The 52,399-nt window shown below is 37.9% G+C and overlaps 1 protein-coding gene across 3 annotated transcripts; it reads left to right on the top strand.

The window, feature by feature from the left end:
* The first annotated feature begins 6,986 nt into the window (after positions 1-6,986).
* On the top strand, positions 6,987-50,085 carry asmt2 (acetylserotonin O-methyltransferase 2). 3 transcript variants are annotated; one of them, XM_039751699.1, is made up of 9 exons: positions 6,987-7,123; positions 11,582-11,672; positions 12,499-12,673; positions 16,563-16,692; positions 21,250-21,318; positions 24,960-25,078; positions 33,747-33,884; positions 48,470-48,592; positions 49,684-50,085. In XM_039751699.1, exons 2-9 carry the CDS (start codon positions 11,592-11,594, stop codon positions 49,893-49,895), a joined length of 1,047 nt encoding a protein of 348 aa, XP_039607633.1. In that variant the 5' UTR covers positions 6,987-7,123; positions 11,582-11,591; the 3' UTR covers positions 49,896-50,085. The 3 variants fall into 3 exon arrangements, with proteins under 3 accessions (XP_039607633.1, XP_039607634.1, XP_039607632.1); XM_039751698.1 differs by lacking the exon at positions 6,987-7,123 and adding an exon at positions 7,777-8,094; XM_039751700.1 differs by lacking the exons at positions 6,987-7,123; positions 21,250-21,318 and adding an exon at positions 7,776-8,094.
* Positions 50,086-52,399: the final 2,314 nt, after the last annotated feature.

Raw genomic sequence — 52,399 nt, 5'->3', positions numbered from 1 at the left:
CAAATTTTGTTGACACGTCAACATTAACGTTAATATTCTTTAGTCACTAAAACAGCGACTACTGTAAACACCCGAGGATTTAAAACATTATACGAGGGTACAGTTAAAGCATACAAATGTTTAAGTTCTAAAAGAATATTATTTATATTGTTGCTACTTTGACTGAAATGTAAGTATATACTGTATATTTACAAACACATAATAACTTAAACAGTTATGTGTTTGTGTTTTGGACAGTGGGCAAATGAACAAACCACCACACTTGTTAAACAGGAACTTAAACCTGTATACGGGAGGCCCATCCACAATGGTGCTTAGTATGTGGTGATTTGTGTCTCTGTGTTATCTTTACACAGATTAACCTGGAATGAATGCTATGAAACGAGACAAAAAGATGAGACATTTATTATGAAAATTGTATAGATCACAAGATTACAAGATTTTTTAATAATTTAGAAGCAGAGTATGAGTTTCATAAAGCTATGATATGAAATCAGAAAGGAAGGTTATGCGACTAAGGAGTTCTATTTGTCCACTGTGGTCACTATCATCACTTGGAATGCCTAAATTAGAAATTTATTAATTATTCAAACAAGACCTAATTTTGCAACCACCTTGTGACACAGGTTGACCATATTAATGTGACACTGGGACAAAGATGGTGACAACTGTTTCAGGAACACCATTACACCTGGCAAGGATGACCCAATCCATGTGTGCCAAGAGGTACAGCAGCACAAGATGAGGTTTGGGCAAAAAGTCATTAACAGAGATGCTGGACCTTCTATCAATTGTCAGATAATGCCTCAAATCAAGGACAAATGACTTGCAGGGTGGGGTTTATTTATATTGTCCACTGCAGAATACTGGGGTCAGGTCATTTCCAGTAATGAATCATGACCATCCTTTAGAGCTGATGACCATGGATTTTACACCCATACACAATATTCATAAAAGACACACTTCCACTGCAGTGGATGTCATGGTATAAGACTCCATCACCTATTATAGACATCCATTTCTGGTTAAGGTAATTATGTTCATGAATCATGCAGAAATATGTCAACAATATCATGCTATCCATTTTACAGTGAGACATCATCATCAGGTACAACATAATAATGCCCAACTACACACTGTTGCCATCTGTGGGTTAAGTTTTTATGTAATCTTTCCAAGTCATCTGTGCTCCCAAATTTTATTCAGCTTCAACTAACTCAAAGGAGGAGCTGATGTGTAGTGTTTGGTGGTGGACAAATATAAAATCTAAGTAAGTAGGAAAATGAGACTTCAAGAAATAAAGTCAGCCCTGCAACATATTCAGACTAGCAAGCCCTTGAGTCATGTCAGTGGTCCTAGGATATTTTTTTTCAGCTTACTGATATAAGCATGCTGTTTTTAAATTTCTTTAATCTTGAACATTAACTGGAATATATTGATGACTCGCAGTTAGGATACAAATCTTGTGATTGTGTTATTCTTGGACAACAGTTTCTACTTTAAGAAACAAAGCCCTGGGTTGCTTGCATATCCTGAGAATATTTAATCAACGTCTCTATCTTTGCTGGGTAAAGACATTTATGTAAATGCTGTAAATTTGCTAGCACACAGACTCTGTGGGTCTTTTTCCCTTATTGTTGTTTTGATGAAAAACTCTAATGACTGGAAAGTGGAGTATGTACTTTAAGTAATAAAAAAATGGAATGGATTTGTACCCCTGACTACGGTTGTTGTTTGGCCATGCGAAGGGTCCATACTTACAAAAAGGTTTTATTCAATAAGTGAATTTTGTTCATTTGGTGAATATAATGGCCAATTGTTGCACTTCATGAGGCTATCTCCATCCATCTATACTGTACATTCATTCATTTTCTACACTAGACAACATATCCATACGTGTGTCATAGTTGAGCTAGAACATACTGTACCTAAGAAGCATCAGCTGCAATGTGGGAATTAAACCTGGATGGCACACCAGGCCATCCCAGGGGACACTTACAGTACATTTACACATACAATCTGTGAATGACAACTGGATAGGAGTAACAGTATGACCAATATTTGCAGGAAATTTAGAAATGACAGTAAGTAATCTGAACTAGAGAGGAATGGTTGCTCACCAGAATACAAGATACAGTTGTGCTCATAAATTTACATATCCTGGCAGAATTTGTAAGATGTGTACCATACTTTAAAGAAAAAAACTACTGATCAGGCAAAAGACATTTCTTTTACTTTTAATGGAATCCAAATTAAACTATAAGGCATCACAGAACAGCACAAACATTAAACAAAACATAGTAATTAGGAAAGTAATGAGATGGTCCCTGTTCAAAAGTTTGCACAACCTTAGTTCTTACCACAGTTTATTGGCCCCTTTATCATCAATGATGGCATGCACTCTTTTATGATAGTTGTGAATGAGAACCTTCATCTTCTCCGGTGGTAGAGCTGCCCATTATCCTTAGTGAAAAGCCTCCAAGTCCTGTAAATTCTTAGGTTGCCTTGCATTAACTGCACCATCTCACCAAAGTGGCTGAATGAAACTGAGATCAGGAGACTGTGATGGCCACTACAGCACATTAACTTTTCTCTGCTGTAGGCACCAAATGGTCAACTTGGCCTTGTGTTTTGGAATACTGTTGTGCTGTCATGTTGGAAGATCCATGTACATCCCATGCGCAGCTTCTGGACTAATGAATGCAAGTTGTCCTCCAATATTTTCTGGTAACATACTGTATTCATCTTGCCATTAATTTTCACTAAGTCACCTGTGCCACTGTAGCTCACACACCCCCAGAACATTGGAGATCCACCTCCATGCTTCACAGTAGGGATGGTGTACTTTTCATCGTAGGCGTTGTTACATCCTCTCCAAACAGGGTTTTTTTGGTTGTGACCATTAAAGTTTGATTTTGGTCTCATCACTCCAAAGATCTTTGTTCCAGAAGTTCTGAAACTTGTCTAGATGCTGTTTGGCATATTATAAGTGGTCTGTTTTGAGGTACTGACACAGTAAAGGCTTTTTTTCTCTTGCAACTCGATTGTTTATCCCATTTGTCTTCAAGTACCTCCTTATTGTGCATCTTGAAACAGCAACAGCACTTGTTTGCAGAGACGGCTGTATCTCAGCTGAAGTGGCTTGTGTTTTTTTTCTTGGTAGCTTGACAAATGATCCTGGAAGTTGTGGCTGAAGTCTTAGTTGGTCTACCTGACTGTGGCTTGCTAACAACAGAAACCCTAACTTTCTACTTTTTTTTTTTTACTGAGTCTGAACACTAACTGACCAGAATTTTCAGATCTTTTGACATCTTTTTTTATACTTTTACTGATTTATACAAAACAACAACTTTTTCTCACAGTTCCTTTGACAGTTCTTTTGCTTTCCCCATGGCTTGCTATCTAGCAAAGTCAGTGCAGCTCTGCATGAATTTAAATTGACTATTTATACACAAACACTGATTACAATCAAAGAGATTACAGGTGTGGACACTCTCTCTTAATAACCCTTAATTTGAACCTGTGTGTGTCAACTTGTGTGTATGTTATCAGATCCAACATTCAAGGGTATGTAAACTTTTGATCAGTCCTATCTGGGTGATTTCAGTTATCATTATGATTTAAAAAGAGCACATGCAATTATTTGATAATATGTTGTTTTGCCTGAGCACACTTCCTAATTAAAAGGAAAGCTTTCTGCACGATTACTTATATTTTCCCAACAATGGCCAATATTTCACAAATTCTACTAGAGTGTGCAAACTAATGAGCACAATTGTATGCAATGCACTGAAGCAAGTTAAGAAATCAGAAGTGCCACTATTCTGGAATTCCCTATGGAAGTACAAGACTTTGGCATACTCTCATTTTTTCAAATACATCTTCAGCAAATATGTTTTAAAATGCTGCTTTTTCCAGTATGTAATGTTGTCAACTGCATAAGTTCCAAAAGCAAAGTTGCCAAAAAAACAAAGGGTGAAGACAAAGCTTTTTTTAACTTACAAGATTGGTTGTGGAAGCATAAAGCTCAGAAGAGCACAAAGGAGATGCCTGAAAAGGCAAGGTGATACACAGTAACCAAAGTCCCAAAACATAATTCAAAATCAAAACAGAGCAGAGGCTCAGAAATATCATATAACCCAGTCCCAATACAAAATCCAAAAATAATAGTCAAGACGGAGCAGAGGTTCAAAAAATCAGAAGGCACAGTTCCAAAACAGAATTCAAGAAGTGAGATTAAAAACAAAGCACAGCTAAGCTAAGATAGCTAAAATAGCTAAGATATAGAAACTCACAAAAACTCTCCTCTCCCTAACACATTTAATGAACCGCAAGGAATCATGGAGAGGCCCTCCCTTATGCAGGGTGGAGGTCCGTTCCTGGCGGTGATGGGCAGGTGGCCCCCCTCCCCTTCTGAGACCACTCACAAAACACAAGAGACATAACTAAATCCCTTCCCCTTCACCAATATGAAATAAACATTAATACAAATACACTGCATAAAATAATGAAAATCCAACAATAAATGACACTTTGAATCCTAGCCAGGGGAGACATGCTGGCTGAAGCATAACATATAACAGTTGAAAATCTAAAATATGCTCTGGACTGATTCCATTCTTTAAACGATACCACCAAGGAATGGCCTCATGGACAAGGTTTGTTCTTTCCCTGAGGTTTACATCCATATTTTTGCTCTTCTGTCAGATGTCACCCATGCCTGTCTTCACTGACAGCTGTGTTCTTGTTAAATGCATTTAATCTGGCAGCCTTTATTTGGATTGGTAACTCTCAATATTACTTAATCGGAAGAATTACTTTTCCACTTTCTATTAAACATTTGCTTAAGGATGTTCTGCATTCCTTATAGGTTAAAAAAAAATCAGTCAAAAACTTTTAAGCTCCAGCCAACCATTTTCTGAACCTATTTATTTTACTCTAGGGTCACTATAATCCAGCATCCATCCAGGAGTATTGGGCATAAGCAAGACCCACACTTGGCTAGGGTGCCAGTTTTTTGCAGGGCTCATTCATACATGTATGCACACCCTCATACTGGGTCAATTTAGAGTGAACAGTTACTGTAAACTGCACATCCTATGAACACAAGTAGAATGTGCAGACCCTAAAGGAACATGCTTTAAACCCAGTATGCTGAAGCTGGAAGTGTGAAGTGTGTATGCCACTTACTTCATTGTATTCATTTGGGTGTACAGTAATAAAATGCATTACTACAAATGTTTGTGATGTGTAAACTGTTGGAACGACAGGACAGACAATTACACAGACATTTGTCTTCTTATTAAGGTTAGATAATTATATATATTTATTATACTTTTTTGATAGAAATGTCTACCTTGTCACCAAGATACCATTTAATTAAATTTTGAAATGCAGTCTGGATATTACTAATGTTGCTATTGGCTATTACTGCTTGAAAATACTGTTTTTAAAATGCATTATAAGCCCATTTTCAGCGGTCATTCCTTCAGTGTCCTCATGATTCTGAAATGTTGGCCTTACAGGCGGAGTTTCAAAGAAAAAGCCATATCTGAAACTGGAAAATAAGAAGAAAATGTTAAAATGGGGAAAATAACAGACATTTTAGACAGAAAAGACTGAAAAAGTGTATTATGATCAGTATCCTGGCATCATCTTTTCTCTGTTGCATATGAAACTGGTGTTTGGCATTTTTTGAGAAAGTCAACTGAGGACCTGTAATGACTGTGTTTCTCAAATGACAGACTAGTGTACTCTTTTGCAGTTATAAATATAAGCCTTCCCCTTCTTTTTCTATCATGGTTAGATCCAATTTCACTTCTCTCGAGACAGTAATAGGTATCTTTGAATGAGATTAGATTAGATTAGATTAGATAGATAGATAGATAGATAGATAGATAGATAGATAGATAGATAGATAGATAGAGATGATTAAATCTTCAGTTTCTTGACATTCTGTCACATAGAACAATATTAATTCTATAAAAAAACAATAGAATGACATGTTTACTGAGGAAAAACCTTAATTTTGGCCATTTTTGAACTCAAAATTGAACTTTACGAAGACTAGTACATTGCATCCCAATGAAATACATTTTACTTGCTTTTTTGAACAGAGTGACATGTTTTAGTTGTAGTAATGCAACTAAAAACATATTTGTAATAACCAAATTAGTTTTTAAACATGACTAAGGATAAGCAAAGGGGGTTTACCATTAGGACACTGAAGAAATGGTTGCTGAAAATGGAGCTTTGTGTCATATGTAAATAATATATTATAAATCAGTCATTTCTATATATATATGTATATATATATGTGTATATGTATAGATATGTATATATATATATATGTTTATGTATGTGTGTGTAAATATATATATATATATATATGACAACAACACTCATCACTCACAACAGTGACAAAACAATTACATTGACAATCATGTTACGTTATTTTCAAAATGTTTCCTTTTCTTTTCATTGCTTCTTTAACACACTACTTCTCCGCTGCGAAGCGCGGGTATTTTGCTAGTATATTATAAATCAGTCATTTCAAGGAGTAATAGCCATTATCAACACTAAATGTATTGGATTTAATGATATCTTGATAAAAAGGTACCAATTTCTATCAAATAGCATGAAAATGTCTGGGTGATTCTGAACTTTAGAATTCTGTGTTTGTGTGTTTACTATATATATATAGAGAGAGAGAGAAAGAGAGAGAGAGAGAGAGAGAGAGAGTGACGTGTCATGACACTGCATGAGCTGTAGGGGGCTCCAAGTAGATATTGCTGCAGACCGGAGTAAAACGGGCGTGACTATCATTTTCGACTTCTCGTAGAGGGTGGAAGCAGTGTTGGGGTGGAGTCTTGGGGAACACACTCTGTAAGAGCTCTGGACACTTCCTTACCAGAGAGAGAGTTGAGTGACAGGGATCAGGATTAATTAACGGTGCATAGAGAAAAGGGGAGGGTGTAGTCGGAAGTAGTAGTTGTTGCTGGAGCGAGAGGAAAGCAGCATTAAGTTGAGCGAACAGTTGAAAAGTTGGCAGATGGTAGATTGGACGAAGGCGATTATTTTTATTACTCTGGAGGTGTCCCCGTGACCAAGACAACGGGCGACGGTAGAGCACCGTTTATATCGCGACATATCAAATAAAAAGCCTGTCGGTATTTGAAAGACTCCCCCGGACAAGCGACTCCTGAGTGTGTTTTATTCGACGGGACTTCACTATATATATACAGATCCAGAACAGCATGGTGTACAGGTTAATTCTGCTCCTTCACGATCTGTTTCATCCAGAGTTTGAATCCTGTGACAACCTTTGTGCTGTCAGCATGTTCTTCAGATGTTCACATTCACTCCAAAATGCTAAAGCAATGCATGTTAAGTTAGTTAGCTCATCTGTTTGTCTTACTAAGAACAGACATCCTACCCAGGGCTGAATCCCAACTTGTGTTTGGTGACAGCAGCCTAGAACCGGTTAGGAGGGTTAGAAAATAGACACATCCCTTCATCCATTTAATTCAGCAAGGCGTGGGCGATAATTAGGTGATCTCCATAACTCAAGGCCAAGTGGGACAATAACGTTTAAGGTCGAAAATCAACCTGAGGGTACCTTGTAGGTGTGTGGATGCAAACATATGCAAAAACTGCCGAGTCACAGCAGTCCCCAAGTGAACGAGCGCGCTCAATGCAAATTGTTTTCAGCGACATTAAGGAAGCAGTTGGAGTTTAGAATTTATTTTTTTCTTTTGGCCATGTTTTTCGTGTCTCATGCATAGTGAGCACGACAAAATGACAGTTTGACACAGCACTTATTGTTGCTGCAGCACCAGGTGGCCTGTCTAGTCATTTTGTCCTGCAGAGCGTGACATTATACAAAGAAGATGCCGGCGGCTAACGACCCAAAACGGAAATCATGTGACGGGAACAAATTTAAGGCATCTTAACCGAGACTGTCCTCCTTAACCGAGTAACGAAGCTCAGTTGCCACGGACATCTGGACATCTTAAGTTTAGCCACAGTCGTTTACGAAAATCGCATAAAGCCAAGTGGAGCAACGAATAATTCGAGCATCCTTTCTCGCATTAGGTGAGAGCAAAGTTACTTATTCCCGGGACTAAGATGAGTAACGTTGATATGCCTTGCGCGGAGAAAATCCCAGGAGTATTCTGTGTTTTCTTCCCACAGCATCAACGTCCTAGAGCTGTCATCAAGGCTAGAATGTCACCCCGCCGTATACAACAGTGTAGATCGATTGTTTATAGCGTGTACAGTTTTCCCAGCTTTTCAGATTATTTTTTCAATTACAGTGCCACAAACTGTAGGAGTGATCGTTTTTAAAGTAACTCTCCGGCAAGCATTATACATATTATTCGCAGCATGCGTCACATAAATAACACAGATGTTAAAGCAGAAACAGGCAACGGCGAAGTACGTGACAACCTCCATCCCGCTTAACCCAGTTTAGGGTCACGTGGGATCGGAACCTATCTGTTTATAGAGTCGACCGCAAGTCAGGAAGGAACTGAATTCAGGGCCAGTTTAGGCCATTAAATTAATTAACGTGCACGTTTTGGGGGCATTTGTGAGAAAAAACCAAGCAGACATGACAAATCCATCCACAAAGTCATCGACAGGCCGCGGGACTCGAACCGTGAATGATGAATCTGTTAGATAGCATCACTAAACACAACACCACCTGCCTGAAATAGCATTATTTTAAAAATACCAACTTCCCAGTGTACCCCTTCAGAATTAGAAAATGGAAGGGTAGATGGAAGTTTAGAGTGAATGCGCCGAATGCCGTTATGCATATGCAAATATTGAATACCGCATCAAACGGAGGCTATGAAATTAAGAGGATCTTTGTGATGTATCAACAGAGGCATGCGCTGAAAAAAACGGCACGTCAGATTAAAATAAAAAAAAAATGTACATCGGTTGCACATAATAAAATTGTTTTTTCTCAAAAATAATTTAATTATGCTTACTGCACTAAATTAATATATCCTGAAACAACGTATTTTTATATACAATGAATGTAACTTTTTCATTCTCTTTTAAATACGATATTATGATAAAAGAACATTTCAACAAAGCATAATATTTTAATAATTGTTTTATAAACTTGATAAAAATGCACCTCACCAAGTTACTTAGCTATATCCTTTTCAGGTTGTCGATTATACTTATTCCAGTTTCATTTTATAGTTCATGTTTGAAGTTATTAATAAGAAATACACAGGTTTACTTATACCAAAGCTAGTTTTATTTGGTAAAAACAATACAAACCAACATAAATACAAAAGATTAGTATTCAAAAGCAGAAATGTACAACAGTTGTACAAGAGCACTGCTTGTTTAGCTGTGCCTGAATGCCATGACGAATATATAACTAAATATGAACACAAAATGCACCTTGGATAGAGTGTTATATTATAAAATGCATTTATTTATATTTGTGTAACTATATATTATTTTCGGAAATAATATATATTTATTTATTTATTTTCAAACGAGCAAATCCGGCAACTGCATTGTATTGTATTTGGGTGTATTATTTATTTGTCTGTATTAATAGTATTTATCTGGTTGAGCAAAGCTATGATAATATTAATGAACAGCAATGCTGAAAGCAGTTGACCCGTAATGACAGTCAGCACTTTTTTTAAGTACGTAAACGTACCCGTACTAACCGAACAAATCAAGACAACTTAATAGTACATTTACTGACTTGTGGCGGTAGTTAGTGAGCATAATTTGATAAAACATTAAAAGAGAATACAAGGCAAAACGGAGTAACGTAAGTCGTGATGAAGTGTTTTAAGTGAATAGCTGAATATTTCTCGTGTGTGTTTTTAACTTTTATTTCACTAACCTTTTGCTCTTAACTGGCGACAATAACTAAAATCCGCAACCTGTTGCTTCTTTGACAGTCACACGACTTTACCCCCAAGTTATCCAGCCTCCGCAGATATAACTATTTTGACTTCTACCTCCATCCATCTATTATCCAACCGGAGCCATTCCCAGCCAACACAAGGCGCAAGGCAGGAAACAAACCCATAGCAGGGCGCCAACCCACCACAGTGACTTATGGCTAAATGAATGAAATGAGTATATTGTATATCCCACAACATTCAATAAATTAAACATGCTAAATTAAACAAAGTGAAACATAAACAATACATGTAATATAAAATAAATACATTGTTGTAAATGTAACAACCTGCCATTTCCCTTTTTTTCAGTGTACACAACAAGGTGCACTGTGTTTCCTTCCAGTTTTACACACGGCCAGGATTTGATTTGGATCTTGGTGGACAGACGCTGACACTTAACATTTAGCTGGCATCCTGATCATTGTGATTTTGTTTACTTAATAATTTTAGACTTTCCGACTTGAGTAAACAATGTTTCAGCACGTGGCAGAGTGGAGGAAATCTTGGCCCAGTGTCGGTCTGTCAGGGGTTTGCTGCTCTCTCTCCATGTATGAATTTTACTCCCAACAGTTTTAAGTTTATTGATTATTCTAAACCAGGGGTCCTCAATCACGGTCCTGGAGAGCCGCAGTGGCTGCAGGTTTTTGCTCCAACCCAGTTGCTTAATAAAAAGCACTTATTGCTAAAGTAACACTTCTGCTTCACTTTAGTGATTTTGAGCCCTTATTGCTTAATTTTGTGTTAAACAGCTATTTTAATTGCTCCTTATTATCAATAACATGCAAATGACAAGAGAGCGCAGCATTTCTCCATTTAGCTTATTTACATTTACACCTGTGTGTATTTATCTGCACTATTGGGTTTAATTAAATACTTGGAAGAAAAATGAAGAGAAAAAAGTGAAGGACTGAGAATTACTCGTCCATTTTAGCCTTCAAATCATTTGCATGATAGAAAGGGAAAGAAAATCTAGGATATGAGAATGACCTGACATAGCAAAGTTAATTTAATTTTATAGCTTGTTAGTGCTTTATTGGCAAGAATTGCTTTCTAATTAAGCAACCAGGTCAGAACAAAAACCTGCAGCCACTGCGGCTCTCCAGGACTGGGATTGAGGACCCCTGTAAATCTAAACGGATCCAGCCAGAGTGAGGCTGAGCACGTAAATACTATGTGTGTCTGATCACAAACTGGAACCGTATTAACCATTGGTAACTGCCTTGCACCGAAAATGGTGTGTGACCCTAGAACTGAATTAGGCAGGTGCCAAAACTGAAATTTAAAGGCTTGGTGAACTTCTTCTTTCGGCTGCTCCTGTTAGTGGTTGCCACAGTGGATCATCTTCTTCTATATCTTCCTGTCTTCTGCGTCTTGCTCTGTCACACCCATCACCTGCATGTCCTCTCTCACCACATCCATAAACCTTCTCTTATGCCTCCCTCTTTTCCTCTTGCACCATCGGCCAATTTAGCGTTGTTTAGTGTGGATGTAATGTATAAGTTTGCATTGCAAAGGAATGTCTCCTCATCCAGGGTTGATTCATACCCATGTCATAGCATAATAGGTACCTGCTTATAAAATAGATGGTATTGAACTTCAGAGAAATAATTTAATTTTTTTTCCCCCTCAAACAGCTTATTCGCCATGGCTGAGCAGCTGTCTCAGAGTGAGCAGGACTATCCTTTTAAACTGTTGGAATACATTAATGGCTTCAAAATTTCCAAGGTAAATTATTCCTCTTCATTTTTTTTGTCTTTTTAAGCAGTTATTTGTTTTTGGAAAACTATGGGAGTAATTTTATGGAACAACATTTACTGTAAGTGGAGATCACTTTTGCACTTTTACGAATGGCATCCATTATTTCATGGTGTCTGCTTTCTAGGTTACACTCTGTCTTTTTGTGTAGCTGCAAAACTTTCAGAAGTCACAAATAGAATGACTGATTTTGTAATTTTAAAGTTTATGGCAAAACTATTTCCAAATCTTATGAAACAAGAAAACGTGAAAGTGTTTTAATTTATAACATTGCACTTTTAAAACAGGAAAGCACAAAAAATAGCTAAACAGAATAGCCAAGCAAAATGACACCTTTTATTGGCTAACTAAAAAGATTACAATATGCAAGAAGGGGCCTGAGTTGCCTCGAAAGCTTGCATATTGTAATCTTTTTAGTTAGCCAATAAAAGGTGTCATTTTGCTTGGCTTTTCTCTACATTCATAATGGCTAACACGGTACAACAACCTAGTACTACTAAACAGAATACAAAGTCTTAGAGAAATATTTCAAAAAAAGGAAAGTCACTTATGGAGGAAAACAAGAAAGCAGCCAACCTCTGTGGTTTAGAGCAAATGTTGGTGTTGGATGTATATAATATAAATTAGATACAAAATTTTAGTAAAGGTAAGTACTTATTGTTTTAGGCATTTAGCTAAAGTTGGGATAAAAACATTATACATTTGTTTTATTTCTTTACCTCAATTAGTCCAGCAATGTTTTTTTTTTTTGAAGAAGTACTCTTCATTTTGCTCATCTCAGTTTCCTTTAACGCAGGTAATTTTCACAGCCAGTCAGCTTGGTGTTTTTGACTTAATGCTACAGTGCCAGAAAGCTCTGAGTGCTGAGTGTATTGCAAAGGAGCTGCACACAAGTCAGAATGGCTTGGAGAGACTACTGGATGCCTTGGTTGGGATAGATATTCTTGATGTGGAAATTATCAATGGAAAAGGTAGGACAGACATAAGACAGGCAAGTTTGTCTCTAAATAAATGTATAAAGCCACACTAAGATTGTTTAGGGCATCTTATATTTGGCTCTGTTTCCTTCTCCCAGTGCATGAAGGGTTGAAGTGGGTAAAAGATTTCCTTATAGTAAGTCTCTTACACAGAAGCTGAGTTATAAGTGTTATTGAGGTTGTTGCTGACATATACTTCTTACTTGTCAGTCTCTAAGGATTCCAAATTAACTCAGTACTTACTGACAGTTTTGACCCAGAATGAGTGAGTGAATGTGCCATGCACTGCTCTGGTATCCTGTGCAGTTCTTCCTCCCCTAAGCATGATTCTTCCCATGACCCTGCATTGAAATAATTGAGCTTGGTTAATGGTTAATGGATGAATAAATTAATGAATTTTATTCAAGAATTTTAGAGCAACGTGTAGTCTACCTCTATAGTGTGCCTTTTATACTATCTGTATGATAAATGTTAAAATAGAGGAGCTAAGTTCACTTATGCTACCATACCCAAAAGCTACCTTAGTAAACTGGACACTGCAGTGATTCTTCCATTTTATCACTTGTGCTCCTTTTCACACACTATTATGGTCTTTCTGCCCTTGAGCAAGGTCCTTAACCTGCAATTACTCCGTCCTGGGTATGACATTAATCTACATCCAGTCCTGCAAGCAGGTGCTCACAATTACAGGGGAAACCTAGGGTTTGGTGGCATAATTGGCACTTCAGCCACTTTAAAAACCTCACACTGTTCCAGTGTGGTGCTAATGTGTCACCCTCCGCACTTGGCTCCCAGTCCAGGTAGTTCATTGTTTGGTGGGTTCAGCAACGCACTATCAGCGCATACTCCCAACCTATGGTCATTTTAGATGATTGAACCTTAAAATAATAATTTTCCTTATTTACATTTAATATTAAATAACATATCATTTATTGTTCAGTTACATAACCTCTCAATATATGTTACCTCTTGACCATTTCCACCTAAACAACAATCTGTTTTTCATATTCATTACTATTAATATCTTTAATAGCCACAGTGTATTACTTTATTTGCAGTAAGTTCTTTCAGTGGGCTGCTTTGTATGAGTGGAACAAAATGTACCTCCTTAAGTGACACTGAGACACAGTGACCTCTTGGTGCAGGAAAATAGATTTTAATTCTGAGTCAGGCAGTATGTGAAATTTAAGTATTTTCTCAAGGTACCCAAGTTGCAAGATGCTTTCCTCAACCCGAAGAAGTTCATAGTAAGTTAATTGACAACTGTAAACTGGCTTCATACCAACCAGTTTATGTGTGCGATTAAAGGCTGGTTGTGTGTTGCCCTGCTATTGTCTACCACAACTGGGATAGGTTTCTCCTGTCCAGAACCGTAAAGTTAGATTAGCCATAGGGCTGTTACTGGGCATAGGTGGTCTAGGCAAGTGCCTAGGTCACCCTCCAGTGGTCAAGGCATATTACTGCAGCCCCATGTAGAGATTCCTGTCTTTATATTGTTTAGAAAAACTGTTCCAGACCTGACTGGAACACAAAGAAATGTTTATATTGTATGCTTCAGAAGCTCCTGCACTATGCAAAGCACAGTCTGTTGCCCAGAAACAGTTCTGAGCAACACAACATTTTTATTTAAAACAATACATACCTATGAACACTGTGACTCAAAGCAAATGTCCTATTATGTTGTTTTATATTATTTTCACATGCAAGCAATGTTTGGTCATAATGTCTGACTGTGACGATACAACTTCCGGGAGCTCTTGAACCCGACACCGTCAGTAATGTCACCAAGATGAGCTAGCAAGTGAGGACATCTGTCAAATGAAGTCAGGGATATTTCCAAAAGTGCCAAGGTGCTTTTATTAAAACAAACAGTTGTGTCATAACAAAATGCAGTGTTCCACAGTTTTAATAAATAATCCATAAAAACAGTGCAAAGTGGGGATAAAAACAATAACTAAATCCTTTAAAATCTGAGGTTAAAATGCAGTCTCACTCTTCACGGTCTCAGCACACCTCCATCTCTCATTCTCCCTGGCTCACCCATAACTCAGTGAGCGGCGGAGACCCAACAGCAACGAGCTCCTTTCGCCGACCTTCGTCTTGGCTGCCTTAAGGACATCACGGCCAGACCGTCCGAAGTCGGCTCTCCTCCCTTCTTCCTTCGCTCACATAGTCGCTCCTCAGATCCATCGGGAGGACACCTGCCTTGCTCACGCCCACTCCACCCAAATGTTCAGTGGGGCGAACTAGCCCCTAGAGGATTTTGTTTTATTACCCATATTTTACTCAGGAAGAAGTCCTTCAGAGATATTATCTGAACAGCCCACGTGTTCGTTCTTGTGATATTCATCTGCCAGTTTTACATAAAATATTTGTGTGTGTGTGAATGAACCTTGTGATGGACTGGCATCCTGGGTGTGCAGGGTTTGTTCCTGGCTTGTGACCAGTGTTGCCAGAGTAGACACTGGGCCTCTGAAATAATTCACTGGATGAGCAGGTTAAAAATGTCAGGATATATTTATGTGTATTTGTGATTCTATTTATTGTCTTTTGGCCTATTCATCATTACAAGCGAAAACTGAGTCTTCTCTGAACTACTTACCTTGCTTATATAAAGGTTATCTATGGTTACAACTTAAGAGTTCTGAAGAGGAGCCACATGTTCATTATCAGTCACACCTGACTCAGTCCTGTTCAGGATTGCTGTAATTCAGTAAAAGGATAATGCCAAAATCCCAGAGACTAAATGCACCATTGTGAACCACATGGTTTTCACCATTAGTGCACAGTTTGTCAAGATTTTAAATTTTGTGATCTGTTTTAAATTTATAGATCAAGTGCAGAAATAGCAGTAAAAGAAGTTGTACTAAAGTGTAGTTCTTTATCACCAAGAATTGAGAGATTAAAACCTGTAGGCACTGTAGCTCTCATTGACCTGGGCTGAATAACTCGGCTTTAGACACTTGATTGTAGTGTTACTCATGCAAAGCATCTGTCCTCACTGGTTATGTAAGGTTCAAACATACTGTTCCTCTAATTCAGTATGATGGGAATGCTCTATTAAAAAAGAAGATCACACACAAATGAATTAGCAGATTTAATGAAGAGAGGATGCATCCATTAGTGATGGTCCAAAATAATAATGAAATAAAAGAAGCCATGCAACTTTACATTTATTGAGCATTAGAGGAAAAAAAAATGGAAGTGAAAATGCCGAAATAGTAATTTTTAGGTTACACTATCATGCATTATACTGACCAACTGAGCAGATTGTAAAGGAGTTTCATTGGACTGAACTGAGCCCAGTATTTTTTATATTTGAGCTATGATTTTGAAAACAATATCTACTCATATTTTATGGAGTGAACTGGTCACATTTGCTCTCATTAATGTAGATCTGTATTAGAACGGACGCAAGTAACCATGTCGTTTCCTGAACAAAGTAACTTGACCAGGCCAGTTTATGAGTACTTAGCAGTCTTATTATTATTGGATTGTATTCCAGAATTTTTGAATGACATTTTTCATGCCCTCCATGTGTGTTTTTCATTCTCTTCTGTAATATATAGAGGTCAATTACAGTTATTGACTATTATTAAAACAGAAATGTGAACCACCAGTGAAATCTGTCCTCACACCTAAACGTAACTAAACCTGCAGGCCAATGGAATCATAATCAGGATGTACAGTGAGAATGGGATGCAAGAATGGTTCTCATAAAGTCTTGAAATATTGCTTTTTTTCTTTTGTGAGTTGATAGGTTTACAAATATTGCTGTTTGTACTTGTTCATTGGCACTGTAGTTACTTGAAAACACCAGGTTCATTTAGTTTAAAATTGGAATTTTCATATTAATTAATTGATCAAACTATTTGTTTTTAAGCATTTTACAGCAGCACTGATGTCTCTGATCTTTATTTGGCTAAAGCAAGCCCAAAATCTCTGAGTAACATGATTCTGTACCAGTCTCAGAATATATACCCACTGTGGAACTTCCTGCCTGATGCTGTGCGGTAAGTCAGCTTTCATGTGTTGTTTTGGCTGCATACTTTTTAAAGGTTCTTGCTTCAAGTTATTTTGTTCTCTTATTAAATGTTTATTGATTGCACATACAGTGATTTGTGAGAAATGGGCAGGCAGTGTGGTGCAGTGGTTAAGGCTTTGGACTTCAAACCATGAGGTTATGGATTCAAATCCCACCACTGACACTGTGTGACCAATTGTATCTGAAATGTTGTAAGTTGTGCTGGATAAAAGCATCCATAGTAATAAGTAAGTTAAAAGAAAAAATAATCTTGAGTACTTGGCCAAGTCACAGTGATAACAGACTGAATGTTTACTGGTGAATTTTCAGGAAGTTCAAGGCTATTTGATGGATATAGATTTCCACCAAATCTTGGGTTTCTCCTGTTATTCCTCCCTCTAGTTCTTGCATGACAGATCAGGGGTATCATCATAAGATGTCCAAACCAGGGCAATTGCTTCCTCTCAGTTCTAATCAGACAGTCTGTTCCAAAGTCCTCCTTGATTGTGAAGCACTTCATTTGCATTTTTTCCCAGTCTAATTCATTCACATAGTACTTAAAGCAAGGCTAGTACTGTATTTGTAATTGAGTGGGCTTGAGAAATACCCTGGCTGCCAAGCTAATTTTGAGAGCTGAAAAATTACCGAACCATTAAAGAATTATCATTAAACCACATGTTTGTGTCAAACTTTCCCACTCATTATGAAAATAAACAGTGAAAGTCTGTAATATAATAACAAAAATAAAAGAAAAAAGAAACATATATGTCTAAAATGGATAGATAAATATCAACTAATAAAAGAAACTAGTTTGATACATTATGATGTTTGAAACAGATCTAAAATGAAAAGAAACAAGAGTAACAGCAAAACTATTAAAACAAACTTGACCATTTAGTAATGATAATAAACAAAACTAAAAATTAAATGAATTCCCCAACTGGGACCTATGCCATAAACACAAAACTGTTCATTCATTCCAATAGTTTGACATAATGAATGGGAGTTGTCAGTGTTAGCTGTCGATGACTAAAATTGTCTCTTTATCTTAATAAAGACAGATTGTAGAATTTACTTGAGAAGATAAACTTGCTCTCCATTGTGCATCTTGGAGAACTTTCTCAAAATTTTATAGAAAATGGCAATATTTTCTGTGCTGTTTTTAAACCAGTTAAGCTTACTAGCATAAGGAAAAAATGCCATAGCTCTTCTTGTAATTTTATGAAGGACTGCAGAAGCCTAAGTCTAAACCAGAAGCACCAGTTGTAAGACAGGTATTAACCCTGGATGAGGTATCAGTAAAGCATGTAGGAAGCTCACAGACAACTGCGGCAGCTCAAAGTCCATCTGAAAGATGCAAAGTGAAGTACAAAAAGCAAAAACCCATACATAGACTTGAAAAAATGTGGATGTTTCACAAAGGCTTTCAATCCAGGACCTAAATATAGTAGTTTAATTCCAAAATCCCTAAATTTAGTACTGAAAATATATACAATTTGTAACAATGTAGCATTTTCATTATAGGTCACAAAATCTGTAATTGAAAAAAATCACACACCTATTCTTTATCAAGCAGGACAATATTGTACATCAATTAAATGTTGCTGTAAATCCCCCTGTTTTAATTAATAAGAGTCTGTATAACACAACATTGCTGTTTTCTCTTTTTTCCATTTTATTACTATCTTGCTCTCTGTTCTGAGCAAGGATGAGAGTTTTAATGTGGTTTATGATTACATATTTTGTTTCAGTGATATTTGGCATATATAAACCGCTCAAAAAATTAAAGGAACACTTCGAAAACACATCAGATCTCAATGGGGAAAAAAATCATGCCGGATATCTATACTGATATGGACTGGGTAATGTGTTAGGAATGAAAAGATGCCACATTGTTTGATGGAAATGAAAATTATCAACCTACAGAGGGCTGAATTCAAAGGCACCCTGGAAATCAGAGTGAAAAAATGATGCGGCTGGCTAGTCCACTGTGCCGAAATTTCCTTGCAGCAACTCAAAATCGTACTTAGTAGTTTGTATGGCCCCCACATACTTGCTTGCATACCTGACATGTCAGGGCATGCTCCTAATGAGACTACGAATGGTGTCCTGGGGTTCTCCTCCCAAATCTGGACCAGGGCATCTCTGAGCTCCTGGACAGTCTGAGGTGCAACCTGGCGGTGTTGGATGGACCGAAACATATTGTCCCAGAGATGTTCTATTAGATTTAGGTCACGTGAGCGTGGGGGTCAGTCAATGGTATCAATTCCTTCATCCTCCAGGAACTGCCTGCATACTCTCACCACATGACGCCTGGCATTGTCATGTACCAGAGTAACCCAGCACCCACTGCACCAGCATAGGATTTCATCTTGATATGCCTCCCCAGACCATCACTGCTCCACCGCCAAGCTGGTCATGTTGAGCGATGTTACAGGCAGCACAACGTTCTCCACGGCTTCTCCAGATCCTTTCACATCTGTCACATGTGCTCAGGGTGAACCTGCTGTCATCTGTGAAAAGCACAGCGTGCCAGTGGTGGACCTGCCAATTCTGGTATTCTATGGCAAATGCCAGTCAAGCTCCATGGTGCCGGGCAGTGAGCACAGGGCCCACTAGAGGACATCGGGCCCTCAGGCCACCCTCATGAAGCCTGTTTCTGATTGTTTGGTCAGAGACATTCACACCAGTGGTCTGCTGGAGGTCATTTTGTAGGGCTCTGGCAGTGCTCATCCTGTTTCTCCTTGCCCTAAAGAGCAGATACCAGTCCTGCTAATGGGTCAAGGCCCTTCTAAGGCCCTGTCCAGCTCTCCTAGAGTAACTGCCTATCTCCTGGAATCTCCTCCATGCCCTTGAGACTGTGCTGGGAGACACAGCAAACCTTCTGGCAATGGCACGTATTGATGTGCCATCCTGGAGAATTTGGACTACCTGTGCAACCTCTGTAGGGTCCAGGTATCTCCTCATGCTACCAGTAGTGACACTGACCATAGCCAAATGCAAAACTAGTGAAAAAACAGTCAGAAAAGATGAGGAGGGAAAAATGTCAGTGGACTTCACCTATTAAACCATTCCTGTTTTGGGAGTCGTCACATTGTTGCCCCTCTAGTGCATCTGTTGTTAATTTCATTAACACCACAGCAGCTGAAACTGATTAACAACCCCCTCTGCTACTTAACTGACCAGATTAATATCCCATAAGTTTCATTGACTTTATGCTATACTCTGATTAAAAAGTGTTCTTTTAATTTTTTTAGCAGTATATATATACATAGTTCTAATTGAACATGCTTTTTAAATGTTGTAATTTTGTTTTACTTTAACTTATGTTTAAATGCCATATTATTTCAATTCTTCTGTAATGTGTTGATCTGAAACAAATAAAGCTTAATATTAAAAATCCTTCTTGTTTTCATCATATAAAAATCGCTTTGTAGCAAAATTCAATGATTTTGTATTTTGCAAGAAATGTATTTACCAGTTAGACAACTGTTAGAGATTGTATTGCTTTGTGACGCACCTACTCTTCTGTCTCATTCTGCAACAGTGTTACCAGCTGTTAATGTAGCTGTAGAATGAAATAACATTTTGATCAAGATAAAGAAAAGCCACTTGGAAAGTTGTATGGAAAAATATTTATAAATCTGGATCTAAATGGTTACTCTTTTTGTGAATGTTTGGAATTCCACACCAATTCAGAATCTCTTAGCCCCACTAAATGATAAAAAGCAATATGTAAATAAATTGTCCTTTGAAGTCTTGGTAAAGAGGAGGAGGTATCTGATTTAAATAAAATGTACTATTGTATGTTTTAGTTATTTGTAATTTATTAATTTTAATGAAATGTCAAAATCAAAAGAGAAATGTTCTATTTAAATTGCAGAAGGCAAAGTTTTGTGTTTATCTATCAGAGAAGAGGAGTAGGCATAAAGAAGAAAGAAGAAACTATATGCTTTTTATGGACATGTCAAACACATCCTTTAGATAGAAGAAATGATTATAAGGAGGTTTATCATCCCGTCTGTATATTAAGCTTCCTTTTCCCAGTACACGGTCATAATTCAGGATCTGTCTAGGTATTTACCATGGATGGAAAGTCAGTTCATTATAGGGCACACTTTTACACTAACTTAGTTTAGAGTTGGCAATTAACATGATTGCATGTCCTTGGACTGTGGAACTGTGCCTAAGTCTCTCAACACAGGAAGATAAACAAACTGTACATGGGATACATAACACCTGGGAAATGAATTGCAGTCTTAGAGTTGTGACGCAGTAACATCACTCAGTGCTTCCCTGAAGACTTGTTTTAGTATTCAGGATGATTTAACAATGCAACTCTTTTAAACCTCTCTCTCCTTAGTACTTTTCTAGGTGCTTATGTAAAACAAGGGGCTGATGATAGATTCTAGCTGCCTATGACAACCTAATAGTAAAAAATGTTTAGAAAATTGATACTGGGATGTAAAACTAAATTGTTATTTTCAAGGAAATCTATACATGTTACTTGCATGTGGAGGCTTATATAACAATCTCCATTTTATAGGGAGGGAAGAAGTCAGAATGAAAAAGCATTTGGGGCGTCTTCCAAGGACACTTGTGAAGCCCCTTTTAGGTGAGTGAGATTAAGCTGCTAAAATTATTGCCTGCAGTAAATATGCTTGTATGTAAAATGCTCAGATTTGTGCAAAATGTCAACAAATGTATACTGAAAGAAAGAATTATGACAGTGACCAATAAAAATAGTTCTTATGTTATTGCTCAAATGTCATAAATTTCAGAGAAATACAATATTACCATCTTCTATAATCAGTTCAGTAATCAGATACAGTGTAGTCAAACATACTGTCATTTAATACTGAAACAGTAAAGACTTGAGGAATGAAACTAGAAAAAAATGGTGATAAGCAGAAATAGTTTTCTGTTCTTTTCCTCAAAATGTAATAAGTGTTCCTATATATTCAATGATTTCCTCATGTTGTTGTGATAATGGAGTCTCAAACATCGCAAAATGGGCGTGAGGCCTCCTAAAATTACCATAAAGGCAAGGCAACAACCTAACCAGCATGCCTGAGGAAACTCACCCCAAATCTAGCTAGTCTCACATCTGCTAGCTGCAAGCTTCAGCCTAGCAGTTCTCAAACACTGATATGTTGATACAATAACAATAAATGTTCCAAAATATATCAAAATCACAACAAGAAGGATGATGACCATAAACCTTGGATTGTAGAAAGAAGGACAAATAAAGAATCCTTTATAATTCAGACTTATTAACAAAAAGAAAAAGATGTAAGGTGTAATTGAGTGCTCACAGGACCCTGCAAAGCCCAATAAACAAAAATAAACAACATTGTCTTGCATCACTGTACTGCCAGAGGCCTGTAGATCCAGCAATCCAGTAATATTGTTGAGGACCCTTGGGAGTGTTACTCCCTGTTAGGCAAGAGTGCCCCAGTCAACTAGGGAGCAGCAGGGGTTTCCTTTTCTTTCTTTTGTATATTATCCCTTGCTGGCAATTGTGACGAACCAGAAATTTGTGGAATGTCTGTCCCTTTCAAAGCTGTCAAAGTGACAGATTTGCAGGAGTGGATGAGACCCACCCAAAAATGCTGCAAGCCTGGGATACTTTGTCGATGCTTTGACTAACCAACCTTTTTAAAGAAGTATGAAAGGTTGGAACACTGCCTCACAAATAATAGACTGGGATGGTGGTACCCATTTTTTAAAAGGGGTACAAAAGGGCTGTGTCTAGCAGTAAGACAGGTTCCACAAATAGATCAGGTTAATTTGCTGGGAAACACATTGTGGCAAAGCAATTCTGCTTGTAGTGCAGTCTAGTAAGCTTATATTAAAGAATAATTTGCGTGTAATCCACCCTGACTGAATATCTGGAGGGTGAATGTTACTGTAGCAGTTAGGACTCTTTCTTTCTCTCTCTCCCTCTGTTTGTGAAGGTGCTGTCAGTACTCTTGTTGCTATCTTGTCCAGGTGTTATGTGAGCATGTAGAAATTTGGTGGGTGTAAGGTTACAAATGCCTGTAATTCAAAAGTTTTAAGATTGAGTCGGTCAGATGTTTGTGTTGTTCCAATGTGGACAGAGTTCAGTAGCTATGGGGCTCTTAAATGACACCACATAGTAGTACTTTGTATAACTTTTTAATGTTTTAGTAGAACCAGGGGGCATCGCCCCCTGCTAGCTTCGCTTGCCAACCCTCCGGCCAGTGCTACGTGCCAGTCACTTGGCATCTCTGCCGTTCATGTATGTGGACTTCACTATCACAAAACAACAAATCTTTTAATTCTTGTGGAAAGGCCTCTTCATTGGGAAGAAACATTACTTTTCCCTGAAGGCAACACGAATTAGACGATCTACAAGTCTCTGAAGTTTAAAGCCAAACAATAAATACATACTTCTGTCAGAATATATGGGCATAGGTGATATATCTCTTTTCGCTGTTCTGTTATTTCCCCGTGGAATAATTTCCATTTATTAGCGCTAATGTGATCTTTACTATCAGTTTTTTGAGACTTTCGAATTTTAGTACTGTCATGACCCCTAACCTGCTCTGCATGTGTATCGTGCCAACGTTTTTGAACCTCTTTACGACGTTCTACTTTGTCTTCTACTCTTTGTCTTTTATTTCCCACCCCGCTTGGAGTTGAGAGCGCAGGAAGTGTGTTTGACAATAGCATTCACAAGAATAAGAAGTGACTGGACCGTGGGCGTGGTTGTAAATGTTTGAGAGGAGGTTGGGACTTGTTAAAATCTCTTGGGAAAAAGTCTTGTCTCGCAGGACCTGAAATTATCTCTGAGAAAGTCTTGTCCCAGGATTTCCTTTTAGAATAGAGAGACTGTTAACTAGAAGCTTTGCTGCCCTTTTGAAGTATCTGGGAACAAAGAAAATTCTCTGAATTTCTCTGGCAGATCCCAGGAAGTACTTCTCACAGACTAATAGAGAAATGGTGAAAACAAAAAAGAATAATAAAAAATAAAAACAAACCATCAAACATAATAAGCAGAAAAAAGTATGTATTGTGTGTGAAATAATCATTTCATAAGCAGGTCATGTGTATTAGTTCAAAACTTATTAAATACACAAACCAAAGTGTCACATTGAATATTGCTTTAACTTCACTGCTGCCTGGAAGGGTATGTTCCTGTTATCAAGAGATCACAATTTTCAGCTTCTCTTGGAGAACCAATGCTGGGATACTGGAACATTAATTCTTTATTACAGTTCAAACTCAGATCCAGAAGGAGCCATGCAGATTATATTCTAGCTGTGGAAAAGGAACATGGGGTTCTGTGACCACTACTGTCTGTCGTTTAGTCCCTGCATTTGTCCCCTTGAAAATTTACACAGAAAGTACACAAGGTAGGGACTACTTGGAGAATATGTAGGGGAAGACCCAGAAAACAGTGAAGGAATTCTTAGGCATTCCCAGTTATTATCTCAAAAATTTGTCATGGATCTGCCGTGGGGTTTTTTCACAGTGGGCAATACTTGGGTACAGAGGACACTCGAGGGCATCCTAGCTATAAGCACAAACATCCCAGCTACTTCCACTTAATGCAGGAAAGCAATAGGCTATTCAAAGGTCCCATTGCACATCTGAACTTGTTAGTTTGTCATAGAGAGTGAGCCCTGAAACTCTGCTCAGTAGTATCATTCTTTGAGTTATGATGTTATGATGAGTTATTACTCAGAGTTCATGAGCATACAATTCATGAAGATGGAGACGCATTAACTGTAATGAAACTTGCAGAGCTGTACAATATACAATCCAAGACAAGTAGAGTTTCTCAATTTAAATGAATGTATTATTACTGAGTTATTAAAATGTACCCTTTAGATAGAACCATAAATTTAAATAGTAGGCTGTATCACATAAAAATGTAGTCAGTTTTATCTAACTTAGAGACATGTGCTCTGTACCCAAAATATTAGGCCATCAGCTGTGTTTGATTCATTGAAAATGGAGAATAGATGCACACTACCCTCTGCTGGCAAACCATATTATAACAGTTTATTTCCTTTGTTAAAAATTTGACTTGCGCTTTATTAACAAAAAAATCACCCATTCATTAATGCAGAATAGGGTCATGTTGAACCATCACTTAAGTATCTGACTGATATTTGTGTTTGACTAGAGGACACACTGTAGTTGGCAATATTTTTACAAATACGAACTTGTCTTCTTCAAAAGAGAGAGAGAAGAGCTTAAATCTTATTTTTTATTTCTCAATTATAGGTGTGAAGAAGAATTGCTGAAGTTTATGGGAATGATGCACTCAACTTGGGTATTTGCAGCCCATGATGTTGTGACAGCAATTGATCTTTCACCTTTTAAAACAGTAGTTAACCTGGGAGGTACATTCTTTTTTATTCTTCTAGGTTTTTGCAAGTGTGACTGTTATGCAGCAAAATGTTGTGAATCGCTTGGGCAGAGTTGCTGGATTATTTTATGACCAAAAAACCTCATGCTGCATTAATCCATCTGTTCCGATTGGTCTCCCCTCCCCTCCTTTTTAGTATGCAATGCAAGTAGTGTTGCAAGAAAGTTTCCACATACAGTATTTATGTATGTACTGCATGCATCTGTGTTTCACCATTGTTGGATTTGTTTGCTCATTAATCTTTGAATATTTAGGAAAAACAAACTTTAGAAGGCTCACCGTTTTTCTATGATTTAAATGTCCATTAGACAAGCACAATTAAGTCACCCAAAAATGGCATTTCCTGGAATTTCCACAATATTCAGATAAAACTGGCCAAGCAAATATGCAAGTCTGACTTAGCATATTGTGTCCAAACAATAATGTGTCGGGTCATTGGCATGAGGTGGGGGGCACTAGGTAGCTGTACTGCTTCACATCCCCCAATCCACTCCACTGTTTGGGTGTTTCCTTTCATGTGATTTCATCAACTAATGTTTTTTTTATTCTGGTCCACATTAGTTTTGAACTGACACTAGATGAATGGATATAGTGGCGTGTGCATGTCCATGGATGATCAGGCATCATTTTTAGCATTGTTTACTTCTTGGACACCCTACCATAAATGTAAAGGAATAAGTGGATTCAAAAATGGATCTTTCGTTCTATCCATATATAATAAATTAATTAAATAATTTATTAATTAAATTAATAAAATTATTCAAAATGATTAACCTTTTAATTGCTGCATTTTGGTGACCATTTTCTCAACTGTTTTTTCATTAAAATTTTTATTTATTATTAAGTGATCCTGTTTTTTCTCTGCTGTGACTGTTTTAGATGCCTGTTTACCCTGAAATAACACATAAATCAAAATATTTATTTCAGCAGTACATTAAAAAGTACAGTCTGACCTATTTATTTTATCAGCTTGATAGTTTAAAATTTTCCTTTATTCCAAGGTGACATTTCTTATCTCCTTAAAACAATTCTATACCGTGCTGATGTTAGTACTATAAAGTAACAGTGAGGGTGCACGCAACAGGACCAGGTGTTGGGTGAGAGCCAGCCTTATGTTGCATGACTGGAAACACACTTTTGTTTACAAGCTGTCCCATCCAGAGTTCATTGATTAATTACTGAGATGGGACAGCACCTTTGTAACTTAAAAGTCTGAGGTGTGGGACTTGTTGGCAGTAATTATCACTGACACCACAGAGCTAATTCCTGGACTGAGACTTATAATATAATGCAGAATGGCTGGAGAATCATAGAGCAACATGTTGGTCTATCCAAACACTGCTAAATGTCTATTTAACCTTCAAGTATTTTAAATAATAAGCTGCACTTAAGATATTTAAAAGAAAAACAAGTAGGTATTAATAGTGACATGTGCAGATCTTTTGGTGGGCAGTGGCTCAAAGTGGGAGACATGACACATTATAGGACAGGATTTGTTACATTTTAATCCTGGACACAAATTAATGCTCACTTTAATTTCTGTGTGCAATTTCAATGAAAATGTAGGTGCAACTTTAAGGCCATTACAGTGTTTTTACAAACTTAGCATAAATATATGTCCATGATTGCTGATTATGTCAGATCTTAAAAAGATGAAAGAGCCAATAAAAGCATTCCCATCTAGTTACATGGGTTTTAACAGTGACAGATCATATCATAGTACATCAAATCAATTTTTTTCCTTAATAAAAGAAAAAAGAAGCTCTTTACATAAATAAATACATAGATATGGAGCTTCTGTAAAAAGGCTGCTGCTTGCAAAGCATTGTGGTTTGTAATACTTTTACCCACACCCAAGGGCACCTCTTTGAACCCGTGCTTGTGGAAAACTCTTACTGCAATGCAGTTTAGCTGATAAAACTCTTAACAGTGGGCTGTAGCTGAAAACTGTAACAAACAAACTAAAAAAGCCAGTGCTCCAATCAAAGTGAATATGCGCTGTGGGTAAAAAAGACAGCCCTGCGGTGGGCTGCCGTCCTGCCTGGGAATTGTTCCTGCCTTGCACCCTGCGTTGACCTGGATTGGCTCCAGCAGACCCCCGTGACCCTGTGTTAGGATATAGTGGGTTGGATAATGGATGGTGCAAAGACATTGCTGCTACTTACATGTCATGAGATCATACAAACATATATAACTGACACAAAAATAATTAGCATAGACCATATTTTATTTTCCAGATGGAGCGGAAAAGAGTCTGGCTTTAAGATTTAACTAATATTATACTATTATAATGTCCTGAGCAAAATTGCTAGAATGGCTCTATGAGTCAAATGGTTGGGAAGAAGTCCATGGAAGTTAAGGTTATGTTACATAAAACACTTGTGAGACCTCTTCTGCACTACTATATACAGTTTTGGTCTCCATATTACAAGTACAAAAAAAGACAAAACCGTGACAGAGAAAATACAAATAAGAGGGCATACTGTAAGTTTGTTGCTGCTTTTTCTCCTTTTCTTGCTATGAAAAGAAGGTGCAGCCTAATGCTTAGGTTCTGACTGGAGAAAGGGGCATTTGAGCTAATGAGGGGAAAGGGTCTAGGACTTGAGCCACTGCAGCCACCCTTTTGTGAACATCACTGGGTACTGGATTGTGCCAGTTTAATACCATTTTGATGGTTGATATTACCATACAGACTGCTTTAAAAACTGCATACAGGCTACAAAACAGAAACATATGCTATGCTCAGATGATCTTCAGTGTGTATTTGATGGTCCACTTTGGAGGATCGTGGAAAATTGTCAGGGCGGGAGCTAATTGAAGTCATTTGTCGGAGCACTGTTTATTGCCTAAATAACCTGCAGGGACCCACCATGACAATATGATGGCAACCCATGACACACTGTTTAAGAAATGCTGCTCTGTGGTTGCACTCTTTTACGACTTTTGCATTTCTCAGCCCCTCCAATTTATATTAGTATTTAAAGATGCCCTTCACCCTTACCACTCTATTGTTCCTAGTGTATCCAACCTTCCCTAACCTTTCCTGTGTATTTATGGACTTTTATGTTTTGTTTTGTTTTTTGCCTGTGATATTTTGTTCTTTTCTATGTTTTGACCTTTCGCTGGAACTTTCTCCTCTAGCTTTTTGTCTGTGTGTGTTGGGTTTGTTTGTCTGACCATGTTTCCCTATTTTCATGCCACTTGTCTCATATCCTCCAGTCTGTCTTCCAACAGTGTTGCCAGCTCCTGTAGTCTTATGAAATTCATCTGAGACCACCATGCTCCTGAATGACCACATGTCCAAACATGTCATGAGTTAGCTCTGAGTGCCAAAGATGGAGAGATGATCGGTTTTGGGCAGAGCAAAGTAACTTAAAAATGACTAAACTGTAAAACTTAATGACATCTCTCAAGCTGCTGCTTTAGCTTGGCTTATTACAGACGTCACAGAAAGTAATTGAAGATGTGGTTTTGAATTTGATTCTAAGATTTTAGAGCCTAAGATCTTATGTAGCCCATACTAATAGCTGGCCTGTTCCATTTTTTACTCTTAAAAACTGTATTCATATGAAGTTGATACTTTCATAGTTTGATATGGAACTATGTGGTTGTTTGTGCAATAATAAGTTTTTGCAGAAAGTAGTAAAAATGCTTTAAGCTCTATTATCTAAGATTGTCCCTTCCGGTTTATTAACATGCAAAACCCAGCAAATATCCAGAGTGAAATTACTAAAATGCCAACATGAGCCCAGTAGTTGGTTGAAAACAAGTCTGCGAAGTTTAAGGTTATACTACAGAACACACCTGTGAGACCTCATCTGCACTACTTTATGCAGTTTTGGTCTCCATATTATAATAAAGACATAAACGTGACAGAGAAAGTAAAAATAAGAGGAAAGATTAAACAAGCTGTAGCCTCATGCTTTTCAGTATAGCTACATAGTCACTAGGCTATTGGGCCACTGATCAAATAAAAATTACTCAGTTCTTCTTCATAGGAAGCGTCATCTTGAATGCATACAAGTTTATTTATATTTCAACAGTTGAATCAGCCAGTTAATTGACTTAAGATGTAGCCACATGTTGGAGTGATACTTGGTTGTGTTTCTCCTGCTTGAGGATGTGCTTGTGTAATGGAAGATGCAAAGGAAAGCTTTTGGTGTAGTGAAAGCAGGAACACTTTTTTATATGAAAAACAAAAAAAGAGATGGTATTACAGACCATTGGTCACATTTAGAAAAGCCGTTCAGTCTCAGTTACGTATGATGTAAAACAACTTCATTATGTGGTTTAAACTGTGTCTCAAAAACAGTGGAGTTATCTGCATACAAGAATTCTTCTAAATTTACAATAAGCAATGGAAGAAAATAGATTTTTAAACTATCAGGATGTTTTAAATACAGCATAAAAGTACTTTGTATTGAAAAGTACTGTAGTAAATTTCTGATAACCAGTTTTTGTTCTGAATGAAGAAGTGTCCAGTTTTCCAAAAAGATAAGCTAGGCTAATAGTTAGCACCATTTTTAAAAAGATCTGCCCTATCAGTTTGTAATACATATTTGCTATGCATTTAGCGTAAATATTATTTACTAAATATATATATTGGCAAGTCTGTAATTTTTAGCATCAATTTTCTGTATAAGAGTACTCATATGGGTGCTTACAACCATTTTGGCTTCACCATTTGAGCAAGATGACAGGAAAAAGCTCCACACTGAGAACTGTAAAGACGAGTACATAGCTGCTGCATTACTCGCTGCATTTGACACATATGAACTGGCCATACAAAGGGCTTAGGAAATATAAAACTGACACAACTAAGCACATATTTCAACTGAGTAACAGCTGACAAAATATGTGTAGTTTTGCTTCTTTCCCAATAACTTCTGCAACACCTGCCTCCATGTTTTTTTTTTCCATCAACAATCAGGTATTTAAGGGTGTACAGCACAAACACAAAAATGTCATTGCAGCTTGTTCATCACTGTTCTACTTTACTATTTAGAGATTACATATTAACAGTTGAGATTTTTTGATTTGTTTCTCCAAGTTGGTTATATGCAGATGGTACTTGCCTAATGCCAACATGATTAAAAAGCTTTTGCTTTTTACTGCATTTTATTTGCAAAACTGTAAGCTTTTCTTTCCGCTGAAGTCTTTACTGTCTCAAATTATACTTTATAGTGATAGCTACAAGATTACATTGTCAGCTGATATTTAGAGTTGATTTTGATTACTTGTTAAATTTGATGTCATGCTATCTTTTGCATGTTTTAGTATTTGAAGTACGATGAGATGAATAGGGATCAAAAACTTCTTAATAACATTCTAAATAATACAGCAGCCTTATTATTGATTTCAAGTTATAATTAGTGTAGTTCACATCTAGCAAAAAATATGTTGACTTGTTTTCATAAATTATAAGACTATGAGGCTATGATAGTATGAGGGCCCACTTTGGTAGAAGTACAGTACACAATAATTATTACAGTTTGAAAACACTACCTCTGCTTTGCTATTCATTTTGATTTTGGTTTGAAAATAAAAATGTTTTCATACGTTGATATCCAGTTGGAATCTGTAAACAAAGTGTTAACCCTGGATCCTTCTGTAAAATTTGTTTTATGTTTGGAATGTTGGCATTTAAACAGTCAATTTTTTAACATTTAATACAAAAATAGAGAGTTGCAGTTTTGCATGTTAGGAGTTTCTGTACATGAGAACATTTTTTAATAACATGAAAATAAGAGCTTGGCAGCTTTACTTTCAGCTTTTTTATTGTGTACTTTTAGAAATTAAAATACTGAGTCCAGTTCCATAACTTTATATTGGATTACAGTGGAAGGGAGTAAATTGTGCTTTGTAATTGATGGTGGGCCTATTTTGAAAAAAAAAGTTTACAAATTGAAAACAATAGGGTTCCTATGTGGTTTGTTCAGATTTTATTACAAATATTTTTTGTATTTCATAGATATGTACAGATTGAATTTGTTGAATGGAAATTAAATTACCATGTAAAGTACAGTAGAGTACCCCATTCATGTTTCATATATATATATGTATCTGTTTGATCATAATAAATTATTTATTGTTTAGAAATGTTGTAATAAGACAAACAAAAATATAAAATAATGTGAAAATTCTGCTATTTCCAAATAACACAATAAAAAATGAGTAAAAATAAATAACATCTTTACAAAATAAAGATGCACAAATAACACAAAGTTCCAAATCTGTTTTTCACAACAAAGCTTTTGAAGCCAATACCTACAGTAGGTAACATGTATGTTTGAACAGTGCAAACAGTGACAAGATATACTGACTGTACACTGACCGTATAATACTGCATATTCACTTGCCCTCCAAATAGCACAGCTGATAGAAAATAACATTAGAACAAGGCAGCTTGTGCACGTACAAGAAGTCTCACTTTACCTTGACTGTCTGTGTCTGTGCATGTTTGGTTAAAACGTGCTTGTTCTTCACTCAGTGAAGTGATGGTTAAGCTTCAGCAGGAGTTGACTCTCATTTTTCATGTACTAGTGGAATCTTGGATTGCGAGTAACTTGGTTTGTGAGTGTTTTGGAAGACGAGCTAAAATTTTTAAGAAAAATATACGCCTTGTCTGCCGAGTGTCACATGATCACAACTGGACAATTGTCAGTCGGCGTGCCTCGCTCATATAGTCAACATCCGTACGAGCGTGTACTGTTTACTACAGCATTGTGACCACGTGTGTGCTGTTATGTGTGAGTCCCTGTCGTGTACCCCAAAACATGAAGCTGAGTCTCAATACTTTAGCGACACCATCTTTATTCAGCTTGAAACAGGAACAGTGTGATTATTTATTGTAGCGAGATCTACCATTCTCTTATACACAGACACAGCAGTCAGGCAGGGTCATGCGCAGGTTAGTGGCCAAGTAATACTGTGCCCTGCGCATTTATAATGTTCCTTGTTCCTTGTATAACCCATCAACGGCAGGTGCTTATAGCATGACCGTGATCTTTTCGGATTCGCTTTTACGCCAAACTGCTATGGCGCTGGGTGCCTGTGGTTGCTTCGGGATGCTCTTTTGCGTGTCGTCCCATTGGGTGAAATCCTACAAAAGTTTAGAAACTCACTCACACCAGCCTTGATTCTTTTCGGGTTAATTTGTTTTGTGTATTTTTACATTATGTTTTATATTAATCATTTTTATATGAATAGTTTTGGGTTGTGGAACGAATTATCTGAGTTTCCATTATTTCTTATGGGGAAATTTGCTTTGATATACGAGTGCTTTGGATTGCAAGCACATTTCCGGAACAAATTATGCTTGCAAACCGAGGTTCCACTTGTATTCTTTCTTTCCCTGTCCGCTGTCTGTGAGGAGTTTGTGCCACTATGCCGCTACAGTTTGTGTGTGGTCATGTGACTGCATGGCTACGTCTGATTTGTGAAACGGAACCATGTGATTATTGTTGCTACGTCTGATTGGTGAAGCAGAATCTTGTGATTATTATTGCTATGTCTGATTGGTGAAACAGTCATGCAGTAGATCCACTGGCGGATTCTCTCTGGCTAAAATATAGCGTATCTAATGGAAAAAAAGTAACGATTCGAGTGTTGCTCAATGTAGCGGAGTAAAAGTAGCATTTCTTCTTCACAAATGTACTCAAGTAAACGTAAAAAGTATGGTGCAGTAAAACTACTCTTAGAAGTACACTTTTTTTAAAAAGTTACTCAAGTAAATGTAACTGAGTAAATGTAACTCGTTACTACCCACCTCTGTGTATATGTGTATATATTGTGGGGAACAGCCCGGATACAGACAGGTAGGCATATTCAAATGCACCACAACACATTTATTTACAGTATTATTTGCCATTATGCCACACACAACCCAGTGCCGCAGCACCAATCACCCCAAAGTCCAGGCCTCACAATGCCTCTTCTCTCTTTTGGTCTGCCTCCACTCCTCTCCTCCGAGCCCTGTCCTCTTCCACCTGACTCCAGCCCTCGAATATAGGGAGGCGGCCCCTTTTATCCCCACCCAGATGTGCTCCAGGTGCCTCCCGATAATCTTCCTCTGGCACTCCCCAGTGTGGTGGAAGTATCGGCTGCTGACCCGGTGTCCCTGGTCTTCTTCCCCCCAGCACTTCCGGGTGTGGCGGAAGTGCTGAGGGCCAGGGCTCCTTAGGCATTGGGGTGCCCCCTGGAGTTGACCGCGGGCCCCTATAGGGTTGAGCTTCCAAGCTCAGTTCCCGTGGTCCCCAAAGCCACCAGGGTAGTCGCCCCCATGTGGTCTGGTAGAGGCATAAGCCCTCCTCTGGTCCTCCTGGGCATCCTGGCTGGATACCACCCCCAGCCTCCTGTGACAATATACAGATGTGTACATCATGGATATTTGCTAATTGTATTAAATTTTAAATTCAGTTTTATAAAGTAACCATATTGCACTTGTAGTTTTTTCCAAGCTTACTTGTTTACTTTGACTTGCGTAGTTTGCATATAAGGTATTTTTCCTTAAGTAAATTTATGTCTATCTAGTAATACTTCAACTTGAGAAGATGTTTTAGTATTTATTTCTGTTTCTGTTTATACCATACAATACAATGCTGTCAACTGTTGCCTGTTATTGTGTGCTTTTCCTCTTTTAGGCTGCACTGGTACCTTGGCACGTGAAGTGTGTCTTGTCTACCCACACTGTAGCGTTACTGTATTTGATATACCTGAAGTGGTAAAAATGGCCAAGAAGCACTTTTGTGGAATAGATGACTGTATCACATTTAAAGAAGGTAATATACTTACATTTTTATCCTATTTTATTTTCACAGAAAGTTTGTTAAGATGTAATCTCTGCCAAATGGGGTTTCATCAATAGTAGAATTAGCAGACTATTAACCAATATTATATAGTATGGCAATGGGTCCGGCATAAAACTCATTGACGGATTGAAATTTCAAATATAATTGAACTAATAATAAACAAAATAGCAAAACAAAACATTACAGCAACAAACCAAGAGTGAAACAAAAACAATCATAAATATTAAGACTAGTATATTGCCAGATCTTGCTGTCCAGGGCTCCACAAAGGTAGTTTATGAAGTTAAAGGCTGGGGATGAGGCAGGTCAAGGCAGCGCATGAACACAAGTATTCATTACAGCAGGTTTGCATGGAATTGTCATGCTGTGAATGAGGCAACTAAAACATCTAAGTGGAGGGCATCTGGCACATCTACTTCCTCTAAGGCCAGCAGCATGGAGCCTGTCCCTCACTGTCATCTCACTGACGTAGGCATTGTGTCTGCTGGCATTTTCAGCAGCAGTACAGTAAATATGAGATATGGTAAATATGAAATAATGCCTTTCTCTGGATAGACACATCAGACAGATCCTTATGAAAGATTTCTTAGTCCAGTATGTGGCAATACTGGCACATGAAATGTCTGCCTGTAACGTGCCAATGGTCCACTCCTTTGCTTATTTTAACATTTGAGGCATCATGGAATGAGTATAAATGCTACTAATTGCGGTCTTTGTTCTGTTGTTTGCTATGTTGACCTAAAGAGCTTGTGTTTATTTGTCAGGTTTTAATGACTCACTGCACAAGCTATATTGCCCATCAGAGGGTCTAAAACAAATTTAGCTTTTTGTGAAAGTACACTAGCTATAACTATGAGTTTTCTCATTCCAGAAACGTTGCCTTTCTTTATACCATTGGTGTTTTTAACAAACAAAATCCAGTAAATGGTCTTAATTCTGCTGACCTTGTGGGCAACAGCACTGGGAGATAAAAAATGAAAAGCAGATGCCTCAACCAGTTTTGAAATATTTCTGGATCAGGGTGTTCAAGCAACTGAGCTAATAATTTTTTAATCTACTTATCCAGTACAAAGTCACGGAGGGCCAGTGCCTATCCCCAGCAGTGTTGAATGCAATGAACCAATACTAGGCTTAGCACCAGCCCGTCTCAGGGCACACTCAAATATTCACACACAAATATTATCTAAAATAAACTTTGCTTTTAACTATTTACTAAAACAATGTGGTTATTGTAGCAAAGTATTCAAAAGCAGATTAGTCTAAAATTAACCTTGTGTTGAACAGCATCTAGATATTCCTTTTAAAAAGACCAAAGATGCCAGAATCCACAGGAAAGTATAGATGGACTAGCTGTTCTAATTGGCTCAGTGATAAAAATGTATGTTACATGCGTAAAATAAATAAAAAGCAAATTTGACACCTATTACCACCTCACCATGACAGAAAGACTTAGTGTATTTAACATCTGAGCTTATTACAACCTTGTGACACATTTGCAATGGCTTAAGGTTAGTTTAAACACATACAGCGCAGAACTCTGTTTATTCCAGTTGAAGCCAAGGTCAAATGAACATGGATGCACCCTGTAGCAGATGGTAAAAAAACTTTGTGAGAGGGTGCAGTTTTTGGGGGGACAAACTGAAGGAGCAGTTCATAGCTCAGGAGAAAAGAAAAGGAAAACACATACACAAACTGTAATTTTGCCTACACTCAGAACACTTTCAGTAGTGAGAAAAATACTATATAAATGTAAAGAATTATTATTACTAGTAGTGATGTGGCCAAAAAATAGTTGAACTTGACCATCAGCAGCCTAACAAGGGAGATCCTCTAATAAAATCCTGTTCAATAATGCATACAATGTTGGAAGATGCACGTGCACAAATTAACAGACCCAGACATTAAAAATAAAAAACTGTCCTTCTTGGCTGTTATAAGAAACTAAAAGTATGGGCTTACAAAGATGCAAAAAATAAAACAAAAACAAAACAACAACAAAAAAATGGCCTACGTTGAACAACACTGTCAAGTGAAGGTTTTTCTCTCACCCTCTTGAGCGCTTGCTCTGTTCAACCTTCTTAACCTGCATGACCTTAACAAACAGTAAGCCTATTACTAAAGCACACTAAGGGAATAAAACACACAGTGTATAAAAAGAAAAGACAGAGTCTTTGCATATTTTGTAATTATACAGGACAGTGTTTAATGCTACTGTATTCTATTAATTATGTAAAAATGTAAAGTTAATACATCATCAGATCGGCTATAAATATAATACTTTAGGTATTGTGATATACTGGAAATACTTATCATTTAAGTAATTCCATTTATTGTCGAAATTATGACAAATATCACAATATTTTTGATATGTCTCTAGCATTGCTCAAGGCTGCTGTCATCATTATTTTACTTTTTCAATATTAAACCAGTTGCCAAGGCACATATGTTTGTTCACATTTTCATATGGCAGAGTAGATCTCTGTACAATATGAAAAAGAATAAAAATCCAGGTGCATCAAAAATTTATTTTTCAATGCTTGCAAAAATAACAAACCACCTGAGTCACAGCATCCTAAGTTTATTGTCAGGTTGTATGCAAATAATTTTGCTTATTTGTATTTATTAATATTTAGATTCTATTTTATGAAATAAATAACATTACTTAGCATGGCATTGAATTGCTTCTGTGGTTACTCATTGTAAGTATTTTAAATTTTTATAGTTGTAGGAGCTGTATAATGCCAATTAAAAGAAGGCCCTTTGTTATTAAGGCAAACTGTTATTACATTGCAGGTTTAGGCACTACAGAGTTCTCAAAATTTTGAATGTATGGTTTGGAGAAGTAACCATTTACATAAAATAACCCTAAACGCAGCTTTCAAAACGCAGAAGTTTAAAAATCTCAAAAACTGATCTCATTGCAAATATCACACACACTAAGAGCTGCCCTTTCTATACTCATAGTTACCTTAATAATGTGACACTATATCATCACTTCAATAATTACAAAAATAACCGCTATAATCCAATAGCAGACAATTGGAACCTTATAACTCATCTATACAGTTCCAGTAGTTTCTCCAGCCAGGCTAATTTATCGAACTTTGCAGATATTAGCATGGCCAGCCCTACTTTGTTTTTATACGGAGAGTCATCTGAAACATTTGTTTTAAAATTAAAGTTTCCACCGAGAAGCATCACAGGTGTCTCTGCCATTGCTAAATTACTTAATGCTGCACAAATTAACACCATACCTGGTTAACCAACTCCGTTTATCATAACAAGAGCTGGGAAAGATCTGTGCATAAGCTTGTCCTCAATCACTTGCCTGCTGCTGAATTCTTCAGTCAGGTCAGTCTGGTCCAAGCGCCTTTATCTTCTTTTTATCTTCAAGTGAACGATTTATGAAGAGGTGTTCCATTAAAGAAATAAATAAATTTTCTCTGATTTATGAGGTTTCGCTTAAAGTTGCCATCTCTTTAAGGTCATGCTCGCTTATCTGTAATGGGCGTAACAGTAAAGATAGGTGTGAAATGTGAACCAACAATGTCAACATGACATACAGTGCATCCGGAAAGTATTCACAGTGCATCACTTTTTCCACATTTTGTTATGTTACAGCCTTATTCCAAAATGGATTAAATTTGTTTTTTTCCTCAGAATTCTACACACAACACCCCATAATGACAACATGAAAAGTTTACTTGAGGTTTGTGCACATTTATAAAAAAAACAAACAAACTGAGAAATCACATGTACATAAGTATTCACAGCCTTTGCTCAATACTTTGTCGATGCACCTCTGGCAGCAATTACAGCCTCAAGTCTTTTTGAAGATCATGCCACAAGCTTGGCACACCTATCCTTGGCCAGTTTTGCCCATTCCCTTTGCAGCACCCCTCAAGCTCCATCAGGTTGGATGTGAAGTGTCGGTGCACAGCCATTTTAAGATCTCTCCAGAGATGTTCAATCGGATTCAAGTCTGGGCTCTGGCTGGGCCACTCAAGGACATTCACAGAGTTGTCCTGAAGCCACTCCTTTGATATCTTGGCTGTGTGCTTAGGGTCGTTGTCCTGCTGAAAGATGAACCGTCGCCCCAGTCTGAGGTCAAGAGTGCTCTGGAGCAGGTTTTCATCCAGGATGTCTCTGTACATTGCTGCAATCATCTTTCCCTTTATCCTGACTAGTCTCCCAGTTCCTGCCGCTGAAAAACATCCCCACAGCATGATGCTTTCACCACCATGCTTTACTGTAGGGATGGTATTAGCCTGGTGATGAGTGGTGCCTGGTTTCCTCCAAACGTGCCGCCTGGCATTCACACCAAAGAGTTCAATCTTTGTCTCCTCAGACCAGAGAATTTTGTTTCTCATGGTCTGAGAGTCCTTCAGCTGCCTTCTGGCAAACTCCAGACGGGCTGCCATGTGCCTTTTACTAAGGAGTGACTTCCGTCTGGCCACTCTACCATACAGGCCTGATTGGTGGATTGCAGCAGAGATGGTTGTCCTTCTGGAAGGTTCTCCTCTCTCCACAGAGGACCTCTGGACCTCTGACAGAGTGGCCAACGGGTTCTTGGTCACCTCCCTGACTAAGGCCCTTCTCCCCCGATCGCTCAGTTTAGATGGCTGGCCAGCTCTAGGAAGAGTCCTGGTTGTTTTGAACTTCTTCCACTTACGAATGATGGAGGCCACTGTGCTCATTGGGACCTTCAAAGCAGCAGAAACTTTTCTGTAACCTTCCCCAGATTTGTGCCTCGAGACAATCCTGTCTCAGAGGTCTACAGACAATTCCTTTGACTTCATGCTTGGTTTGTGCTCTGACATGAACTGTCAACTGTGGGACCTTAAATAGACAGGTGTATGCCTTTCCAAATCATGTCCAATCAACTGAATTTACCACAGGTGGACTCCAATTAAGCTGCAGAAACATCTCAAGGATGATCAGGGGAAACAGGATGCACCTGAGCTCAATTTTGAGCTTCATGGCAAAGGCTGTGAATACTTATGTACTTGTGCTTTCTCAGTTTTTTATTTTTAATAAATTTGCAAAAATCTCAAGTAAACTTTTTTCACATTGTCATTATGGGGTGTTGTGTGTAGAATTCTGAGGAAAAAATTAATTTAATCTATTTTGGAATAAGGCTGTAACAAAACAAAATGTGGAAAAAGTGATGCGCTGTGAATACTTTCCAGATGTACTGTAGTACATCAAAGATAGTCCAATCACATTAGATTAAAAAAACCTAAAACAATACTAATTCGCTGCCAATAAATGTGAACTATCTCTATAAGACATTACATAATACATATGACACATGCTCTGAAAGGGGTATTCACAACAAAAACATACCAAAATGATAAGATTTTGAAACACTTATCAGGCAATGCCCTAGATGTACCATCCTACCATAGTTCAGCTTTTTAACTAAAAGTAAAATAGTGTTTTTGTTGAAGAAGTGAGTGAATGAGTCAGTCAACCTTGTATTATATACATACTGTATATGAATAATATTGCAGCTGCTGATTATTTGGTGTTAAAGCATGTGATTAACTTGTTAATATTTTCTGTGATTTAAATTTTTTAAAGCATCCCCTAAATTCATTAATTTGTACTGGTTAGTTTGACCACGGTTCAGGTGTTATTAATGAAGCAGCACTAAATGCAAGTCTATCAATAGTAGAAGCGGGTCACTGGCACATGATCGTTTTCTCTGTTGTTTTATTATTAATCATCTTCATCCAAACACCAGTAGGGTTGCCACCTGTAAAATTCTGTGTACCATATTGAATCAGTAAGGAATGCGATTTGGCTCCTGTTTTCATACACATTATTTCATATATACACTAGATCTTAAGTGCAGAGAATAACATGAGAACTAAAATCAAACCAGTTATACATGTGTAGTGAATGACTTTCATTTTTGTGTCTTGCTAATGTTGCAGACAAACAAGCACTGTGCACCGAGTGAGCTTGTGTGTCAGCCTCATCCTTGCCATTACACTGTGTTCACAAAGTGAGGGTAAAAAAGCAGTATAGCGGAACATCCAGAAAGAGGCTATCAAGGTATATGGGTCTGAATGGGAGACAGAATGTCAGTGGATCACCTCTGTCCCTGGTGATGAATACACTTGCCCTCAAGCTTTTCTGGTTGCCCATGGAGAGATATCTCACTAGAAATAGCATGTTGTAGGAGCTACCTGTGTCTGAGCAGCTAATGACTTTATACCTCATTCATACAAAGCAGACATGCTATGTTGTTATTGCTGAATTAATTATATGCTATCTACTGTAGCACACATTATAGCCTAAATTGTATTGTAACCAATAAAACTAGTCAATGGGTGCGTCTTCAAGTTTGGAAAACAGCCTGTACCCTTTTTTGGGTTCATATTTGGACAAAGTGATAGATTAAGAAACATGATGAAAGTGAAAGACATCCATCCATCCATTTTCCAACCTGCTGAATCTGAACACAGGGTCACGGGGGTCTGCTGGAGCCAATCCCAGCCAACACAGGGCACAAGGCAGGAACCAATCCTGGGCAGGGTGCCAACCCACCGCAGGACACACACAAACACACCCACACACCAAGCACACACTAGGGCCAATTTAGAATCGCCAATCCACCTAACCTGCATGTCTTTGGATTGTGGGAGGAAACCCATGCAGACACGGGAAGAACATACAAACTCCACACAGGGAGGAACCCGGGAACCAGCCTAACTGCGAGGCAGCAGCACTACCACTGCGCCACCGTGCCACCCAAGTGAAAGGCAATTATTGTGTATTCAATGATTCTATAATCCAGTTATGGTAAACAAAAATGAGCAGATGATCATGCAGGGTGGGCAGTGAAAGGCAAGAAAAGGCAAAATCCATAAATAGACATGAGGTCATACACTCAAAACACTAAAGAGAACCTCATCTAAAAAAAATTCAAGAAAAAGAGAAAAGGCCGAAAAAGTATTTCAATATCAAAACTCTAGAGAAAATTGAAAAGTGGCTTTTGCTATGACAGAAAGGTACACAATACTAGAACACCACCACCATAAACGGTCTCCTGTTTTTTCTCCTTCCATCATGTAATTCCTTATAATTAACATTGTGCTTTCTATAAAAAGTGAGTTTCTGGCCCTCCCTTAATATTTAAATGACCATGACGTTATCAGTTAAGGTTTGTAGATTTTTTGACAGCACAATTGAAAGAACATATATTTTATTTTACAGCACATTTATAAAATTAATCCTTATTCCTAACAAAAACTCCAGAAATACCCAAATAGCCCAACTAACTGATCCACCTCCTACATCACTCACAGTTATGAGCTATAATCCCTTTATTAACCAGCAGGGGTCTGTATTACATTAAAGTACAGAAAAGCCAAGCAAAATGACACCTTTTATTGGCTAACTAAAAAGATTACAATATGCAAGCTTTCGAGGCAACTCAGGCCCCTTCTTCAGTACATCTTGCCAATGTCTGGCTTTTCTCTACATTCATAATGGCTAACACGGTACAACACCCTAGTATTAAAGTAGAGTATAGCTTATTTGTTTCCCTTCAAGTAAATATTTTGGATTTTGTGTCTGGTACCAAAAGTTTGATAGGATTACTGTGGATGCTTAATGTAGCTGGCCAGTTAATATGTCCACAGTCATTACAGACTGTAGTGTACAATCATCACTTACATACAACCATTTGAAAATCTATCATAAGGCCCAGTTCACACACTTGTAAGTGATGTCACTTCCCAGTGTCATTGGTGGAAGTTTGCCATGAATTTTGTGGTTTACAAATGCATGCCATTCTGTCTGTCATACTGGCAACCAAGAAGTGATGTTGCCATGCATCCATCCATCCATAAATCTATTTTCTTTGCTTTTTTATGCTGTACGGTAGTGGGGAACCTGAACCATGGCAGCAGGTTTGAGCTAACATAGCAGCCAATCTAGACACATTTATTCATATTTTTGAAAAGTGAGAGGAAACCATAGAGAAAACATGTTGGCTGAGGCAGTAAGCAAATTCCACAAAGACAGTCACCTGCCTGGGATCTAGGTCCTTACAAATTAAACATTTTGATAGTAATGTTGGTATTATTATTTTTATTTTATTGTACTTGTGTGTAATATTTTATTTAGCAATGCAAACAGTGCAGAGCGTGTTGTATGTTGTATATAAATGTACACATATATTTATGTATCAATATCTAATTGAACACATTTTAATTTCTTTATCCAAAGTAAAAATCATTTATTTTTACTTCTTCTAACTGAGAATCTGATTCACAGTTACCTGAGGTCTGTGGTACTGCTATCAACATGTGCCATCAAAATGTCTTTGGATTGTGTCACTGGCTGTTGCCATTAGAGGGGCACTTGCAATATTTAGATTGTCTACCCTCAGCTGCTTAGCTGTTCTTTGGGAATTGTGGTGAACTTTGGTATGGACATGTTCTCCATGATATGTAACATTCACAGACCAATGGATTGTATCCACAGTAGCATCATGTGGCAATGAGTTTTACAAGTTAGAACTTATTAACTGTATCTCATATGTTTACTTATTGCCAACGCTGCTGTAGTTTTCTATGTTCACTTAAATCCAGACACCCAGCCAGAAGAAAAGGGGCAAGTATATACAGGAGGGTGAAGATTTAGTATAGCCTTGCAAACCCCAATCTCCAGCATGGCAGTAGTATTTATGTTTATAGTTTGATAATACAGATAAAATAAGTAAAGAAATTCTTAAAAACAACAGGCAGAAAGAACTTTACCAAAAGAGGTAATAATAATTTTGCGATTGCTATATTAAATATAGCTGTCATTTTGTGTATTAACTAGGCTGATTTGTATTGTTAGAATATCCCTACTATGTTCTGTATATATTTATTAAAACATAGGTGCTTTTACATATAGATGGCTACAATTTCCTTTTGGTTTGGTTGAGAACTGCCATTCTAAATGTTTACCCTTTGAATTATAATGAGTTACAGATTCAAAAGCTCCATGTCCATGACTTCTACTCCAAGCTGAAGATGCTGTATATCTTGCTGTTTAGTTGTGGAAAGAAATGCTTCTTTTCAGTTTAGTAGATTCTTTTATGGAGCAACAAGGTATTGAGACAGTCTAGATTGAAAGGGATTTTACAAAAACAATTTAGATTTTGTTGTGCTGAAATTGGGTTTGATTATGGTGCTTGGCTGATTGCGCACTCACGTACTAAAGTGAGCGGATTAGTCAAGTGCCACATTCAGGCCTCTGAGTAGGTGGAGTGTCATATCTGCACATAAATAACCAAGGTAATATAAGAAGAGCCTGCATGGCTGAGGGGAACAAATGGAGAGAAAACAGAGAAAGGACAGAAAGACAACAGAAGAGAGTCAGAGGTTAAAAGGAAAAAAATCACACCTTTTGGTGTTTCGAGGGCAAGAGGTAGGGAGGAGAGCCCCTTGGAGGAGCGTAAGGGTGAAGAGGGCTACTCCAACTGAACATTTTTGGAGTAGCTGGAGCGACCCAATGCTCATTCTCACATAGGGCCGGAGAATAACAGGGAGAGCTTGGAGAAGTGAGGCTCGGTGCAGTGCCATTTTGGGAGCCAGTGGTACTGCAGGGGCACGAGTCTACGCGAAAATGTTTGGCTGTACATGTAGGCAGGATATCTCCTCTATCTGCAAGGACCCGTGTGGGGTAAGCAGAAGAGACGTCAGTTTTAGAAAGGATGCACCATGGCTAGTGAACATTTTAAGGAACAGATTTTTTTTTTTTTAAACCCCATTTTCATGGAAATATTTATATGGATATTTTAACCTCCACCTACACATGGATTATTTATTTAACTAGAGGAAGAACTGGATACACTGCACTACTTATTTAAACACTGTTTGGTTTTTGATTTTAGTAAAAGCACTTGACACCATTTTCACCTAGCCCTTGCTGCATGTGTGTGTCCTCATTTGCCCAGCTTATCTCAGTTCATGACTATCGATGGTTCAGGTTCAAGAAGCTCCCAGAAGCAACAAGAGAGCATGGAGCCGACCGGACCATCACAGGGTGTAGTAAACGTAGACACACTTAAAAAGAGCACTGGAGATTTTGTGAATTTTTTTTTGACGTTCATAAGAAGTTGTTGAAAATTAAAACGCTGAATATTACGATATTGGCTTTTGCATATTGATTTTTATCAATTTTTAAATATCCAATTGAATAGAAAATTCAATATATCACCCAGCCCTAGTGTACAGCTACATTCTATTCCTATGTTGTATAACTTTGCTCATGGTTGCTAGGTGTCACTTGATGGCAGAATGCAAAATGGTTCAATTTTACCCCTGTCAAATCCTAAACATTTTTTATTTTGCAGCCAGGCCGTATTTAAGAAGCTCATCAGAATAGAAAGACAGAAAGAGACTGCACAGTTTTCCCATCTTGTGATGCATTAATAAACTGAAAAAATGTAAATTTGTGTAATTTAAACACTCAAAACCACAATACAGTCTTTTTGCACTTTTTTTTAGCTTTTCTAAATATCACTTAGGGGGCGGCGCAGTGGGTAGCACTGCTGGCTCGCAGTTAGGAGACCCAGGTTTGCTTCCCGGGTACTCCCTTTGGGAGTTTGCATGTTCTCCCCGTGTCTGCGTAGGTTTCCTCCCACAGTGTAAAAACATGCAGGTTAGGTCAATTGCCGATTCTAAATTGTCCCTAGTGCGTGCTTGGTGTGTGTGTGCCCTGCAGTGGGCTGGCGCCCTGCCCACGGATTGTTTCCTGCCTTACGCCCTGTGTTGGCTGGGATTGGCTCCAGCAGACCCCCATGACCCTGTAGTTAGGATATAGTGGGTTGGATAATGGATGGATAATCACTTAGGTGTTCTAAATTTGGTTTTAATCTTGCTTCTTTTCCTGCACTTTACCTTATTGTACAATTCCCTGTACAAACACCACACTCTTGATTGAGTCACACCCAATTCTGCCAGTAAAACAATAAGTAATCATCTTCGACTTAAAGTTATTTTATTGACAAATAGTTTTCTCAACAAAATAACCTTAAACAGAGAGACTAATAGACCCCTAACTTCTTCCAGCAAAAAAACCCCAAAACTTCTGCTTCCTCACCTCATAAAAAATGTCTGCCCACCCCGATCTAACTACTGTTGGTGACTAGAAGATTAGAAGAAATTTCTTAAGAATCATAATGGTGTGGGGAATGCTGGCCTGGCCTTGTGAAGAATTTCTAGGAAATAAACGCAATAGAACTTGTACCAGTCCAAGCTGGTGTAGAAGGAAGGGGCTAGGAGAGAGTCTGACATCACACCCACAGCAGCACAGTACTTGCAACATAAAAGCTGTCTTATCCAGTCGAGTAAGGAGCATTCTCCTGTGTATTCCTCAGAAATATGTGAGAACTTCTTTGTAACCGAAATGTCCAAGGATTACAACTGGCAGGGAACACACTCAGCTACGACAACAAATAGCAGATTCCTAGACTGAGATGAAGCCGTGCCAAGTAAATATAAGGCTTCTGTTGTACTGTAGTCTAACAAATGCAGGATTCCTCACATGTCTTTCAGCAGATTAAAGGGTAGAATTTTGCTTGTCTTACGGAGAAAAACTATTATCACATAATACTGCACTTGGTTAGAGTTTCTGCCTCACGGCTCTAGGAAAGTGCTTTTAATTTTCAGTGCAGTTACTGTCTGTGTATATGTGCTCATTATCGCCAAGTCCTTGTGTGTTTCCTCCGGGTACTATGGTTTCCTGTCTAACTGCAAACACATGCATGTTTCATTAATTAGTATTTCTGAGTTAGGCACTGCTTTCGAGGTTTGATTGACATTTTTGCCAGAGTTGGACAAGGGGGACTAAGTTAGACGCAACAGTTGTTGCTTACACTAGGCCCATCTCAGTCCTGGCAGTAGTGCAGAAATTTGAACTGTCTGTCACATCTGTTTTTGAACTTCAGTGTAGGTATTATCGGGGGAAAAAGCTCATCGACTGTGTTTCATTGCTTAGTGGCACATCGGCACCCATTATTTCACAGGGGTTTCCAATCCCACAAAACCCCTCAATTGTTGATTGTATGTCTTTTCTTAATGGTGCTTGATGCTTAGTAAGACACCCCAATACTATGGCCCTGAAGTGCAGTGTGCAAAAACAAACTAAATCGTGCAAAAACACAAAACGTATGTAGTTTGCTTTTTTGTACTCAATTTGTTATTGCATTTTCTGATTTGTTTTTGATTTTCCAATTTGATTTTGCACAGTCTAATTTGCTTTTGCGTATTCAATTTAGTTTATGTTTTCTGATTTGTTTTTGCATGATTTAATTTTTTTTTGTGCATTGCACTATAGGGCCACCATACCCCAACCCAGGGATTGTCAATAGATTGTCCAAGATTTATGGAGGACACATTTACAAGATTATTAAGATTTATAAAGGCAAACTGCTCAATTTATATTCAAAATTTTATGTACTATTTTAAAAGATTATTTGTTTGAGTTCTTCATCTTCAAATGAGATATTACTTTTGTAGGGGCTGCTTGAAGTTAATTGTGGATGACTTTAATCTGCACTCTGAAATAATCATCTGCCAGGCTTTATGGGGGTACATTGAGTGCAATATCCACAGTGATACGTGTCATGATTGCAACTGTTGTAACATTGATATTGTTCAACTCACAAAGGCAATACCAAGTCTTGAGGGCTCAGATACCAAAATGTTTGTATGTTGTAATAGAATGGACGTTTTGTGGCACTTATTACCCACCTTTTCCCCAACAGACTGATGCTCTGGACACATGCTAAAAGTACCAAGAAGACTTTTAATCTTTTTTCTACTTCTGTAATAGTGCCTCCAAAGCACCACAGCCACAATAAACATAACAGTAAAGTAATATTATTTCCTAATTTCTCCTCCATACCTCCCAGCAAGCTCTGTTCTACTACCTTCCAACTCCAGCTCACTTGCTGGGTCTTCAACAGTCCTTTATATAGTCCTTAATCCGGGTCAGATGGAGAATTGGCTTTTTCCTTCACCCTGGAAGTACTTCAGGGCTCTCGCCCTTGTGACTTACGAGTACTTCCGGGCTATGGATGAAGTACGGCTCCTCTGTTCCTCTCACATCTCCTCCTGGCAGCACCACGGTACCCAACGGGGCACTCCACATCCTAGGATGCCGTGCAGCTCCCATCTAGCATTTTGGGGGAGGCAGTGTCCTGGAAAAGCTGCCTTCCCCCATCCTTCCATCTCAGGAGTCTCCAGCCATCTGCCTCAACGTTTATTGACCTGTCAGTTGAGACTCACACAGTTAAAAGCTAACGTCAGTGGACTTTTTAAATGGATCGTGTTGTCGAACGTATTAACATGACTTAAATGACATAAATGTTAAATTGGAAAAATAAAGTATATAAGTATTGTATGCACTTATGTTTCTATTTTTCTTTTTTTGTCTGACATTTTTTCTTATTCAAATTTGAACAAACATAACCATCAGAATTTCCCATTTAAGGGTAAACATGTGTACTCTGCTTTGACCTTTAACTTAAAACAATATTGTGTAAATGAGAGTTCACATTGTTTTTAAATGCTACCTTTTCCACCTATTGCTTTTTAACTTTGGTTTACAATTTTCCATGTTTAGTTTATTTACTAGACATGAATAATGCTGAATATTTAATTAATATTCTTAATTCTGTGTTAGGAGTTTTGAAATTGAAGCCACAAGGTTACCCATTTAATCTATGACCCTGAGCATGTCACTTAAATTGTTTATGCTCCACTTGTAAAAATAATGTATATGTGAACAGTGGTTCTCCATAAATATTCCTTGAGATGGTGTTAACACTGGAATACTTCCACATGAAATAAGATTAATGTATCAAATACTGTATTAGGAGTTTGCATGTTCTCCCCGTGTCTGCGTGGGTTTCCTCCGGGCACTCTGGTTTCCTCCCGCAATCCAAAGACATGCAGGTTAGGTGGATTGGCAATTCTAAATTGGCCCTAGTGTGTGCTTGGTGTGTGGGTGTGTTTGTGTGTGTCCTGCGGTGGGTTGGCACCCTGCCCAGGATTGGTTCCTGCCTTGTGCCCTGTGTTGGCTGGGATTGGCTCCAGCAGACCCCCGTGACCCTGTTCGGATTCAGCGGGTTGGAAAATGGATGGATGGAATACTGTATTATTCAAGTTAAACATAGGGTCCTGAATCATACATAGAATGTGTTAAATGTAGTTTGAGACATCAAAGATCTGACTAGAAAAAGATTAAACACAATTTAAGTTTAAGTTTTTAAAGAAATAATTAATAAAATCTGACTGTCCTTTTGCAGTAAAAACAGGAACATGATACATTAGGAGTAATTGTATTTTGTGATTTTTAAAAGTCATTTTTTTTAGAAAATTCCATTTACTGCCACTGGATTTTTTTTGTCCAAAGAATAACAAGTTAACAAAGTTCATATGTCCTTTGGGATCCTAATTGTTTTCAGAGTGCATCTGTTCAGTTGTAACACAATGTGCTTTTGATTGCTCATCTACTAAACCTAACTAACAATCCTTTTGCAGGTGATTTCTTCAATGGAGAGCTTCCAGAAGCCAATCTGTATATCCTAGCTGGCATTATTCATGGCTGGGAAGAGGAGAAGTGCTTGCAGCTGCTGCACAAGATTTATGCACAGAGCAAGCCAGGTTTTTTTTTTTTTACTTTATTTTTTCATCTCTTTTATTTACATGCCCGGTGCCCTAAGTTGATAATATCCAGGACCTTTTCAACACAAGGGTTAAAGAATTTAAAAGTCTTTTAAACAATAGCAGGTTGAAACATTGTCTATACCTAATATATGCAGTAAATGTGTAACTAATTTATCTAAGCTATGCAAGAGTAACTTCAGAAGTGAAGATAAAACAGAAAAAAATCATGGAAAGCAGAAAAGTATTTTGTTAACTTTGGAGGCCTTTCTATTTTTTTTATATTGTTTTGTTTTCACAATGTCTTACGTCCTTAATAAGTTATTTGTTTAACCTCATTAGTGACTGTTCCAAAGAAATGATACCAAAACAAAAAAACAACAATTGTAGATGACCAATAGAAAGAGAACCCTTTGAATTAAACATCCATCCATCCATTATCCAACCCACTATATCCTAACTACAGGGTCACGGGGGGTCTGCTGGAGCCAATCCCATCCAACACAGGGCACAAGGCAGGAAACAAACCCCATGCAGGGTGCCATCCCACCACAGGGCACACACACATCCACACACTAGAGACAATTTAGGAATGGCAATGCACCTAACCTGCATGTCTTTGGACTGTGGGAGGAAACTGGAACACCCATGGGGAGAACTTGCAAACTCCATGCAGGGAGGACCCGGGAAGCAAACCCAGGTCTCCTTACTGTGAGGCAGCAGCACTACCACTGCACCACCTTGCCACCCGGTTTAGACACGATAACTCTCAATTTCCTGGTTTCAGTCCTTGCCTACTTATTGACTTGTCTTCCTGGTTATCCCCTTCAACCTGTCTGCTTTCCCCACAGCACAACATAAACATTGATTAAAAAAAAAAAAAACCTGCATAGTTTATTTTTTTATTTTGTTCCCATAGCTGAACTGTAATTTGCTTTATCACAAGTTGCTCTGCAAGTTAAAAAGTTTACTATTAAGAAATTCATTATAAGTGGAGTATAGACAGAAATTACTCTGGAATTGTAGTTGTGTGATTTTAGTTAAGACATCAAGATAGCTGTAGTAAACACGTGCTTATTTCTGTCACGCAGGTGGTGGGGTCCTGATAGTGGAGTCCATGCTCAATGAAAACAGAAGAGGTCCCATCTTCTCTCAGCTCCTTTCCCTCAACATGCTGCTTCAAATGGAAGGAAAAGAACGGCCACCATCAGAATTTTTCAAGTTACTTACTACTGCAGGATTCAAAGACATTCAGGTTCAGCGGACTGGAAAATGCTATGACGTTGTTCTTGGAATTAAATGATTGTCTATAATGGAATTAAGAGTAATTTATAATTCTTCATTTTTCTTCTTATGTAACTGTACACTTTAAACATGAATCACACTTGCAATAAGTATTGTAATGATATTTCATTTTATTTATTTTATTGTAGCACAAGCATATTACTAAAGGGTAACCTGAGTTTTTAATTAAAAAATCGATACTTTTAAAAGAAAGTGTCACATTTTGCTTCTCTTTCCAATACAATATTTATATATGTCTCCTCTCTGATTAGGATCTGGGGATATATGGAGGATTGAGCTTAAGGTAGCACAGCAGAGTGCCTGCTCTTTTCATCTTCAGCTGAGACTACCTTGACTAACTAGAAAAGCCGAAATTCTCTCATTACTTATCTATGGCATAATTCAAGTATTAAAACATGAAATGATTTGCCCATTTTTAAGCAAGATTTGACAAGACCTGCCTACTCATATTTGAGAACCTAGAGGTGGTACTCACACTTCTTCCTATGATCTTGGTGTAAGTTGGTTTTGACTCTTAATTTTTCATACAGTGTGGTTTTCATCCATGGTGAATAATAGTCATAGGCATCTAGTGAAACACTTGCCTTGCTGGGGAAATGTAAAGATAGGAAAGTTTTGAAATATATAAACAACTAGCAAAACACCCGCGCTTCGCAGCGGAGAAGTCGTGTGTTAAAGAAGTTATTAAAAAGAAAAGGAAACATTTTAAAAATAACGTAACATGAGGGTCAAAGTAATTGCTTTGTCACTATTATGAGTGTTGCTGTCATCAAGGATTTGATTATCATTATTTCTTTCAGTCAGGTTTGTATTTGGAGGACGTGTAGTGTTCAAGTTACATTCCATGTTTGTCAACCGTTGTAAAGATAACAGGTTTCATTCATCGAACTGTTCACTACCCAAATCACTATGCGAGTATTTAGTGGCAGTGTCTCTATTAAGTTGTGGATTTACCTGCGAGTATTTAGCAACAGTGTGTCTATTAACTTGTGGATTTTTCTGTGAGTATTTGGCAGTAGCGTCACAAAGTTGTTTTCGTCTAGCTGCATCAGAAAATGTACCGCGACGTCTGACACACCTCCTTTTTAGTGTTTTCTCACAGTGTTTTCTCACAGCTTGGATTGCTGCTGTCATAATCGGTTTGAGTCTACATATACATATATATATATATATATATATATAAATATATATATACAGTGGGATGCAAAAGTTTGGGCAACCTTGTTAATAGTCATTATTTTCCTGTATAAATCGTTGGTTGTTATGATAAAACATGTCAGTTAAATATAACATATAGGAGACACACACAGTGATATTTGAGAAGTGAAATGAAGTTTATTGGATTTACAGAAAGTGTGCAATAATTGTTCAAACAAAATCAGGCAGGTGCATAAATTTGGGCACCGTTGTCATTTTATTGATTCCAAAACTTTTAGAACTAATTATTGGAACTCAAATTGGCTTGGTAAGCTCAGTGACCCCTGACATACATAAACAGGTGAATCCTATAATGAGAAAGAGTATTTAAGGGGTCAATTGTAAGTTTCCCTCCTCCTTTAATTTTCTCTGAAGAGTAGCAACATGGGGGTCACAAAACAACTCTCAAATGACCTGAAGACAAAGATTGTTCACCATCATGGTTTAGGGGAAGGATACAGAAAGCTGTCCCAGAGATTTAAGCTGTCTGTTTCCACAGTTAGGAACATATTGAGGAAATGGAAGACCACAGGCTCAGTTCAAGTTAAGGCTCAAGTGGCAGACCAAGAAAGATTTGGATAGACAGAAGCGACAAATGGTGAGAACAGTCAGAGTCAACCCACAGACCAGCACCAAAGACCTACAACATCATCTTGCAGCAGATGGAGTCACTGTATCGTTCAACCATTCGGCGCACTTTACACAAGGAGATGCTGTATGCAAAAGTGATGCAGAGGAAGCCTTTTCTCTGCCCACAGCACAAACAGAGCCGCTTGAGGTATGCTCAAGCACATTTGGACAAGCCAGCTTAATTTTGGAATAAGGTGCTGTGGACTGATGAAGCTCAAATTCAGTTATTTGGGCATAACAAGGGGCGTTATGCATGGAGGAAAAAGAACACAGCATTCCAAGAAAAACACCTGCTACCTACAGTAAAATATGGTGGTGGTTCCATCATGCTGTGGGGCTGTGTGCCCAGTACAGGGACTGGGAATCTTGTCAAAGTTGAGGGACGCATGGATTCCACTCAGTATCAGCAGATTCTGGAGACCAATGTCCAGGAATCAGTGACAAAGCTGAAGCTGCGCCGGGCTGGATCTTTCAACAAGACAACGACCCGAAACACTGCTCAAAATCCACTAAGCCATTCATGCAGAGGAACAAGTACAATGTTCTGGAATGGCCATCTCAGTCCCCAGACCTGAATATAATTGAAAATCTGTGGTGTGAGTTAAAGAGAGCTGTCCATGCTCGGAAGCCATCAAACCTGAATGAACTAGAGATGTTTTGTAAAGAGGAATGGTC

The sequence above is a fragment of the Polypterus senegalus genome, chromosome 4, assembly GCF_016835505.1.
Source record: "Polypterus senegalus isolate Bchr_013 chromosome 4, ASM1683550v1, whole genome shotgun sequence".
NCBI classification, from domain to species: Eukaryota; Metazoa; Chordata; class Cladistia; order Polypteriformes; family Polypteridae; genus Polypterus; species Polypterus senegalus.
Note: the sequence above shows the minus strand (reverse complement) of the source record. Positions and strands in the feature narration are given on the sequence as shown.

Bases quoted from the DNA above. Each gene is read 5' to 3' on its own strand.
- asmt2 (XM_039751699.1), top strand. From the start codon at position 11,592: ATGGCTGAGCAGCTGTCTCAGAGTGAGCAGGACTATCCTTTTAAACTG. The intron at 11,673-12,498 runs GTAAATTATTCC...CCTTTAACGCAG, and splicing joins ATGGCTTCAAAATTTCCAAG to GTAATTTTCACAGCCAGTCA. The intron at 25,079-33,746 runs GTACATTCTTTT...TTCCTCTTTTAG, and splicing joins AACAGTAGTTAACCTGGGAG to GCTGCACTGGTACCTTGGCA.